This window comes from Rousettus aegyptiacus, unplaced genomic scaffold (genome assembly GCF_014176215.1).
Source record: "Rousettus aegyptiacus isolate mRouAeg1 unplaced genomic scaffold, mRouAeg1.p scaffold_m13_p_17, whole genome shotgun sequence".
In the NCBI taxonomy this organism is placed as follows: domain Eukaryota; kingdom Metazoa; phylum Chordata; class Mammalia; order Chiroptera; family Pteropodidae; genus Rousettus; species Rousettus aegyptiacus.
The window spans coordinates 34,898,024-34,956,067 of NW_023416292.1; the positions used below are offsets into that span (position 1 = coordinate 34,898,024).

General features: G+C 53.2%; 2 protein-coding genes across 2 annotated transcripts; one reads left to right on the plus strand and one right to left on the minus strand.

The window, feature by feature from the left end:
* The first annotated feature begins 21,343 nt into the window (after nt 1-21,343).
* On the plus strand, nt 21,344-30,994 carry ALX3 (ALX homeobox 3). Its single transcript, XM_016155555.2, has 4 exons — nt 21,344-21,702; nt 26,603-26,919; nt 29,692-29,820; nt 30,173-30,994. The coding sequence occupies exons 1-4, from the start codon at nt 21,426-21,428 to the stop codon at nt 30,479-30,481; spliced, it is 1,032 nt and encodes a 343-aa protein (XP_016011041.2). The 5' UTR covers nt 21,344-21,425; the 3' UTR covers nt 30,482-30,994.
* Nucleotides 30,995-36,548: 5,554 nt separating this feature from the next.
* Nucleotides 36,549-53,972, minus strand: STRIP1 (striatin interacting protein 1). Its single transcript, XM_016155641.2, has 21 exons — nt 53,771-53,972; nt 51,263-51,332; nt 50,534-50,608; nt 49,973-50,107; nt 49,765-49,885; nt 48,875-48,943; nt 47,774-47,880; nt 47,536-47,663; nt 46,437-46,619; nt 45,854-46,071; nt 44,813-44,878; nt 44,625-44,688; nt 43,481-43,552; nt 42,999-43,073; nt 42,589-42,686; nt 41,181-41,307; nt 40,875-40,975; nt 40,069-40,135; nt 39,407-39,511; nt 38,574-38,778; nt 36,549-37,514 (listed from the first exon to the last, which is right to left on the minus strand). Exons 1-21 carry the CDS (start codon nt 53,948-53,950, stop codon nt 37,267-37,269), a joined length of 2,514 nt encoding a protein of 837 aa, XP_016011127.2. The 5' UTR covers nt 53,951-53,972; the 3' UTR covers nt 36,549-37,266.
* Nucleotides 53,973-58,044: the final 4,072 nt, after the last annotated feature.

Sequence of the window (58,044 nt, forward strand, 5' to 3'; positions counted from 1 at the left end):
TGTCCAGAGCAGGGCGCTGTCACCCCATGTACCGTCTCCAGGGTGTGGGTGACTTTTCTAGCCTTGGTCTGGTTGGTCTTTTTCCAGCCTTTCCTAGAAGCAAGATGCACACGTCGTTGGATTCACGGGGAGGGCACAACTGCCTCCGTTAAGTGTGGAAGGGACAGGGGAGCTGTGGGGGCAGGGTGGTGGCAACCCTTCCGCCCCCCTCGGGCGGCCCAGCTCTGCATAGTCTCAGACCCATTCCCCAGACACCGAGGGACACCCGCTGCGGACACCATGGCATTGGGTTTCCCCTGGGCTGGCTCAGGCTACCGTCACCAGGCCTGCAGGAAATTGCTGCTGACACTCAGGGAAGGGCCCCGGGAGTGGGGAGGGTGGGGTTATGAAGTCGGTGAGTTCTGAGCAGGGAGGAATAGGGAGACAGCTGTAGGTCTGAGGGGAATTCTGGCCAGGAAGGGTGGGGTGCTGAGTCTCCATCCCGGCTCCGCTGCTCCTGGACGTCCCCAGGAGACCAGGGAATGTTGGAGCTTGTAGCCATCCTGGCTTCATTGGGTGAGATGGAGGAGAAGGAGCAGCACTGCCCGAGGGGGACGGGACCCCCTCCACATCCCTACCCCCAAGGTCGTACACACTCTCCCCTTAGCATCCATCCAGGAGGAAACTTCACCTCTCCCCCAAGATGAAAGCCCCACTCCTGGCCTGAGACATCGCCCCAGCTTTGATCCTGGACTGCCTACCCACCGCCCAGCCTCAGGCAAGAGGAAGGGAAAGGCCAGAGCGGGGACCAGGCCCTGTGGATGTGTGGGAAGGGGCCGGGCCTGCTTGGAAAAGCCATGGGGCAGCCAAGCCTGGCCACAGGGTGATAGTGGTGATGGAGATGGCATCTCGGGGAGGGTGTTGAGCATCTGCATGAGTACGAGGTGGGGTAGTACGAGTCTAGCCAGGGGCCCCAGAAGGCGATGGACAGTTCATGGTACCAGGCTGGTTGGTGGCCTGGGCATTTGACCATACTTGCCAACACCTTGGAGTCTACACCCCAGGCAAAGGCAGGCCTCTCTCCTCAGGGGCAGGAATGGATCATCTACATAGGAGACCAATCCATCCATCCACTCGTCAGCAGGTGTTTCAAACATCTGCCACATGCCTGATGCTGTGACAAACATGCAGAATTGTCCCCCAAAGCCCCACTTCTACCTCTAGAAGACTGAGGAAGGCACTTCGGAGCAGGGCAGGGTGGAACGAGGGGTGTTTTCTAACTTGCTGGCTCCCAATTTGGTATGAACAGACCATGAAATTATAATTTAATATTCTTACTTTTCATTTAGCCAAATAAGGACATTAAAGAACTGACGAAAGAAAGGTATTTTAACACTCTTTAAAAACAAAAATTAAGATAAAATAAAAGTTAGTCTTTCTCAATAGAGGTTAAACTCAGGGTCACTTTGGGGGGAACTGACTGAAAGGGACCCTAGGAGTCCTGGGGCTCACTGGTCAAGTACCAGTTCCAGATTTGGGAGGGCGTTACACAGGTCTGATGTGCACAGAAGTGTCCTGAGCTGTATGGTTGGGGTCGGCACACTTTGCCCACATAAGTTGCACCTCAGTGAAAAAGTCAGTTGTAGCAGAAGTGACGTGAAGCTCATTAACCGTGTTAAAGGAAAAAAACACGCAACCTAGAATTGTGTATCTAGTTAAACTGTCCTTCAAAAGTGAAAGAAAAATAAAGATGCTCTCAGACAAATAAAGCGGCCTAAAGAGTCAGAGAATGGCGAGGAAAGGTGCGAACTCAGGAAGGTCGGGAGACCTCGCTAAGACGATGCTAGCACGGTGGAGACCTGAGTAAAGGAAAGGAGGGAGGCAGAGCCTTGTGGGGCTCGGGGAGAGGGAGCTCCAGGCCACAGCAGGGCAAAAGCCCCCGAGGTGGGACGGAGTACTGGAGCAACAGGAAGAAGCCGGCGCAGTGAGCCTGGACGGAGGGCGTGAGGTGAGGGAGGGAACCCTCGGGGCCCAGGTCGCAGAAGCAGTTCGGGTTTTGTTCTGGGTGCCATGAGAAGCCACGGGAGGAATCCGAGCTGAGGGGTGATGCAATCAGATTTACATCTTCAAAATACTCCTGGCTCTGGTGTATGGAGAAGAAGGAACAGAGAGACAAACTGTCCAGGCAAGAGAGGGCCGGGGCATGGACCAGGACAGCAGCAAAAGAGGTGGGAAATCACTGGATTCCGGATTCTTGCGGGGGAGGTGGAGCCCATAGGACAATAGATGGATTGAATCTTTGGTACGAGGGCAAAAAAGAGGCCGAGTGGCCTGAATAACTGGAGAGTGTTAGTGAGGTGGGGAACCCGGGAGAGAAGCGGATTTGGGGGCATCAGGGGTCTGCTTTGTTTGGACATGCTAAGTTTGGTTGCCTATTAGGCCTACATGTGGAGAGGACAAATGGACAGCTGGATAGACGCATCTAGAACTCATGGACGTGGACAGAGCTGAAAACATCCTTTAGAATCAGCAGCAGCAGGAAGTCTCAAACACCCTGCTTGCCCCCATGCTTGGGCTCGTCTCGTAACCATCATGGAAAATTCCCTGTAGCTCTAAGGAAAGTGGAAACAGTCTTTTGAGGGTTGTCTCATTAAGGTTGGAATATTCTGGGCAATACCAGGGAAGGCGAAGCCGGCCCCCCCTCGTCTCCAGCTACTCCATCCGTCCTCTCCCTGTGGCCTGAAGAACACACTGGCGGGGCAGAGGTCTGGTGGCAGAGAGCCCCGGGGAAGGAATAGTCAGGAATTAGCTGAAAGGGATGCTTCGGGCCAGTGGCCAGGGACCAGTCCCTCCCAGGCAGGTCCACTCAGTGCTCCTGCGTGGACCTGGAGACCGTCCTTGGTGGCGCCCTGAATCGAGAGTGAGAAAATCGTTCCTCTTCAATTCTCTTTTGTATCAGATTACACCGTGCCCTTTAAATAACAGCCGCACCTGGTCACTAAAAATATGGCCAATGGGGCTTTAACACCCTCTAACACTTGCTAACATTCCTGTTTAGGGAAAGAAAGCAAACCTTAGCCTCCAAGCCTTCTAGAGACAGCTATAATGTAATCACTCTGCTATGCTTTCATTTTATTTGTTTTTACGGCTTCTCTGTTTATGACAAGTGCTACTAGTGTTCCATTTACGGTAAGGTGTAAAATAGTCTCTTAAAAGATATTCCGTGTCTGTGTGTGTGTGTGTGTGTGTGTGTGTGTGTGTGTGCTGGGTTAATTTAAAGAAAAATGTTAATAGTACAAGTGGCTCTCAGATGTGGCCAAAATTGCGAAGGTGCTATTCACGTGACTGAAATCCGAAGAAGAAAAAAAAATGGCTATAAAAGATGCAGAGATGAAAATAAGAGCCCCGAGACTCATATTCGTACGCAAAGCTCATAATCACCCGAACCACCCCAAGATCAAGGGCGGGAACATTTTCCTTTGCCTTCGCAGTCTCGGCAGGCTGCAGGTGGATGACTCCCCTCTTCCATGTTGCTCTTGGCTGTGATTGGATTCCGCTAAAAGGGAAAATTCTCTGAACATATAATTCTCACCATCTCAAGACTACAACATTGATGTTATCAATGCTGTCCCCCACCAACACTGTAAATTCAAGAAATGCCTTCTGAATCAACAAAGGTCGTGACGTGCCCTTTAAACGACAGCTGCGTCTGATCGCGCTTCTAGTCCATGGAGATGGAAGTTCTGAACAAAAGCGTCCCCAAACGGCGTACTCCTCAGAAACAAAGATTGGATCTGGACATGACCTAGGACCCTGAGCAGTGCCTGGCCTAGGTCACCTGCGCATCAGATGCCGAGTCAGGTGCCCAGACCCAGGCAGAGAACAGGGCTCAGGAGGAAGGAGGACAGCAGGTACTCAGATGCCAGTCCTGCTGACCTCTTGGGACGCCCAGAGAAGCCACCACGCCCTTCCCTGGAGACCTCTTGGCCCAGCGATGTTATCCCAACAAGAGGAAGTGTGGGTCCTGGGATCTCAGCACCTCCAGCTGCAGACGGACTGAGGGAGACACAGCTGTCCTGCCCGGGGCTGTGTCTCTTGTGAAGGAGAAACATCCGGCCAATTCCATCAAGAATGTCAGTCAAAATGCAGGGGAGGGCTCAGTCTGCGCAGCCGCCTGTCCAGCCACTCCTGTGTCCTGGCGGCGGGCGCTTCAACCGTCCTCAGCCAGGACACGGAGAGGCCCATCTCTCGAGAGCAGTGGCCTCTGCAGCCGCCTCGTCCCCACAGTCCTCTCCTACCTGAAGCCTTGGGCTGGTGGCCGCAGCCTGGGGGAGGCACAGAGACTGGCAGGATGTGGCCCAGGATGTGGGGACCCCGGGCTCTGTGGAGAGCTATGCGGGGGTGAAAGGGCAAACCTGTTTCCAGTCTCCTTATCAGGAACGGCCGAGTGAAAGGGAAGTGGGCAGCCCTGGAGGTCAGGCTGGGGGGTCACGGCAGGGCCAGGGCTCGGCCCAGGGGACGGAGAGGGACCCCGCTGGGCAGGAGAGAGAACGGGGGGAGGACAGAGAGAGGGCCAGGGAGGAACCAGCTACACAACCCTTCCCCAAAGGGAGTAGCAGCTAAGGTGGCCGGCCAGCAGGTTTTCCCTGGGCTGAAAGGCTTTCTGAGAGACAGACCTCTGGTTTAAACGCAGGGTGGCGGGTCACCCTAGGAGCAGCCCTGACTGTCAGACCTGGGGGACCATCAGACCATCACCCCAACTGTCCCAGGCTCACATGCCACCTTGTTTGAACACTTCTTTACTTCTCCCTACCCTGCCTTTATTCATTCGATGAAAGTAATGAAGTGACTACTCTGTGCCAGGCCTGCCGCCAGGCACCTGGGACTCAGCCGTGAAATGGCAGACATGCCCCCCGCCATCCAGAGCACGTAGATTCTGCACCCTTGGCAGCCTGGCTGGAATCCTTGCTTTCTCTGCTGCCTTCCCAGCCAGCCCACTGCGTGCTACGTCCAGGCTCTGCGTCCAGGCACGTGTCTGGAAAGCAAGCTCTTTTTTGGTCAAACCCTTAAGGTGGGGGCTGTGTCTCCTTCCTGGTTCTACCTCCCACTGAGCCTGGCACAGGGTCCTGAGCAGGACAGGTGTTTCATACTCACCTTTGGATGGCGGGGCTAAGGTATTGAGGGTGGGGTGGAAGTGGGGGCACCTCGGCCACCTATGAATGCCCACGGCCCCTCACCCACTCCACCCCACCCACAGCACACACACATAGGGACAGGGCGCGCACCTAGTCTTTGAACTCCTTTCTCCCTGACACGGCACAGTGAGACACCCACCTTTTTCAGGGGGAGTGGGAGGCGAAAACAAGGCAGGCCTGTGGCAGACCCCAGCCCAGGCTGGGGGAGGGCAGTTCCGAGGTGAGGGAAGGGAGCTGGCTTGGTCTCCCCTAGCTGAGAGGTCTTGCTCAGGGCTCCAAGATCCTGTCTCTTTGCGGTCTCACCAGCGGGGACCCCACGATACTCAACGCACCCCATGTCTGTGTGGAGGCACCATGGGGAGGCAGAGCCAAGCCCAGGCTCCCTTGGTCTCGGTCTTTGCAGCTAGAGAAGCCAGTGGGGACCCTGAGCAGAAGCCAGACAGCTGGGGCACAGCAGGGGCTGCTGCAGGGTGGGGGCGGGTCGCCAGTACAACCCCAACAAACTCCACTGCCTACTTAAGGAGGAGGGAAGTATACAATCGAAGTCACCGCGGGGCTGTAAGCTTCCTGCAGGCAGGGGCTGTGTGCACTCATCCTTGTCTATCCGGCAGGGCACCGCTGAGAATGGGCTCACCACACTTGCCACCAACAAGGCCAAAATCAGGCCTGGCCCTCAGAAAGTTGAGCCCCATGTTTCTGTCCTGCCCCCTGGTGGCATTTTGTCATATTGCAACTCACGGGATATAACAAAAAGCGGGGTGCGAGATTTCTGTGGCTGAGTTCAGACCATTGGAGTTCCCCTTCTTTGGGACCTGGTCTTGGGATACCATTAGGATAGAGTCCCTGAATGTTCTATAAACAGCTGCAACCCGGTCATTCCCGGGGAGGGAGGGAGAGAAAGGAGCAGGATGTGGCAAGACACCGCCAAAGAAATTGGCAGCCTGGGACCTGATGCATGCTCTGTCCACGGGCCACAGACAGCGAAAGCACAGAAGGGACCTTGGGATCTTTTAAAATCGAAACTGTGTCCAGAGATGGGTTACGGCTTAATCATGGTCTTTGGTTCTCAACACATTCTCACGCTTTCATTTAATGTTTTACTTAGCTATTTTTCATAATGCACAAGCACCTATGAACCGGGGATTTTCTTTCTTTTTAAGCAGCAGAGCTCCCCGCTCTCCCTGGGTTTCTTCCGGAGGAAATTTCGCAGGGAACCACAGCACCTAAAGCGTGGGACTTGCTCTGGCTGCAGTAGAGGTGGAGGCTGGCCGCCCCTCCCACTGCCCCAGCAAGCCCCGAGTAAGTCACCCCTTCGAATTCTGTGGAACACGGTCTACACCAACAACACCCGGAAGAGCAGGAATCTCCCTGCTCCATTCCTATGCCCCGGTCCAGCCCATGCCCAGCAAAGCACGTGCCTCGCCTCAATCAGGCCTGGGTGAAATGAGTCGAATGAGAGAAACTTGCTCCACCTACTACTCAGGTCAGACTGGGGCAGGGGACACCAAAAACTGCCTCCAAAAGTCTCTGTCATCCGCCTACCACCTGCCTGTTTCCCAGGGCCACGCGGTCTAACCCTGCTTGTCCTGCACGACCTCCAGAACAGACACTGTCTCCTTCATGGAGCTTTCCCAGACGTCCCCAGCCAGTCAGTCATCTTGCGGCCTTGCAACGCTGGAGCCACTTTATTATACCCCTCTCCTCCATTTTCACACTCACTCAGCCTCAGGCCAAGCTATTTGCATACATGTCTCGTTTCCCCCAATAATGCAGATGCTGCCTTCCTCAAGGGCAGGACTGGTTTGACAGACTTTTGAATCCCTCTCAGTGCCTTCACAAAGTAATAGTCAATAAATTTGTTTGAGAAAGAAGGAAAATCTCCCCATGATCCTCAGGACACTATGTCTCCAGAAGGGCTTGTTAAAATTCTCCAGGAGGGGCACCTGGAATTAATTTGACCTACTAAGATATCAGAAGAGAGTGGTTTATCAAGTCCATAAACTGTCACCAAGCAGAGAGCATGGAAGGGGATTCACGAGAGGGACACTTTGGTGGAAAAAGAGACATCTGGGGCCCCACTAATGTCAGAGCTGTGTGCAAAGGATGGGTCCCTGGCCCTGAGAAGGAAATAGAAAGTGTAGCCAAGGAAGAGCTGGGGGTAGGGGACGCAAGAGGAGAGAAAGGCTGGAGGAGGGTCCTGGGTCCCACAGCGCTGGAGTCTGCCTCCCCGCCCCTCTCTCCAGTGCCAGGCAGCCTGGGACCGAGGGGACTGGTTCCCTTTTTCTCCCCAGAACATCTGGGGCTGCATCAGACATAACGATCTGGTAAAGAAAATTGTTATGGAAAACTGTAACCGTGAGACGTTATCAAAGGCGTCTTTAAAGTCCCTTCTCAACCCCCAGCCGGGTAGAGGGAATTGGAAATTGGAAAACTGGAAGACGATTACAGGACCATCAAAGTGGCCGAAATTCAATCCAATCTGCAGGTTTAAGGATGGCTAGCAGACCCCTGCCCCAGCCCAGAAGGCTGCAAACCCACTGTTTAAAAACCAAATCAACGGCATCACCAGATCCGGGTCTGGAGCAAACAAACTGAGCCCACAAAGGCTTCCCTGGATTTCCCTTGCATTGGGGAAATCTGAGAAGCCAGGCCCTGGGGAGGGGCCGAGCCCCCGAGAAGGCTTCTAGCTCCCAGGGCTTCGATCTTCTCCTCCCCAGCCCACCCCACCTCACCCCCAGGCTGGGCTCCTGCTTTGTCTCTCATCCCTCTCCAGGTCCTTCTTCTACGTCTTTCTATGACTTCTCTTTCTCTTTCCATCTGTCTGTCTCTCTCTTCCATGTTTCTTTATATGTTTCTTTTTCTAACAGTGTTCTCTCTTTCCTTTTTCTCTGTACTGTCCTCCCCCCCCCCACAATCTGTCTTTTTGTGATATCTCTATCTTTTTCTGTGATTTTCCATCCTTTTTGTTTTTCAGCATTGTATCTGTTTCTTTATATTCTTTTTTTCTTTTTCTGTCTTTCTGTCTTTCTTTTTCTTTCTTTCTTTTTCTTTCTTTCTCTTCCTCTCTCTCTCTCTTTCTCTCTGTCTCTCTCTCTCATGTCAACAATGTCTTCTTCTTGGCCTCTCTTTAATTTTCTGCCCTTTTTCTGCTGTAATTTCAGACTATGTATAAGGTGAAATCCTCCTTGGCTGGTTTATTTACCCATGTGAATCCTGGATATCACGTTCAGGTGTCCAAACACAAATGACCCTCCATGCACGGGCATCCAGGACCTTCTCCCCACGACCGTCGCCATGAACTGTCCATCGAAAATGTAACTGCACCAGCACACACAGGCACTGGAAACAGACATGTGGTTTCACCTAGGAGCAGCCTCCGCAGACATGGAAATTTATGTCCTGGGGGGTGGAATGCTACAGCACATAAAACTGATACACGCAGAGAACGTCCGAAATTTACAATTCTTTTTTTGTGGGGTGAGAGAAAGAGACTATAATTTTGCTACTAATAAAGTTCTCCATATTTATTCCCAATATGTGAGGGTTTATCTTCGTTCACGTTTCGCCTGGTCATAACCTTGAAGGCTGTTAGATTTCGATTCCCACGTCCCGCTGGAAACTCCGGGGAGTTTCACTTCGACCCTGCAAAATTTGTCAGGACCCATGAGAAAAGAAAAAAAAAAAAAAAAGGAGAAAAGCTCCCTTTTGAGTCATTCACCTTCGAAGAATCGGGAACGTGTATGGAAGAAAGGACTTGAGAAAGGGTCAGAGAAAACGAAAGCAGACGCGGCCCGCGCCGCAGGAGCCGGGGAGCGCGCGGCGCGGACACCCGACGGCGCGCGGCGGTCCCGCGGCCAGTGGCCGGGCCGGAGCGGGCCGGAGCGGGCCGGAGCGGGCCGGAGCGGGCCGGAGCGGCCGCGGGCTGCAGCAGGGGTCCGAGCAGCCGGCACCCGCGCGCCGCTCCCGCCGCGCGTCGCCCGTCGGCCCGTCAAGGGCCGCGCGCCCCGCTCTCCCGGGTCCCGCGTCCCCTCGGCCGCCGCCTCGCGCTCGGCGCACGACCTGCGGGCTGCGGTCCGGCCACCAGCCCCGAGTCCGCCCGCGCGGCGCCCGTTCGGCTCGCGTGCGCCCCGGCCCGGCTCCGGCCCCCGCTGCAGAGAAGGACGCGCCGGGCGGCCGCCGGCTCAACTCTCGGGGATCGGGGAGCCCCACGGCCCCCCAGAGATCGAGGGAGAAACCAAGAGGCTGCTCCCTTTGATCTGGTTTTATGGAGAGTTAATGTTGACATTAAACTTTAAACGCTTTTATCTAGTTCAATCTTATTCCCATGTAGAGCGGGGACTCCCGTGCCAGCGCTGCGAACCATCTCGGCGGGCCGGCGTGGCGCGCGCGGGCGCGTGGGCGCGTGGACACCCGCATCCACCAGCCGCGCGCGACGCTGGGCGCGGCCCCTCCCCGCATCCACACGCGACCCCGCGCTCCCCGCCCACCCGCCCTCCCCGCTCTCCCCGAAATGCTGGCGGAGGCGGCCTAAGAAAAGGCGAAGCACCGCGGAGAGACCCGGCCCCCGAGAGGCGCGGGCCGCGGAGCCGAGAGCAGAGCGGAGCCGCCGCCGCGCCTCGGCCCTCGCTCCGCAGCCCCCACGCCCGTGCGGGAGACTCCGGGATGAACTTAACGAATAAATATTTCGAGGCAAGAGGCAAGTTCCCAGAGGCCAAACTCAAATCAGCAGACTTCTCATTCGTTCATAAAGAGGGGCTCCCCTAAAATCCCGCAAGGCTTTGCTGGAGCGGGGAAAGTAGGTTCGGGAACAGAGGGTGTCTCTTATGGGGACGATACTGTCCTTGGCTGGTGGGGGCACCCAGAGAGGTTCTCTGTCTCTTTCTGTCTCTGTTCTTGGTACGTGAGATCGCACAGGGCCATTTTGGGGTTGAATCACTGTGAAACCGGACAGAGCCCTGGAGCCCAGTCGGGAGCAGAAAGCTGTCTCTGCCGCCCTCCCCTCCCCGCCCGCCCTCTCTCTGTCTGTCTCCATCATCCATTGCCAAACATTCTCTTGATCTGAGATTCCCAGATCTGCTTTTGCAACACTCCAGGGAAACTCCAATTATCTCTAGGGCTTTGTGAAATGCTCAAAATGGAATAAACTTTAATTAACTTTAATTATTTAAACTGCAGGTTACGGACCCCTGATTGGTTAGGATAAGCAAAGGTGGATGTTCTTGAATCAAACACAACATCCCAGGTTGTCACAGCTCCTTGAAGGTGAGGAATGCCAGCTTCAGAAACTTCAGGGCTCAGGAAAAGAAAAATAAGCTCCCAGGAGGGAAGGGGCTTAATTTATGACAGTTTGAGACCAGGGAAGGCCGTCTCTGACAAACGGGCCAAGGTCTCTGTCCTACCCTGGGCTTCCTGCCCTGGGCTTCCTCCCCCCACCCTCTTGCCAACCATCTCCATCTAGGCCTCTGGAGTGAGTTTCTCCCTTCCTCCCCCACTCTACTCCCATGTAAAAGCCTTCAGTAAGGTCCAGTTTACACTGGACAAAGCAAACTGGTTCCTACCCTGTTTGCTAGGAAATTCAAATCACAACGGAAGTTTTGTATGAATTTCTCAGGAATTTGGGCCGATGTAAACATGCTATCCATCACGGTTCTGCTCTTTGAGCAGAGTTACTCACCCCAGAGTCTTGGAGAGCCCCTCGCTTCTCACACCACCGGGTCTAGGAAACTGCCCTTCTCCTGAGTTCAGGGGTGGGAGCCCCAAGAGGTGACCAGATGGCCGTGGTGGAGGACAACTTGCTCCCACCGCATCTGACAAGGGACCACATGTTTCCCTCGCAGAGAACAAATCTGCCCCATTAAAGCGTTACTCCGTTGGGGAAAACACTGATTCAATATTGGAAACATGCTGGGCGCACTGTGAGAGCGGAAGGAGAGGCAGGTCTCAGGAAGGCAGCGGCAAGGCCAGTGGGCGAAACTAATCCCGCCATGTCCACCCTCGCTTGGCCCCGCAAATGCAAAGGGAGGGAGGGATGATTGACCAAACATCTGCCCTGATCTCCAGCTGATGGGGCTGGCGGTGGTGTTACAGAGAGGGCACCTGGAGATGGACCGGGGAAGGTGGTGCTGGTGACTTGCAGGTGGGGGAACGTGGCCTGGCCGTCTGCGCTTGGGGTCCCAACTGGAGAGTCCACTTTCCAGATCCTGAACTTTATAGCAAACACCTCCGTGGTCTGGGCCCCTGCAACACCGCCGATCTAAATAGCTTATTAACAAATGGAAAATATATAAACACATAACAATTGCCTCTAAGAAAAAAATTTATTAACACTACCCCCCCCACCCCATGCTACTTACAAAATAAATAGCTGAGACCATATGGGTGAGTGAGAAGGAAAATGGCTGTGTCCTAATTAGCTATATACTCTCGGCAAAAGTTTGCTCTCTGGGCCTCTGGTCCCTCATTTTGAAATGAAGATGATAGCCTATATAAGTGATTCTCGCACTTTGGACTGCGTCAGTATCACTTGGAAAAAAATCGCGAAAACAAAGATTACTGGGCCCCACCCTAAGAGTGTCTGACTTACTAAATCTAGGGTACAGCCAATAATCTGCCTTTGTAATAAATTCCTCGATGCGGCTGCTACTGGCCTGAGGGCCACACTTTGAGAACCTTTGGACCAGAATGATGTTTAAGGTGCCATCAGAGCTAACATTCTGTTCTATCTCCATGCCCCTGTGTTTGCCCTCACCAAATATGAGAAGGCTGATGATTTGGCAACCAAATGTGAGAGGGCTAATGTTTTGACACTCAAGCTTGTATTCCCTGTCATCGGTGTGGAATAAGTCTTTCAGCTGGCCAACAGGGGACAGTCACTCTTCCCACTGAGGGGTTTCTGACCTCTCAGTGAACATATTCCAGTTTGAATTAACCCCAGCTGGCTGACTGCAGGGCCTGAATCTCCAACAGTGGCAAATGCTGGTTTTCCTTTATAGTAAGCAGGGCTGGGCCTAATCCTAGCTAAATCCCAAGCAGGCCCGTTGTGTACAGGGCTGCCTTCAGAGCAGCTGGCAAGAGACCAGGGTACATCTCCAGGCCCCTCGATGTGGCCTAGTGTCTGCCAAACACTTGTCCCAATATACACACATGGACACGCACACACTTCGCCACACACGGAACCCCTGGTCGTCAGGAAAATTCGTTTTACTTTGATGTACCTCTCGCTGCACACATTTGTTTCAGCCCCTCCCTGAGATCCATGGCCTTATTTATCTTTTTGGCATGGGTTCTTAGAATGCTTCCATTCAGGCAGCAGCGAAATCACTCAGCTCCACCGTTTTACGAAGTTTATCAAACAGCAAAATATCCGGTCTCTTTGTCCAATGGATCTGGCGTGAATGTGCCTACAGAGCTGCTTTTCCCCAGGCGTCCTGGGGTCTGTGTGTAGTTACACAGAACCTTCCTGCGAGGACCCTGCCGAATCCAAGGCTGGCCTACTTAGGCTGCAAGGGGCCCTAAAGCAAACACAAGGCTTTGAGGCTTCCGAGCCTCGGGTCCTCCACACATTTGCATACTAACACATACTATGTTCATACCCCACCAGAGCCTCAGCCTCCCTCTTCACCCCCACCCAAGTCCTCCCTGCCCCCCGCCCCCGGCTGCCGTAGCACCCTCACCCCCAAAGCCAAAGCCACTTCTAAAATCATGCCTGTCATCTCAGTCCCAAAGTTTGGGATCTTCGTGGAGAGAGCCTTGCAGCTGAGGGCTTGGGCCTTTCCCACCCATTTAAAGGAGCCAAGTGTTTCATAAACTTCACAGGTGGACCCAAGATAGGCCTGGTCCTCTCTATTGCTCCCCCAACCCCTACCCGAGCATCCTGCTTGCTTACATCCCAGAACTCATGCCAACCCCAGAGCTGTGCTCTCTACCTCTAGCCGCATCTGAGGCCTCAGCCCGAGCTGGAGGGGTGGTCCACAACCTCTGAGCGGCCAGAGAGCCAGTGACCAGGCCCACTCTTACTCAGCACCTGGTGTGCCCAGTGCCGTCACCAAGATGGCATCAATCACAGGATTCCAGAGCCTGGCAAGTCCACTCAGAGCTTTTCTCCCTCTGTCCCAAAGTCCAGAGTACTCTGGGGCTTTGCAGATGCCCTGACTTTGCAACCGACAATGTATGCTGAGCGCAAGACCCCTTTCTGGATGGAAATCTGCCTCAGAGGTTCAAAATGTACCCTGAAGACATATCCCTGCGTCCTGTCTCTGCAGGCCCCCTTCTCTGGGCTGCTGATCATCCATACACCCCCGCCCGTATGACGATAAGTCTGGCCATTTCTTCCCACCAAATACCTCTTCCCTCCAGCCATCCTTCTTCATTCCCTGGGCCACAACCCAGTTAGGGCTTAACCACTTTGTGTCTGGATCACTGTCCCACATACAGACTATGTCAGCTTCTCCTATACCCCTGGCTACCTTGGGCAAGTTACTTACTCTCTCTGTGCCCTGTAAAATGGAGATAAAGGGGCTAGAATAAAATAAGATAATGTACTTAAAGGGCCTGGCCCATAGTGAGTGCTCAGTAAATGTTAGGCATCATCATTACTCTTATTATTCTGTTCAAGCTACCAAAATTATCATCCCAAAGTACAGCTCTCATTTCCCTGCTAAATAAGAATGACGACAACAACGGTAATAATATTAACACGTACCAAACCCTTCTTATGGGCCGGGCCTTGCTCCAAGTGCTTCTCAACATTTTCCTACAGCTCCCTATTGCCTGAAAGGAAGTAGGCTCGATTTTCCGCACCTGCCACATTCTGGTCCTATCCAGCCTCTCTACTGCCATGTCTGCTGCTCCTTCGCAAGATCCCTCTGCTGGAGGCAGCCAAGCCCCCTGTGCCTGGACACACCCCGTCCACTTGACCCCGGGCTCAGCCACTACCCTCCTCTCCTGCCCACATTTTGCTGGCCTGTCACATGTTCTCAGGCTACATCTTGGAAATTTCCAAGAATTCTCTGTGACGGAGAGTGGCCCTTTGCCTCGGTCCCCAGGGCTGTGCAGGTGGGAGTCCGGGGATTGGTGCTGATATGCTCACGACCGCCCGGTGGTTTTCTTCTCCCCCCGGAAGTGACCTTGGAGCACACCGGCCCCTTCCTGCGCACGTCTGCTCCTCAGCAAGGGCGGCCTGTCTCACACCGGCAAACATCTTGTGTTCCTGGGTAACTAACTGCTCATGTGTCCAAATCGTGTCTCCACAGGAGAAAAAAAAAAAAAATCTAGTAAGCAGGATCCACCCGGGCTTTGGAGTGGGGGTGCATTTTTAGTTTCCCCTTCATTCCGCCCAGCACGGTCTCTGCCCTGAGTGCTCAGGTCCCCTGAACAGCTGGAGGGACAGCACAGCCCTCGCCTGTCGGAGAAGATACATGGCGGCACAGGATGCTGAAGACGCCGCCCACACGTGAGGCCACCTGCCAGGGGTCCCCTCCTGCCGCCCTTGTTTAGGAAATATGTGACACTTGAGACACTCTGAGCTCTGTGTTCTCATCTGTGAAGCTGAAATTATAATAGCTGCCTCCCAAGCGTATCATGTGACATTTTTAAATGTCGAGTGCCTCGTTCGGACATAACTCACAGTGGGTTGAGGTGAGGGTCCCTTTGCTAAGCCAACAGCAACACAGACAGGGAGCTCTAATACCCTTCTAGAGCAAAGGTGAGTCTGCTTCCTTCCTTCACCCACGTGCATGAAGCGTCCCATGGAGCCCTGAGATCAGCTCCCTGTACTGAGGGAGCCCCCTAGGAGTTTGCCAGCTATGACAACTGAACACTCGGGGTACAAAAATACCACGGCACACCTTGTCCCCATTCTGAGACCTTCTCGGTCTTCCTCAGGACAGGCAGTGTGGTTCTCACTGCCCAGGAAGCTTTGCTACTTGCCTGCCGGACACCCCATCATTCCCTTTCAGGCCCTCCTCCCAGCCCATCCTCGAAGCCGCTCCTTCAGGCCTAATGCTTGTCATTAAAACCTTACGTTTGGAATGAGGCAACTCGGGGAGGAACCCCAGCGGCACTCAGCAGCCGTGGGACCTGGGCAGTTTTTTGAACTAGTCTATGGTGGCAGCCCCCACACATGGCCCCAGGGAGCCACACTTGTGGAACCCTCTCCTACACGAGGTCAGGACTGAACTGCGTAGGATACAGCAGAAGGGATGGCGTGTGAGCTCCAAAGCTGAGACCGAGACAGCATCGCAGCGCCCACCTCGGTCGCCTGGCTCCTTCGCCGCTGGGGAAGGGCTGCGAGGACACGGGGCAGCCACATGGAGAAGCCCACAGGAGGAGGAGCTAAGGGCTGCCGCCAACAGCGGAGAGCAACCAGCCAACTCTGTGAGCAAGCAGCCTCGGAAGCAGTTCCCACAGTCCGTGCCAGCCCTTCGATATACGGTGGCCCAGTCGAGATCCGACTTGGGGTCAGGAGACACCCCAAGACAGACCACTCAGCCGTGCTGCTCCTGAATCCCTTAGTTTGAAGCCACTCGCTTTTGGGGAGATTAGCTACGCAGCACTGGAGAACTAACACACAGACCAACTTGATAACACTGGAATGAGATGGAGTTTGCCGGGCGCGCGGTAGGTGTCCTGTAAATTGGTCGTATTGTTATTGTTGCCCATCCCACTACTCGCCCCTGCAGGAGACTCCAGAGGAGGCTGGGCAGAGGCCCTTTCGCCCTCTTCACCTGTTTTTCTCCCTTCCATTGCAAAGTCCAGGCCCAGTCTTGACTCTCTCTTCCTCCAGTGCGCAGCAGACACTGGACTGGTGTCGGTGTGTGTGTCTGTGACGTGGCAGGGAGCTCTTTCCAGAACCCTGGGGTGGGTCCCGCACACAAGGCTCAGGGTGTTCGGAGGTGTGTGTTTGCATTTCCTTTGAAGGGCCCCAAATGTGATAATTACATACTTGTTAGCTCTGTAAAATAACAAATCAGGAATCTGTACTCTGGAACCAATGGATTTCCCGCTGAAATGAGTTCAAGGGGTGCCCTGGCCGGCACTTCCCCGGGGAGAGCCGACGCTCTCCTCGTAGATCACCCACCTAGCCCGCGTGGCACGCTCCTCTGCCCGCCACCTCGCAGCTGCCGGTGAACAAATGGGCTTTGGTTGTTGTTATTTTCATGTCGTTTTCTTAATATCTGCATGATGGATGTGGGTCCTGGGTCCCTCCTTAGAGCGGGGGAACCTCTAGGGTCTGGGGCTTCCTCCTCCCTATCTTCTGCCGGTGAATCCAGTGCTGGGCTTGGCATGTGCTGTGGGCCAATGCCTGTGGAGCCTTCCTGCCCTCCCCTGGAGTTGCTCTTGATGCCTGTGGACTCCTCCCAGCCCAGCCCCAACTCTCTTCCTGCCCAGGTTCCGGCAATACTCAACAAATTCACATTTTCCAAACCTGGCTTCTCCTCTCCCACCTCTCTCCCTGCCCCCTCCATATACCCTCCCCTTGTTAACCCCCACTCAGCTTTCAGGATCCAACCTAGCTGCCCCCAACTCAAGGTGCTCACTTCACGGTCCCCATGACCCCGTGCTCTCCTGCTAGTCTGGAAAAACCCTGAGATTAAATGGTCTGTGTCTCTGACCCCATCCTCGCTGTGAAGCCCCACTGGCTAGCACACAGCAGGCATTCAAGAAATGCCCGATGCATAAATGAATGCCTAAGATTAACTGATCGAAGCGTTAAAATTGCCAAGAAGTCTAAGCCTCCCCCCTTCGGTTTTATACCTAGCATGAGGTAATCAAACGCTCTCCCACAAAACGACTTATTTTGGTCTGTGCTGACACTTGCCACAGAACCATTTACCTTCACACCGAGGCAGTGAGGCAGACATCAAGGCAAACTTGCCCTCAACACACTGCCATATCCCAGGCAACGTTCCACCTCTAGGGCCCCTGCCCCGATTTCAACCTAGCCCCAGGGAGGTGAGCAAAGAGAATGAGCAGAGGCATAGAGGCTCGGGGTGGAGTCAGGCTCAAGGAAAGTCTGTATCAACACAGTCTCATTCATTCCACTAAAGGTGAACTACAGAATCATTTAGTTTTCCAGGGGAGAATCTGAGGTAGAGACAGGATAAGTGCCTCTCCCAATGAAACAGAGCAAATCAACAAAAGAGAAGAGAAATAGCTCTCTAACTTTCCCAAAATTTCACCCCAAAGCACTAACTTAAATCTGGATTGTCAGAACCACCACCAAGGATTCTGGGTTTTTGCAGCACGAAGACCCCACCCCCTTTCTTTCTTTTAAATATCTTGGGTGAAGAGGAAGCACCGGATCTGAACGTTTATTTACCATTCCTTAGTCTGACCTTCCAGGAAGAATGTCACTAATGAGAAACAATCTATTTGGGCTTCCAAACCCAGAATTTTCATAGGGATCAATTTAGGATTTCAGAGTCTAAACAGGACAAGAGTAATACCGACTAACTTGCCTTCAATGGGGGGCAAAAAAAAAGCAACTGAGTTTTTCCTGACTGGAAGGAAGTTCTGTAAATGTCAAACAAATGCCAGACCTGAGGTTATATCTTTCTCGTTGTTCAGATTCCTTTTGGATCTCCACCAGGAGAAAAAGGAGAGCATTCACCTCCATGTGGTGGAGGCTGCGATAAGCCGAAAATGAAAGGAAAGTAGTAGTTAGAACTAAAGTTTCTCTCATTCAAGAACTGACCTGGCAGTTGAGGCTAGAAGCCAGGAACTCTGCTCTCAAGAACAAATTCCATTCTCATTCACATCCACACGATTTTTTTTTTTTTCCATTTTAGAGGAGACGTTGCCATTCCAACAAAGTGTATACTCCACAAAGACAGGGGTATGTCTCTCTTCCTCTCTGTATCCCAGTGCCAGCAATGCCTGTCACACAGTAGGTCCTCCTATTAAATGAATGAATTAAACAATTAGCCAGTTGCATAGAAACAGCAGTCAGTATTTCCACTTTAAAAATAATTTTTCTCACAGGGTGGAAAGTTTTTTTTTTTCCTTAACTTTTTTCATGATAGGACCTAGAATTTTCTGGATCATCCCATCAGCTCATCTCGCTTAGCCTATGGACAATACATCACGGACAAACGCTGTTGTAATTCAACTGGTTATTAAACAGTGTGAACAGTGAACTTACAAATTCTCTTAAAACCCTGCCTCACATCTGGCTGTGTCGTGGGTCATAAAACCTCTCAGGTGTTAGACACTCTGTTTCATTTAGTCTCTGCTTAGCAGAAACCACTCTCCACCTACTGCCCGGCCACCACAGCTGGGTGCCACGAGTCTCAATAACATGCCACTCGGTGAGCAGGAAGGCAGCCGTGCGGCTCCGTCCCAGACCAGTTCTGTCCCTGACCACTCTGGCCTTAACTTCTTCCCTTTCAGGAGGATGTCTTGACCTTCTTCCAGGAAAAGGAGGTTGTGCCTTGAATGGTTTCAGCTTTGTTATGTTAGCTAAGAAGGGCTGAGAGAGATACTCAGTGTTGGGTGGGAGACTATGGTTCGCAGCATAAATTCTGGTCCTGACACTAAGTGGACAGCTAGGTCCCTTCTGTAACCTCTGTCTCTCTCTGTAAAACAGGAATGATAATTGTGCCTACTTCGTGAGGTTGCTGTGAAATTTAAATAAGTCAATGCATGTAGACTAAGTGAGATAGTGCCTAGCACACTGTAAATACTATGTAAGTGTTAGCTACTGTTTTTATCTGTAAAATGAGAAGTCCCTGTGGCTCCTCGGGACCTCTCAGCCCTCCTAAGCAGGAAAACGTAATAGTAACTCTGAGGTCGCTATTTTTTTTTCTATTTTCTATGCACCTGCCCCATCAAACTCTTCCCAGACCATATACCGATCAAGATAAGAGTTTGCACTAGTGCTTTAAAAGGGGAGCAGCAAAGGGGAGCAGCAAATGTGTCCTGTTTTGCATGGTCCTGGGAGAAAAGCCTCCCAGAGCCGGCAACTCCATCTAGTTATCCAACTTGAATGTAATCGGAGGCTTCCTGCTGCCTCAGTTCAATTGGTAACACCATCTCAGCACGGAAAGTGGTCTGTTCAGAAAGTGAGAGAATGGCAGGAGGAATTTCTGGGCTTGGGAAGGGGAGCGGGTCCCTAGGTCTTTCTGCTCAGCCCAGGCTCCGGCCCATTCAGTCTAGTGTCAGAAGCCTTCCACTAATTCAGTGACAGAACCAAGAAATCTGGGCTGCTGTTTCTGGATATCGTCACATAATAATAATCTCTTAATTTAACACAGTTAATCACATCCATTGAAACATAAGTGCCTTTTCGATATCCTTCATTCACGTGCGTGGCCCGTTTTTATGATGAGCCAGAAAGCGTTATCATGTTATCATCTAAGGCAAAACACTTGGCATTTAAGTCAGGCTGCCCTGTTTAAACTGTTGGTGGGGACGTTTCTCCTTTGTCATACCTGTATCTTCTGCAGCAAGCTACTTGGTTCATCTGTTGAATAGAAGAGGTGTCTTGAATTGACACAACACTTGAAAGGAATACAAAGTCCACAGCCCTATCCCAATAACTATTGAAAAACCTTATGAATGGGCAAAAGTGATCAATACAAGTTGGTTACCCGGAGCTGGGATCCACTGGATCCTGAAGAAATGGATCCCTCTGGTGAGGCCAAAGAGGGAACTTAATTCTGAGCTGAGCCTCCCTCTTGGCTGGAAATATCAGCCCCAGGTGCTTACATCTCACTGCCCCAATCTGCAGTCTGTGATTAGGGGCCCTAATGGCCATAATGCCTCCAATGTGGTGTTTAAACCAATAAGGCTTCAGAGAAGTTACGGTATGTTTAATAATGGCTTAATGACTACTTGTGAGATGCAAGGCTTCTGGTTCCTGTTTGGCCTTGATTTATAGCCCTACTCTGGCTGAGGACAGCCAAGAAACCCCCTCTAAGCCCCCAGCGGAAGAGGGAGGTGTTCACACCAGGCCTCTTGGATTCCTTTAAAAATTGAGGATTCAAATGAAATACAAATGATGTTTGACTCCTCATCCCTCTCACTGGTCTCTTGAGGCACTGAAAATAAAAATGGTGTGACCCAGACTTAGGGACTCCTTAATGCACAGAAGTGAGCAGGTTCCCTAGGGCCCTGGGGGTATTTCTTTCCCCATCTTAGGGAGAGTGGGGGTTGCTTCTCTTCTCAGAAATTCTAAGTTACTGTGCTAGTCCTATGCTTCCCTTTGGCTAGAGAGACCCAACTCTTAGAACATGATCCTAGCCTCACCTGCCTGCAAAACAGCAGGCCTGAGGCAGCAGGCCCTGAGGTCTGTGCTGCAGGCAGGCTCCCTTCGGGAGGTCCCCAGGCACGGCCAGGTCAGCTGGCCACCGAAAGGCATTCACTCCAGGCCTGTGGTTCAAATGTAAAACTACATATTTCTCCACCTGCTCCAAAGGCAGCCTCTGCTGCACTCTCTTCAGTCCTGAGCCACCCCTGTGAGTCTCCATATCTGCTCTGACCCTGTCTCTGCTTCTGGAACCCACCAGGAATATATAAAAAGACTCTGAGAATTGACTCAGTCCAACTTCTGAAGAGGCCGGTTCAAGGTCCCACAGCTAACTGCTCGCGATAGTGCCCAGCCCCCATTCCCAGATCAGAGCTGTTTATACACAACACTCCCAAAGACTCCTCTCCCGGAGAGAAAGGAGAGATCCCTACGGGAGGTGTTTTTGCTGGAGGCAACGTTTCCCAACTCCCAGCCAAGAACTAGGTAAAGTCCTAGTCCTTACCTGCCCCCAGCTGCTGTCAGGAGACTAGGCCTACAAGTTGTTTTTTGTTTGTTTGTTTTGTTTTGTTTTGTTTTGTGGCGGGGGAGGTGGGGGTGGAGGGAAGGACTCTACCCGGCCCAACTGCCTCACCCCTCTAGGAGCAAGAGCCTCTAGACTGGATATCAGGACCAAGGGTTCTGCTCTGAGCAAAGGACTCACCAAGTCGGGCAGACAAAAGGGTCTTCCCCTCTCCTCGAACTGCCTCGGAAATGCGGACTGGGGTGAATCAGGGGGCTCCCGGGCTCCGAGGGGTTAACCCGCGCGGGGCCGCACGTGACGTGGATGGTTCCAGCATTAAGTCAGAGGCGCGGCCCCCTCTCCTGTCCCCCGCCCCCCGCGTCGCACGCCGCTCCCGGGGGCTCTGCGCCCCCGCGCCCAGGTCCCTCCCCCTTGGCGGGTGCTCACAGGCCGCGCGGGCAGCGCGAGCCCGGGAGCCCCGGCGGCCTGTGCGCCCCGAGCCGGCATGGACCCCGAGCGCTGCGCGCCTTTCGGCGTGGGGCCGGAGTCCGGCCCCTACGCGGCCGCGGGGAACGAGCCTCCGGGCGCCCAGGGAACCCCCGCCGCCGCGCCTCACCTGCACCCCGCACCGCCCCGCGGCCCGCGGCTGACCCGCTTTCCGGCCTGCGGGCCCCTGGAGCCTTACCTCCCAGAGCCGGCCAAGCCGCCCGCCAAGTACCTGCAGGACCTCGGGCCCGCCCCGGCGCTCAACGGCGGCCACTTCTACGAGGGTCCCGAGGAAGGTAAAGCGCAGCCCGACCTGCTCCCCTTCCCTGCCCGGCCCGGCCCGGCCTCCCCGCTGCCCTCTCCCGCTCGCCTATCTCTTAACTCCGTGACCCTCTCACCTCGCGCCGGGCCGGGCGGGCCAAAGCCGCGCGGCGCGGGAAGCAGAGCCACGCTTGCCTTCGGCGGCGGGAACGGAAGGCGGGAGGTCGAGAGGGGGTGAAGCGGCGACAGCCCGGGGCCCAGGCGGAGCCTGGAAGCAGAACTCACGCTTGGCCGGAGTGGCGCTGGAGCTGCCCCCGCCCCAGAACCCCGGAGCGGGCCTAAGGCCCAGGAGTCACACTGAGTGAGCCCTTGGCCCCGATGCGGGGAGATAAACGCGGCTTTTTTGTGTCTGGCGTCTGATGCGGGCCCCGAGGCTGAGCCCCGACCTAAAATGTCCAAGCCGGGCTCCGCCGAGGGCTGAGGCCTCTGCTCCGCAGGCCCGGTTTCCGCCGGGAGGGCGCTGCCTGCGCGCTGGGCGCTCGGCAGCGTGGCCGTGGCTGGTCCCTCGGTGCCAGGACCATGCTCAGTACGGAATAACTGTGCACTTATTTCTCAGACTAACCTGGCCTCCCCGTCGTCGTGCACGGCGATGGCCACCCTCTCGCCGTCTTGGCTTCCTCTCCCTGGATCCTCACCGCTGGGCCTAAACCCTGGGCGCCTAGGACGCCTGCGCCGGTGGCCCGTGTGCTAAGGCCCGTTGGACCGCGCCGTCTCCCGAGATCGCGCCTGAACGCCCGGGGCTTGGCAGGCGGGTCCTCAGCCCCGCGGCGCCGCCCGCACGGGCGCTGACCGGGAGGGGTCTCGGCGCCCGAGCCCGCCGCATCTGCGCTGCCACATCCCGCAGCCTAGGCCCGGAGCCGGATCCTCCGCGATCGGCCCACCCCGCTGGCGCCTCGCGGGCCTCCACGGAGTGGCCAGGCAGCTCCGGCCTTCGCCCGGCCGGCGGCGGGAATGCGCGAGGGAGGGCAGGAGGTGTGCGGGGGTCAGCGGAGGAAACGAGCGAGGCCGCAGAGCTTCGTGTCTGTGCCCTTTGAAAGAGGCTCTCCTGATAGAAACCACAGTTGGGACTTAATGAGAAGCAGTTGGCCTGGCTCCTCTGATCCCAGCCAGAGGCGGCGGTCGCGCAGCGCCGACAGCACCGCCGGGGACAGGTACGCGGCCTGGCGGGGCGCGCGGCGTCGGGCGGGACCCACCCCGGCGGCCCGCGTTCCTGCTGCGCGCGCCGGACCCCGCGCGGACGGCGGGGCGCCCCGGCCCGCCCGGCGCTGAGCGCGCTGCGGGGAGCGCTGGGGCAGGACCAGCGGCGGGGGGAATCCGGCGACCGCGAGGGCGTCCGCAACGAAATGCGCGGAAAGAACACGAAAGCGTGTACGCGACGACCAAAAACAGGGAAAGGGAAATCGAACAAAGCAGCGGAGGAGAGGGAGCGAGAACGAGGGGTACCGGCGGGCGGCGAGCCGGGCAGAAGGGAAGCGAGTAAATGAAGAACGAACAAAGCAAAGGAAAAAAAGAGAAAAAGAAAAGCAAGCGGAGATCGGAGGAAGCGGGTAACTAGAGGAGGGGAAGGACGACGGGAGTGGGAGCGGATACAACGAAAGGACGGAGGGACAGCTCGAGAGAGCAGAGAAGGGCAAACCGAAGGCCAGTGGGAGCGGGAGGTGAACGAGTCAACTGAGCGGAGGGCAGGCCAAACGGACGGAGGGGAGACGCGGGCGCCCCGGGGAGACGCGGCGTGCGGGCGGGCGCGCGGCCGGCGGCCTGCGGCGGGGCGCACTGCGGCGGAGGGGCGGCCCGGGTCCCTGGCGGGACGCGGCGGGCAAAGAGGGAACCCGCATCCCCCCCCCCCCACCCCGCCGGCTTTTAAAATAGCGGGCTCGGAGCGTTTCCAGTTTAGACCAGTGAGCGCGCAGCTGCGCCCCATCTGCGGCGCGGTTTTGGCCGCGGCCGGGCACTTGCGCGCCCCGGAGCCTGGCGCGCCGCGCTCCTCTCGCGGCCTTGGCGGAGAGCGCGCAGCCCCGCTCTGGACCCCGCGGCGTCCAGGCGGTGCCAGGCGCCCTCGTGACCTCTGCGCGCCCGAGAAGTGCCCGGCCGGCCTTTCCTGATCTACCCGGGGCCACGCAGTCTGTCCCCTCGCTTGGCTCCCTGACCCCAGAATGCAGCCCCTGAGCCAGGTTAACCGTGAGGCTCTGGCTTCCCGCTGGACCGCGGACCGCGAGGAGAGTTCTAAGTCATCTTCCCGCGGCCGAAACCTCTAGACCAAGGCGGGGAAAGTGTAGGAAGAGCACCAGGGCCCTCTGGGTCCTACGCACAGCGCTCGTGTCCACGCCGGGGAGCCCAGGCCTCAGAGAGCTCTGCCGGTCGCTTGGGAAACGGCGCCGGCGCGGAGCAAGGCTGCGGCGAAAGCTCCAAGCGGGCCGGTTGGTCCCGCGGGCGCAGCGGACGCCACGGGTGCGGGCGATGGGGCTCCGGGTAGGCGGCTCGAGCGGTGCCGGGGAGGAGACGAGCGTGAGAGGTGGGTCAAGGACAGGGCTCCGTTGCCGCCCTGGCTCCTGTCTCCCAGGAAGGACAGACCGCTGCTATGATTGTGTAGGCCGTGGACCCCGCGGTGCTGGGCCCCAAGCCCCCAGTCTCCCACAGGAGCACTCCCCCTTAACCGCCCGGTGTCGCCCCGAGATGCAAGTGATCCCTAGACACTGCCCGCACACACCTTGACTGCTCTCGCTGGGCCTCACAGCGGTTCTTCCCTTACAAGCTTTGATTCAGACCGCTGGCTCACTTCCGGATCCGCTCTGCCTGGCCTGGGTCGCTGTGCTCGGTTTATCTCACCGCCCTCGCTCTTCTGGGCATCGCTCCTCAGGAGGCCGCTGAGTGTTCTCGGAGGTGTACCCCTATGCCCCCCACCCCCAAACAGGGAGAATGCCAGCTTCTCCTAGAGCCGTCTCAGCAGATGGGAAGGTTTCAGGGCAATGCCGGTGAGACGGGAGAAGTCCTCCAGACCCCTGAGGGCTGTAGAATGGGCGGGCATGGGGGTCCCGAGGCCAGCCTGCCGGGTGCTTATGGGGATAGCTTTTCTAAGAAGTCCCACTGTGTTCATCCCTGGCTCTGGCAGCTGGGTGGCTCAAAGGAAGGAAGGCAAGTATCAGAATCCCAGATCTGGTCACTTCCTCCGGGCAGATCCTACTGGGACAGACACTGAGGGGCCAAGAGGCAGAAGAGCAAGCCCCAGAGCTTTGGGGAGCCCTCCGCAGTGATGACAGTGCTCCCCTGGCCCTCATCCCTGAGGCACTCATGCTTTCCTCCCAGACACCAAGACCCCTCCTTCTCAGGCCTACTGTGCGTGGGGTGTCCCCTATAAATCTCCCAGTCTCCCTGACCACTTTTAATTATTTGGCTCGACTTCCATGAGTCCTCTTTCCTAAGTTTCTACCAAACGGAATTACCCCTAGAACAATAACGAAAATCAAAAAACAAAAAAAACAAACGTGTTGGGCGGGAATGGAAGCCAAGCGCCCGAGCATTTGCTCCCTTATGCACCACCTGAGTTGGGAAGGACACCTGGGGCCTGGGCAGAGGGCAGGCCCACCTGACTCCCGGGCCTCCAGGGTACACAGTGTGCTGCTTATTTCACTGCCTGGGTGGTCCTGGGACGTCCCTGACCACCTTCCAGCTGGGGGACACCTTGCCCAAATTGTCCTGTACACGCAGACTGGGAGTTATCAGATCTGGAACCCCAGAAGCCCATTTCTCTGACCCCATCCTCCCCCGAGGACAGCTGTGATTCTGACACCAAGTCCCAGGGAAGAAGCTGCCTCTTGATGCCAGCCCGCTGGGCCTCCTGGGGGCCAGCCCCACCCCCAGCTCCCAGGGAAGAAGCTGCCTCTTGATGCCAGCCCGCTGGGCCTCCTGGGGGCCAGCCCCACCCCCAGCGCCAGGGAAGGGGCTGTGCGAGTCAGTGGGGCGTCTTTGTGGCGTAGCTCCTGCCATCCCAGCAGACTGTTGCTGAAGGGACATTTCATGGCGACGGCTGCTGGGGGTCCTCGCCGGGGGGAGAGGGCGGGGCATTTGGGGTGACCTATTATTCACATGCCCTGGTGTCAGCAGGGCTCCACTAAGCTTCCTGAGTGAGGGTCAGCACTTCCGGGGGGCTGCTGAGAGCTGCTCCCAGTCTGCAGTCAGGTCCCCCCTGCTTGTCGGAAGCTCCTGAGGTGGGAGGGGACAGGCAACTGTGAGAATTATGGGCTGGGGGCCGAGCCTGCCTCCTGTCCCTCTATTGCTGGGGCTTAAGTTCTTGCCCAAACATCACAATTTGGGAGGAACGAGACAATCCCTCCGGAAGTGTCTTTGCCCCATCTTGCCCTTCTTACCCCAGGGCTGGGAGATTTGACATAGCCCTAAGATTTGGGGTCCAGAGAATGGACCTGTCAGCATCTGCGTCATGGGCATGAGGACATGGGAACCGAGGCCCCACAGAGTCAGGGACAAGGAGGCACTTCCTGGCAGGGGTGTGGAGATGTCACCCGCCCCATCCTCACCACCTCTCCCCTCCCACCCCTGCTGGGGCGCCAATCCTGGCACCTCCACACCCTGTGGGGTGCACCACCACAGAGCGCTTCCCCGAAATGAACCCCCTCTGGCCCCAGCAGATCCGCCCAGACCACAGACGACAAGGTTCCCCTGGGCCCCCTCCCCAGCTGGAGGCGCAGCAGGCAAGCCTCCTAATGCCAGGCTCCCGTGGAGGGTGGCTGCTGGCAGGAAGGAAAGAAAAAGGAAGGGGGAGGCGGGGACTGAGGCGTCAATTTTCTCCCCCCTCCCTCTATTCCACCCACAAAACCCCCTGGTTGGGTTTCCATCCTCCTTTTTGTGTTTCCATTGCAGCTGAGGAGAAGGCCTCCAAAGCTGCCAGCTTCCCCCAGCTGCCCTTGGACTGCCAAGGGGGCCCCAGAGACGGGCCCTCTAGCTTACAAGGCTCCCCAGGACCTTGCCTGGCCAGGCTGCGTGTCCCCCTGTCCCCGGGACTCCCTGATTCCATGGAGTTGGTCAAGAACAAGAGCAAGAAGCGCCGTAACCGCACGACCTTCAGCACATTCCAGCTGGAGGAGCTGGAGAAAGTCTTTCAGAAAACCCACTACCCCGACGTGTATGCCCGGGAGCAGCTGGCTCTGCGCACGGACCTGACCGAGGCCCGGGTACAGGTGAGGGCGCCCCGCGCGCAGGGCTCTCCAGCTGCCCGGACCACCCGGACCTCTGGCCGGGCCATGGAGGGGCTGGGAGAGGTGTGTGCGAGTGCCACACAGAGCCACCTTTCCCAGGTGCCTGTCTGTCCCCAACCCGCCCCTCCTTGGCTCGTCCTCCATTCCCAGCTCTGCTGCAGCCACAGGCTTGTGCATGGGTGCGGGGGGGGGGGGGGGGTGCGGATGGCCTCTGGGAGTCAAAAGTCCCGTGTGGGAGTCCAAGCTCTGCCACTTACCAGCTGACCAGGTGATTTGGGGCATGTCATTGAATCTCTCAGTCTCAGTTTCCCAATTCGGGAAGAGAGAATGATAGTGCTGCCTGCTTACGGAGAGGCTTTGTGGAGCACAAATCAGACAGCGTCTGGAAGCAGCGAGATGCCGAATGCACATGAGGGCTGCTCCTGAGCTGGTTGCTCAGAATGGGAGGGTCCCGCTGGGGGAGGGAGAGGGTCTCAGGCTCAGTGATATTCAAAGCCACCCTCAGCCAGCAAACTTCACGTCTGCCAACCTCCAGGCCTCGGCTTGGAGAGCCCTGGCTGGCCAGGAGCCCCTCCCCACCCAGCAAACCCTCCCCAGCAGAGATCATGCCCCAGGCTTCTGGGCGGGGCTGTGGCCAGCCTCATGAAGGGAATGGAGGGGTGCTGGGAACAGGAGAGAGAGAGAAGGATAGGAAAGTCCATGTCCGTGGGATGTTGGATGTTGAGAAGGAACCCGAAGGTGGCAAGCAGCGGGTGGGATGGGAAAGAAGGCTTCAGGAGGAGTTTGGCCCAAGGAGAAGGTGGCGGTCGCCCCTTGCTGTGACTGGCTGCACACGCACTTCCTGATGCCACTGAGCAGGAGGCTCTGGGTTGAGGAGACTGGCAGGGGCAGAGCTCATGCTGTCACACCCTGTGTAGGGCCTCTCCAGAGACTGCGAGGGCCCTGGGACAGGGCCAGCTTTGGTAAAATATGGGGACCAGCAGGCCGGTCTATAAGGAGGCCAGCTGCCATCTAGCAGAAAAGGCCCTGCCGCTGGATTCCACATAGGACTGGAGAGGCTTGGCTGTTCCCCTTCTCTGCTGGGTCCCCCTGCTCCCAGGCGGCATCCAAAACACATTTCTAGGACTGTCTCCAGGGTTCCCCAGGGCCCGCGGCCATCAAGGTGAGTTAGCCAGCTTCATGACAACCTGGTTACGTAAGCCACGGAAGTCCAACACATCAAGTCTCTAGAGGCCTCAGCGAGCCTCTGGATGGGATCTGACCGCTGTGCCTACGTTCTGGGAAGTGGCCCACACTCCCCTGCTGCTCTCCAAGGCCTTTTCAACCCTAGAATGGCACAGGGGGAGCCACAAGGACCCCAGACCTAGTTCAGAAGTTTCCCCGATGATTGAGGCTCTAGAGTAAGGATATTTTCTCTGACAGGAGCATGATGCCCACCCAAAGGCTCTGCCCTGTGGAGAGGAATAATAAGGCCACATGTGGGACGATGCAGAGGGGAGGTCCAGAGTGGGCATGGAGGCCTGCAGCGGGGACTCTAGGAGAATGGGTGGTGACAAGGAAGAATTCCCAGTAAAGCAGTCAGCCTCACTGCCTGGAGGGGAGGCGCTTTCCTGAGCTTGCCCCAGGTCTGCTGTGGGGTAGGGGTGTGACCATGGGAAGTGCGAGGGGCTGGGGTGGGGTCACTTTTAGACACACACACATACATGCACATACTTCTTCTGTCGTGGCTCCCAGCTAGATAGATCCCTGGAAAGCAAAGTGATAGTCTGCTTCGGTTTGGTTTTGATATTGCCAGGGTCTAGCCCAGAGCCTGACACGTAAATGCTTATTGAATGGTAGACGTGCAAGTGCATGCACTGGCACTCATAAATGCCAGAGTCCCGGGGCCTACACCCAAAGACAAAGACGTCACCGATATGTACGTGCTGTGCACAGCACACAATATGCCATCCCCAGCTGCCTGCAGCTCACAAATGAACAAGGGAGACAGACTCCAAAACAGTGGTCATAGGATGCGGTGAGTGTAACGAGAGATGCTGCGTTATCATGGAATCCGGTGGAGGGTGCCCGGTTCAGGCGTTTGGGGGTCCACAGGGGGTGGGTAGCACAGGCAGGGAAGACCTGGGCAAAGGCAGGGAGGAGCGAGGTAGCAGAGTGTTTCGAAGGTCGGCTGGGGTAGAGACAGCTAGGAAGAGCCGAGTGGCGTTGCCTGGCAGGAGATGAAGCTGTAGAGGGACAGGGCCCCTGGGCCTGGTCATAAAGATGGGCTCTGAGCTGGGGTTTCCAGGAAGCCCCTGGCGGTTTAAGCAGGACAGGGACCTGAACAGAAATATCTAAGATTCCTCAGATGCCATGAGGGGTAGCTTGGAAAAGGAGATGAGACAGGGAGCTAGAAACCTAACATATGCACTGGTCATCCAAAGAAGTACTGAGGGCCTCTGAGGTTGTGGGTCCCCATGACACCCTTACCAGACACAGCCAGGCTGGAGAACCAGAGAGTTCCTTAGCCTGAGGACTGTGTAGGGGGGGTGGCATATGGGACTAATAAGTCCACTCCGGGCTCAGGCCTCTCCTAGGCCCCATCACAGGCTTCCCTGGCCCTGGGAACGATGTGGATTTACAAGCTCCTGCAGCTGAAGACTCCAGATCCTCCAGCCTGGAGCCAGCTCCCCACGCAGCAGCACGCAGCTCCCCGGGCGGGCTCCACTCCTCAGGGCGGCTTGATCACACCCTCAAACTCCCTTCTGCCCCCAGGTCTGGTTCCAGAACCGCAGGGCCAAGTGGCGGAAGCGGGAGCGTTATGGGAAGATCCAGGAGGGGCGGAACCCCTTCACGTCCGCCTACGACATCTCTGTGCTGCCCCGAACAGACAGCCACCCCCAGGTGAGACCCCCACCGCCCCCCTGAGTCTGGGCGTGATCAAGTCCCGGGAGTCAATAGTTAGAGTGTGAGCTCTGGCCTGCAGGAGACCTGAAGCAGCCCTGGGTCCTGTGGGACGGTGGGCGGGTCACTTCTCTGCTTGGTGGTGCTCTTACCTGTCTCCTCAATGACGCAGGCAGATCAGCTGGCACAGAGGAATCACTGAGGAAAATCTCATTTTGAGAAGCAGCGGCAGAGGCGCCCGGGGATGCCATTACATGTACCGGGGGTGGGAGGGCGAAGAGAGAGCCTAGGTAGGGAGGACGCACCTGGGGCTGCTGATTCATGGGCCTGCTTTCTCTCTCTCTCTTTTCAGCTGCAGAACTCCCTGTGGCCCAGTCCGGGGTCCGGGAGCCCCACCAGCCCCTGCCTTGTGGCCCCAGAGGGCATCCCCTCCCCGTGCATGTCTCCATACTCCCATCCGCATGGGAACGTGGCTGGCTTCATGGGGGTTCCAGCCTCCCCCGGAGCCCACCCTGGCATCTACTCCATCCACAGCTTTTCCCCTGCCCTGGGGGGCCACAGCTTTGAGCCCTCTCCGGACGGCAACTATAAGTCTCCAAGCCTAGTCTCGCTCAGGGTGAAGCCCAAGGAGCCGCCCAGCCTGCTGAACTGGACCACGTGATCAGATGTGTGGACAGGCAGACTAAACTGCCACCTCTTTCCTGTTCCCAGCTGTTCCCACCCCACTCCAGCCTGAATACCAGAGAAGACATACCTCTGCTCCAAGCCCCAAACAGTTCCCAGGGGCCGGGGCAGAGCAGCTGGGATCCTCAGCCTCCTGCTGAGTCTTTTCTCTCAGAATAAGGCAGGGATGCTCAGGAGAAAGGGGGCTTCGAAACGGGTAGGACTCTTCCTACCACACACTGGGTCCCCTCACCCAAACAAACGCTGGGCTGGAGGAAGACACTGCCCTGCTTCCTTCGGACTTCGTCCAAGTTTCGCTGTTATCCCTTCGGCTGAAGTGGCTCCTCATCCACAGAACCCAGGGAAGTAGGAGGAAGACAACCCAGGGTGAACCAGGGGGAGCAACTTGTGACTTAAGGGAAATCGGTCTTATACAATGCGGGGCAGCCTCGCTTCCCCCTCCCACCACCAGGGGGCGTGCGCCCAGCATCGGCGCTGACCCGCCTGGAAGCTGGAGGTCCGTGTAAAAAGTGCCCAGGCTCCCCTGCTCATCATCCTTTACTTCTCCCCTGTGCCCCACCCAACGTGCTATGGAGTCTCTCCCACCTTCAATAGGGCAGAAATTTCACCAGAAACCACCAAATATTTGGATTTTCTTCCGTGGGATCAGGCCAGAGCTATGCTGTAGAAACGGTTTGCTCATTGGGCGCTGGTAAGAATAAACCAGATTTCCACAGACTCTGAGCCGGAGATCCCAATCCCTACTTTTGTAAAGATGCTTTTGTTAAAAAAACAAAACAAAACAAAACAAAAAACGCATGCTGCCCAGCATAATAAAGGTGGCAGTACTTCGTAGCTCTGGTGATTGCATACCCTCAGGGTTTGGCACTTGGTTGCTCTAGGGCCAGTCTGTGCCCAGGGTCTAGGCTGGGCCAGGCCCTCCAGAGGGGCCAGCAGGGAACTCGAAGGCTAGAGGAAGGTGGGCCTGCAGCAGAGCCCTCAAGCCTGACGCATGCCATGCTTCCTGTCACCCATCCAGGATCTCTCTGGCTTTGGTTGGCGTGGGAGGCAGGGAGGAGAGCCCAGCTCCAGGACTGCTGGGCTCATTTCGAAGGGAAAATTGGGAGATGGAAAGGGGAGTGATTAAGCTGAGATAAGCTTATGGCTGAACTGACAGTGGAAGCGGGGTGGTACGGCAGGCCAGGGATCCCACTGATGGCTCTGAGCTCCCCTGGGCTGGGACCCCAGAGCTGTGGGGGTGGAGCAGCTCCATTCTCCCAGACGCCCCAGGAGCATGTCTGAGCTGTGGGGCAGAGATGAAAGCCAGGACTCTGCTGCGGTTTCAGAGTATTATTACCCGTTCTATCCCTCATCCCCACTTGCTGCCTTATCTCCGCAGCCCCGGAAGGCAGCCCTGGCCCTCCCACCCTCCCAGCAGATACCATCACGTTGCCAGAGGAGCTCAGCCTCGGCTAGCAGCCCAGCCATCCCCACCCTGTGCCTCCTCTTCCGGGTGCAGAGAAAGCCAAGCACAGACAGACACCAGTGCTGGGTTTATTCCCAGAGGGGAACAAGTCCCCCAGCCAGATCGGATCTTCCCACCAAGAAAGTCAGTGTGACTAGGCTCAGGCATTCCCCTGGAGGAAACCAGTGTCCTCTTCATTCAGGTGGTTTCTTTCCTCTCAGTACTGATGTTGGCTCTGGGGTCCAGGTGAGCCCTATGTCTGTCAGGAAGGGAAGAGTCTGAGTGGGAGGGAGAGGCAGCCCCAGCCACCCCTGGTGAACAGAACCAGCTCCACCCAGCTGGTCAGTGATGAACTAGGGCACAAACCCATGTTTCTACGGCCACAGCTAAGACCACTGCACTGGAAGTTTCTTCACACAGGAGAAGCCAGCAAAATTTTGGACTTTCTGTCCCACAAAGTCAGAGAGATGCAGAGAAAGAGTAGTTTGTTCTGCAAATATTGAGTGAGCGCCCACTCTGTGCCAGGCATTGTGCTGGGTGCCAGAGAGAGTGCGATGGTCAACAAAAGCATGACTCCCTCTCTCACGGCTCGGAAACAGATGGAGAGAAGGACGAGGAAAAGGATCTGGGGAAGCAAAAGGAGCAGAAGTAGGGAAGAGGCAGACAAGAGAAGAAAAAGTTGGGCCAGAGATCACTGCAGCCAGAGTGGGAGATGGGCAGAGGCCAGGAGGGGCCCCCGTGGGGGAGGGGAGCCTGGTGGGGGAGGGCACAGGGAGGCCGGAGACCAGCTACTGGCTCCCATCCAGGGGCATCTGCCCACAGCTCATATTTTTCTGTCCAGTGACAGCTAAATGAAGGGAAAGCTAACTTTACAACTGACTGCTTCGCGCGTAATGAATATGAATGGGCACCCCGGAGCCTGTTCCCTGGGATTATCTGTGAGCTGACGGGTTCTCCCACTGACTGGGTCATCCCAGCCTGCCTGTCCCCTGGCTGGGACACAGGCGGCCCTTCCACCTGCTTCCCATTAGCCATCCTCCCATCCCCCACTCCTCCGTACCCTAGATGTCTCGGGGCTAAGACACAGCCTCCAAGTCTCCGGATGCCCCTGCCCCCAGGCTCACTGTGTTTTCCCAAGGCCAGGCTGGGACTCTGGTCACCCCTTCTGGAAAAGTGGCCCCGTCTAGAATCTCACCTTTAAGAGCTGCTAGGCTCAATCTCCTTTTGCTAAGGCTCTTCACTGCCACGGTGAGGCCCACCCAGAGAAGCCCTGCATCTTGGTCCTGGCGGGGGCACAGACGGCAGACCCAGTGTGAAGGGCCCAAGCCAGCAGGCCCTTCAGTCCAGGCTTCTAGTCTCGGTCCAGCAGTCCAGCATCGGGAAATGCTTCTCATTAGAGGCATTCGATCTTCCTTCTCCACCTCCCCCGATCATTTACACATCAACCTGAATTACAGCTCTGAAGTGCAGACCCTCTGCAGCCCCCAGACAGAAACCATGTTCAACATCACCAGGAACCGAGCACTTCCTGTATCAGGCAGAGAGAGGACATACCTCATCCCTGCCCCAGCCTCTGCCACTGGCCCATCCTGGCCATTTTCACCAGGCGGACAATGAGCACAAAGCGTCTGCTCTAGGAGCCCTTGTTCCCGATGCTGGGGCCCCTCCCTTCCTACTCACCAACTGCAGGCTCCCCTTACCCAGTCTCTTCTCCAGTAGGAGAGCACTAGCTGGGACCAGTGGGACCTGTGTGGGCCTCCAGATGCCTGTCTCTGTCCCTTCCACATTCATGCTCTTACTTGCTTTTATGGCTCTCTATCAACTACAAGCTCATCAAGAAAAGTGAGTGGCATTCCATTCACCTGGACACCGAAGGCACCTAGAATGGGACCTGGCCCAGAAGAGGCCTTCAGGGTATGATGGCGGGGTTGCTAGATGATGGTTGATCTCACCTACAAGCCTTTTGAGAGGCTTCCGTATTCAGTGCAGTGACCTAAAGATGAGCGATGTAAGAAGGCCCACAACAGGGTCCTTACAGGTCTCCGATTTTCAGGAGACACAGGCAATGGATGCAAATTCATAGGTTAGAGCTGGAAGGACCATTAGCGATACTAAGAAATGCTAATAAATACTAATACCAGTTATTTATTAGTTGTGTTGTTTCTTGTCAGCCAGTTATGTAGGTCCATTATCCATTATCTTATTCAGGCTTCCCAACCACCTTGCTCTTATTAAACCAATTTTTATAGGAGTCAACTGAGGCTTAGAGTTTGATGAGCTCAAGGTCCCTCCCTGAGTACATTTCACAACCCAGATTGAACGTCAAGGCTCTCTCACTCCCACACGGGGCTTTATAGTCAGCAGCCTGAGGCTAACACGCCAAGTGCCAAATGAACGGCACAGCTACTGCTTCTCTGAGTAGTCAGTTAAGAGGACAGACAGGAAGCCAGCCTCACAGAGATGGCAGAAGCTGCCATACCCAAGTCCCCTGGGACCTGGTAGAGACATTCAGGCTTGGGCAGAAAAGGGAAAAAAAGGTAGCAGCGACAGCCTCCAAGTTACCTCGAGGCAGGGAACACATTTGGGGCACACCAGAGACTAGGCCAAGGCCAAGCTTGGGTGGCCAGCTAGAGCCTAAAGCAGCTGACATTTGCCAAGAATCTTCTTGCCGGGGCCCATGCTTGAGCCAACACTAAGCACTGACGGGGGTGAAGAAATGAGCAGACGGGCTCTGGTGGTTAAGTGCTGGGGAATAACAATGATTAATCGAGAAAGGGTGTGGGGGAGGAATGCACGCACATTGCGAACAGAGACCTTGGTTTGCATCTGGGCTCTGGCTTTGGGCGAGTTCTTTACCCTTTCTGTGCCAGTTTCTCATCTACAAAATAAGCACTGTAATAACACTACCTTTGGGGTTATTATAAACAAGAAATAAATTGCTAAGAACAGTGGCTGGCACATGCTAAACACTCTACAACTGCCAGTTGCTGGCTACTGTGTGGAAAATGAGCTTTCTGGAAGCATCAATACTGGCCCCGTTGCCTGTTCGGCACCCAGTAAGTGGTAACTCTTTTGATTAACAAGGGACAGTTCCCATGCTGAGGATGATAAAGCCGCGAGGTAACCCACCTCTCAGTGGACTGAAGGAGCCCTGAGCCCTGAGCCTGGTTGGCAATTATCAACATTTTATGTAACTCAGCCTTCTACAATGAGCCTGCATGTGCCCTGCCCATCTCGTTACCCAGATGAGATAGAAAGCCACAGAGACTGGGTGGCCGTTAGCTCCAAAGGATATTTCTGTATAAAGACCCGGGTTCCAACGGCAAGCCTGCCACTGGCACACTGTGGCTGCCCCTGGGCCTAGGATGCGGAGATTCCCTGCCCGGGCTCTGCGACCCTTGGAGCTTTGAGAATCTACGTGCTTTTTTTTTTTTTGTTTTGGTTTTGCTTGCTGTTTTTGCACAGATTTATAGGTAGATATTTACAGACCTTTACAGACCAAGAGGAAAAATGGCACCTCTGGTTAAGGTTAAGCTTCGCAGAAGAGTTTGAGGAAATCAAAAAAGAAGAACAAAGCCTCAGGCAGGCAGGTTCGGTGACCAGGCTGCCTGATGGAGTAAGAATGTGAAAATCCATCTTTTACAAACTGAAACCCCAAGATACATACTTTCTATAGGTCCTGTCAAGAAACAACAGAGAATCCATCATGCACACAAGAACTGTGTCAAATTCCCTTGTCCTGTGCAAGTCATTTGGGGCAAAATGCCAATCAATCCCAGGGACTTCTTAACTCGTAGGCTGTATGGCTTACATAAGGAGTGCACTGCTGGCTGTCACCCCTGTTGCTCCTTGCCACACTGGCACATCAAGGCCTGTCCTGGCAGCCCAGCTTGGGGCCTGGACTGGGGCTCAGCAGGACCCAGGCCCGGCAGGTGCTCAGTGGAAAAATCAACATGGGGGAGATTTTCCCCTAGAATATGCTTCCTTTATAAGTCAAGACTGAGTCAGGAGGAGGAGGCAGATGTGTCCACGGATCTGAAGGCCAGGTGCAGGCTCCAGGAGGCCTCAAACTCACACCTACACGAGGTTTTCCTTGCTTCTCCCCGAGCCCTGGGGGCTCCTGGGCCTTCGGACACTCTTTTCCACTGAGACGCTAACTCCTAATGGTCTGCTTCCCCAGGCTTTGAACACAGAGGTTTCCTCTCAGTCCCAACCATCTGCCCAGTGAGGGCCCTGAGCGTGGCCCCTCTCTGACTCAGGTCGCCTTCCCTAGCACTGAAATTGCTTGGCCTGAGGCCAGCTCAGGAGGTGATCCAGAGAAACCTGGGGCTCCCACCTCAATGACATCAAACTCAGAGGTGCAGGACAACTTGTCACTCCAGTACCCCAGAGCCCTGGAGCTGGGCTGGAGCAACCTCATATCACTGTGGGGAGAGAACACTGGATGAGTGCCACCTCCCCTTTCCCCTCTCAGATGGGAAAGGTGGACAGCTTGGCAGAGGACAAATGGGTGACCTGTCAATGTTGGCAAGAAGACCCACATTCTAAACCTGGAGGAAATATTCAGGGGCTATATTTCCTGTAGACAAGGCAATAGGGATTGTTTTGGCTTCCTTTTAATGTAAACAGAATACACAAACACATTAAAAACCCCAACATGACACAAAAGAATCCACATAGATTTATATATAGATATTTACAGACCCTTGCAAACCAAGAGGGGAAATGGCACCTCTGGTTAAGGGAAGCTTCTCTTCCTACCTCAACCCTGTCCAAGTCCAAAGTGCTGAGGCAGCTACAGGGGCCTCTGTAGCTCTTCCGATGAAATCTAGCAAGAGGCTGCGATGACATCAGAAACCCCCAAAGCAAAACCAGGATTCAGAATTTCTGGCCCTGGCCCTAATCCTAAACCCTCCTCCATGGCAAGCTGAGTTGCCAAGGATTTGCATCTCTCAAGAAAAGTCAGCGTGACCCCTGAATTCAGATGCAATGGGTTCCCAGCCCATCCCAGCTATTCCCAGCCTTGGGCTGAATGAGAAATGAGCTGCAACCAACCATGTCCAAGAGAGGAAAATGGGGAGGAGTGCAGGAAGAGAGGATTCCAAGTAGAGAGATGACTGCTCCTGAGCAGGATGCTGGGGATCAACCAGAGGCCAAATCCAGACTCGGCCAGGAGCCCAGGGCTGGTTAGGGAGGACACAGCGGGACTGTGCTGCCACCTGGAGGGGGTCGGGAGCACTGCAGCAATGAACCAGGACAGGCCTTGCGGCACCTAGATATCGCCCCTTCTTTCCTCCTTAGTCCCCTGCCCAGAAGCCTCACTGCAGCAGCTCTTCCCAGGAAATGGGCTTGGAGAAGACCTCTCTTTCTAACCAAAGGTCATAGTTCATCTGGAAGTCCTCAGGGAGGTCCACTCGCTGGCCCAGGACACTCTGCAGGCAGTTGTCCACAGGCAGGAAGTCAGGATTGCTGTGTGTCCGGTCGTAGCGCCGGGCATTGAAGCGTTCAATGTTGGCACGGAGGGCACACTCCTCTGCCTGGAAGTCCCAAGGCCGGGCATCGAGATCTGGGACAAAGCAAGAAGATATGGTTAGGAGCCAAGTCCTTGTGGCGGCGCCCCCTGGGTTCACTGCAGCTCAGGGACAGGCCACCCCAGGCTGTCAGCAGTGAGCAGGAAACACCTAAGCCCAGGCCTCAGGAACACTGACCAGTCTTTTCCTAGATACGAAGGAAAGTCAGGTAAGAGGAGAAAAGTCAGATCTACGGAGAAAGGTTACACTGCAGTCTCCGTGGCCCCATGGGAGAGCACAAGTCCAACACGCTTCTTTGAAAGACACCTTCTCCGCAGCTCTCTGGGATCGGAGGAGCAACCCGCAGATCCTCTGTCATCAGCTCACTCTCAATTCCCTGCAGGGTGTTGGGAGTGCAGACGCAGTCACCTGGCCATCGTGTGACGGGCCAGGAACTGTACCAAGATGGCAGCAAGCTCAGAGAACACCAGGAAGAACCTTCCGCTCTGCCGGAGAGGCCGAAGCGCTGCTCAGAGGGGGGAAAACGTGCAGACGTAGAACGGTTTGGGGAGTACGGCAAGGGGGGCGGATTGCTGGAACAGAAGCGGGACAACATGGCTGACGTGCACAGACCGAGTGCTCCGTGTGCCCAGAGCCCTGGGTGTGACAAGGCTCGACTGAAGAGAAGCTGGATCAGATTACAGAGAAGATGCCTTGGCCCTAAGGGAATCAAAAGCTAATGAAGAATTTTACTCAGGAAGGCGCCACCACCAGATCTGTATTTTTAAAAGATGACTGGGGCAAAGTTTGAGGCAGGAGAAGAAACTGAGGGCAGGGAAGCCAATAAGAGTTGCGAGAATTTTGGTGGCCAAAACCAAGGCAGTTGCAGGGGGGAGAGAAAAGACGGAAGAGAGTCTTGTGACAATTTCTGGAAAATGACTTCAAGGGAGGGACAGAGGAATGGGGGATGATGACAGACGCCCAGTCTGGGCAGCTTCTCAAAGTCCTTCTCAGAGCTCCCATCCTGATTCCTCACAGGGAAGCTCAGAGCAGAGAGAGAAAGATGTCGCCCCTTCCCCTACACCCTATCCGCCCTGCTCCGCCCAGGGCCTCACCATTGCCGTAGGCCCAGTCATCATTCAGCCGGTGCCGCACCTTCTGGTAGATGGCGGACATGGTCTTCATGTTGCTCTTCCGCCACTGCCGTCCCAAGTACTTGGTCTGCACCTTGAGCAGCTTCAGCACGTAGAGCTGCATCATGGCCTGCTTCACCTTCAGAGCCCGCTTCAGGATGGGGGCTGACTTGAACACGACCAGCATCTGGGAAGAGGCCCCCAAAGGCCAAGCGGAGGGCAGAAATGAACGCCTGCACCTCTACCTGCTGCTCGCCCGTTTTGGGATCATGGGTAGGATGGCCAACTGTTCTTGGTTCCCCCAGACAGAGGGGTCTCCTGGGACATGGACTGACTTCCACTGCTAAAACCATGGAAGTCCCTGCCAACTGGTCACCCTAGTTACGGGTCATTTTGAAATCTGAAGAAAGCTATGACTTCCTTGACCAGAAATAGTACTATGTGCACATTCCTCAAATTTCAGAGGATTCATGGACCTTCCCACCCCGATGGCAATGACGGACTCAGGAGTCACGGAGGCGCCAGAACCCTGGTTATGGTAACAACGGAGAGTAAGCGGACAGAGGGAAACCCCTTCTGTGAGTGTGGATCTGCTTCAGTGCACGGCTGAGCCTCTCCCAGCTTCCAGTTTGACTCATCAAGGAACCAAGAATTAGCCCTTAAAATGCAAAGCTGTGGCCATAGGAGTTAGGAGGAAAGAATGTAGCTGCAGCAGCAAGGCCACGCGGGGACCCCTGCCTCCTTATGCAGGGGAGGGTACAGGGAGTGGCTCTCTTTGAGCTCCAGCTCCATGCCTGTTTACTGCGCTGACTCACCATCGTCCTTGAATGCTTCCACTTGGTCAACTTGTTCAAAATCCGAAGGAGATTGATACATGAAAAGAGGTTCCTCCAGCAAAACTGGTTATTGTCACCTGCTTCCTGCACGGAAAACCCAGGAATCGTCGTAACCCTCACAGCAGCAGGGCGCTCAGCAGTTCCCAAGGCCCTCACCTGCAGGACCTCAGAACTGCAGGTCTCTCCGCGCCTGCACCAGGAACCCTCTCCTCTCAGCCCAGGGAGGACTCCATCCCAGAAGCTGGCAGGGGGTTAGGAGGACTCCCTAGAATTTTTCTGCAGGAAATGGAGTGTGAGATTGGGGGCTGTGGCCTCAGCCCCCACACTCTGGGGTGCCAGGTTCCCTCAGAGCTGCAGCCCCAGAGCTCCAGTGTGGAGAAAGAGAAAATGCTTGACGAGGTGAGCTCAGGGTCCGCAGGGCCTGAAGTTCATGCTCCCAACGAATGCATCCCTACATTCAAATATTTCCACGCTGTGAGGTCCCCCTCCCACGCCCCTCTAAAGCAATTAGAGTGCTTCAAAATCCAGGCATCCACAGTGACTTCATCTGTGACAACACCTCTATCCCAACGTGAGAGAAGCAAGCTCTCGACCAGCGACCCTCACGCCAAAGGGAGCTGGGGAAGAGCCTCGCCACTCACCAGACTCTCGGCAGTCAACTCGGGCAGCTCACGCACCACACAATGCGGGTAGTCCAGGACAGAAATGCTGCAGAGGGCGAGAGGTCGGGGACCCACCATGAGCAATGGCTGGCCTCTAGGATGGCAGCCATGACAGGGCTGGCTCCTCGCTCTCCTCTCTCTTACTGGAGTGGAAGCAGGAATCTACCTTCTGTGTACCACCCTGGTTTCCCCAGCTCTAAGATGAGGAAATACCTGCTCCAAGAGAACTTGTAAGGTCTCTCGGGCCAGAAATCGGCTTATAATATTATAGAGGGTAGAGACCCTGTGGGGAAATCTGAGGCTGGAAGTTGAGTTCACAAGGCAATAATATATGCCAAGCCCCTACTGGAGACAGAGTGTGGCAGACGGCTCACCCTGTGAGGTACCACACTGACGAGCAGGCACTGTTAAGTACAGCTGATAACCAGGTGAGAGGGGTAGGGGCTTAAGAGTCAGCAAACAAGGCATGGCAGTGCACATGGCCGAGCTCCTTAGAGAGCAGGTGGCCTGGCTGGTCTCCTCAAAAAAGAAAAAAAAGAAAAAAAAAAGTAAAGGAAAAGAACAGGAGGGCGGTGAGATAGGACAAAGGCTAGGACTAGAGCCCAGGATAAGCTACCTGTCACTAGAGCAGCTAGACTGGCAGGGACCACGCCTCATCTGTCTTTGAGCCCTGATGCTTGGCAGAGTGCTGGCTTGTAGGTGCTGAATACGCTGAGTGAGAGAAGCCAGATGGGAGCCCTGCTGTATGGACACACACTCCCCTTCCTATCCCTGGTCCTTATCACCTGTTCTTGGCAGTGATGTAGGACATGATGTTTTGATTGAAGAACTTTAGGATCAAAGGGATGCAGTTGGCAAACACCAGGTGCTGGGCCATGTATTCAAACTGAAAACAGAAAAAAAATAAGCATGCCCCTTGGGACCTTACCCCCTTTCCTCCATTGATAAAAGGCCTTGGCTGGAAGACTGTCTTAGAACATTCATGCAGAGCTCAAGGGGGTTTGAAGGCCAAGGCCTGTTCTTCAGGGCTGAAGAAACAGCACTGCCTAAGGCCCTGGCCCAGGGGACAGGAAGGAAGGCCCTGCAAGTACCTGGTAGATATGGTTCAATTTAAAGTGCTTGAGCAGCAGCAGCAGGACAGCAGAAATGGCCTTAACAATGACTTCTTTGTGGCGGTTCACATCCACCCCCAGCTTCATGCTCTGCAACACTGTGGTGCTGGAAACACAATTACCTGGATGAGCCAGCAGCATGTGCCGCACCTCCTCTCTAGCTGCTCACGGGAGAGACGGGACTCCCGAGCCTTCTCTGCGCAAAGGCTCCCACCTCGCCAGCCACCCACGGACACCTCGGAGGTTAGGCCCCCGGCGTCTCCACCGCCTTCCCAAGCAATCTGGCTCAGCACAATTTATTTCTTCTTTGTGATGCCCCACACACATTCTTAGCCTGTTTCAAGATCTCCCCTAAGCTTCTGCCACCATATGAACACGCTCTGTGGAATACCAGTACACTGAGATGTTTCGTGTGATGGGGAAAAAGGGCTTCAGTCAGATAAATTTAGCAAGTATGGAATTAAATCAGTTTTTTTTTTAAATTTATTTTTCAGTTATAGTTAACATACAATATTATATTAGTTTCAGATGTACAACACAGTGATTAGACATTTCAATCCGTTTCTTAATCCAGGTCTCTCATTGTAAATCTTTAAAAGAGAAGATACAACATTTGACTCTGGAACCCTTTTTCCAAGGACCATCATAATGGCTACTGTTCCGTGACACTCACTTTGGTGTCAGCTGAGCTCTGCCTCCTGGCTAGCGTACCCGACTCACACGGAGCCCAGCCACCGGGGAGCTGCGCTCAGAGTCAGGTGGTACTGGCAGGCAGGCAGGAGACCAGGTCAAGGCCAGGTCTCTCTTAAAGTAAAACAGATCTTGGTTTGTATTCTCACATCAAACAGATGAGGTCAGTGCCCCAGTGGGGAGGAACCCCTAAGGATTTCACTATCACTCTGAGCATTTACTACTATTCTCCCTGCCAGTTCTCTGGCAAACAGGAAGGAACCCACACCCAGCCCAGGGTCAGCTGCTGGCTGGCAAACTGTCCAGAAGCCGAACCTACACGTCCTCGATGTCTTAATCACATAGCTTTCAAGGGAGAGTTTTGGGAAATGTCGAATATGGCCTGATTCACTTTACAGAGGAGGAAATGACTTTGCCCAATTCACTCAGGTGTGCACTCAGTGGCAGTCTACACTAGAATCCAGGCTAGCTGGACTAAGGCATCTCTCTAACCAGTGAAACTGAACAGTTAATCTAGTACATTCTCTTTCTTCTGAACCGGGAATACTGTCAACTTAACCTGCAGAGAAACTGAGCCAAAAAAGAAAAAAAAAAAAAGAAAGAAAACTAACTTAGCAAACGGTGGGACAAACAATTCCCTCTTCTCCTCTATTCTGCTTCCCTGACCTGCTCCATTTATAGGAATGTTGATACTCACGGCATCTCCTCAGGCAGGACGTCTGCTAGGATGTTGATCGAGTCTGTTTTGGCTTTTGAGGTGGGAGCCGCGGCCAGTAGGATCTTCAGCAATGCGATCTAGGAAGGAACAGACCAGAAAAGATCTAGGAGGAAGTAGCATAGATAAGATCTAGGGGGACACAGACCAGGTAAGACCAAGCAGGGAGCAGCAGAGATAAGATCCAGGAGGCAGCAGACCAGATAAGAGTGCCCAGGCATAGAACTAAGCCGTGAGAGGTGGTCCTTCTGGGGGGAGGCTCAGGTGGCAAAAAGAGAGGTTGAAGGACATGGGCAGGGCATGCTCTCAAGGCCAGTGTAGTGGGGAGGACAATCCCATGGCAGGTACCCACCGATGGCCATCAAAAGGGTCCCAGACCCAGGTGCACTCACCATGTACTGAGGCAGGCTGGGGAGCAGGCCTTGGTAGAGGGTTTCTGCAGGGACTTGCTCCACTTCCTCTTCTCCCTTTTAACACAATGGTACAAATACAAACCCCAGTCCCGACCACAAGCCCCTGAGCCAGTGGAAATGATGACATTGACAAGGATAGCAGACCTTGAATAATACGACATGCCAGGCACTAATAACTCAGTTAATTCTCACTGTAACTCTAGAAGAAGGTACTATTATCATTCCCACTTTACAGGGAGGAAACTAAAGCACAAAGAGATCCAGTCACCTGCCTAAGTTGTCAGTCTCTAGGTGGCGGAGCCAGGATTCCTTAACCCCTGCACCAAACATATGCCATCCCTGCAGTGGGAGCTAGACTGTGAGTCTTTTGAGGGCAGGGCCTGGGCCTGCTTCGTGGTCTAGGCCCAGCACAGGGCCTAGTAACACCTGGGGATCCTGTGTGCTAAAGGCCTTCAACTCACCCCTGAGAGAGGAGAGCGAAGGTACTCCTCCTCCATCTGCGCCTGGACCTCTGCAATCGACGTGTACTTGTGCTGGGGAGAAAGAAGGGAAAGAAGGCACTGGGAACGCAGCTCTCATTCTCTGGCCAAGTGCCCCACACCCTGGCAAAGACCCCGCGCACTTTTCTTCAAACACAATCTTCTCGGGGAGGGCTAGGTCACCACAAAGATCCCTAACTAAAATCCCAACCCCAAAACATTTTTCTGAGTACCAGCCTCTTAAAATCAGTGTAAAAAGCACACAATAGATTAGAGAAAAGCAAATGAAAGGTGAGAAAGGGGCTGTCAGATATCTACAGTGACAGGAGAAAAACTATTAAAGCAAAATCAAGTATTCAAGTACTTAGACTCACATAGAATAAAGCACTGGAGTATTCAAAATCAAGTGCTCAAAAAGCCTGGCTGCATATGGCCCACTTAATACCACACATTTCAAAAATATATTTTAAAAACATAAACATTTACACTCCAGAAATGTAGTCAGGAGAGACACCCCTTCCCCGCCTTGACGTTTCCTCCCATGTGGAGGGACACGCGTGTGCAAAACCCTCCCACTCTCTCCTTGCTGATCGGTGAGCCTGGGGAAGAACAGGACATTCTTAGCCTACACTCTTTCTCTTTCCTCTTTAACAAGAGGAAAAGCCTGTACTCTCTTCCGCTCTTCCACCAGGCACAGAGGGTTCCGGCACTGCCTGGGCCCCGGCAGGTGAGGCCGCCTAGGGACCAGGACTCCTATTATTGCTACATTCTTATGATTCATTCTCCAACTGTTCTATCAGCAATAAAGCTGGCATTTCAATCTCTTATTCCTCTATCTCAATCACCTTAGAACTTGAGCAAGGAAAAGGGGGACTATTTAATGAGCTCCTTAAAACTCTACAATTGTCAGGTAATACAATCTTTAATGAATCACCAGTAAAGCCACAACAAAAGCTCAGCCAAAAGTAAGTAAAATTTATGAAGAATTGTTTTAAAGGTTATCGCCACAGTCCACCCACTCCTCCACCCCAGGTCCTCCAGGCGCACAACAGTCTCAAACAGCTTTTCCCAACGGGCTGGTCTCACCTTACTCACTGGGGACCAAACTAAGCCAGAAGCCACCTACCTGTTTCAGAGTCTTGATGCTTTCGTGGATTGGCCTGGGCAGCCCCACCACTGTGTCCGTGTCACTGGAGAACAAAGCAGGCCCTGTGTTAAGTCTGCACATCAATTCACCTGGGTCCCCGAACACCAAAGGCCAGGAGAGTGAATTTCTCGTTACCTTTCTTCAAAAGGAACTCAGATCACACTCACCTGCCTAGAGTATAACCTATGAATTTGCTGCGGCTGGACTCGAGGAACATCTCAATGTCTTTCTCTCTGCCAAAAAGAGAGCAAGGTTTTAATTAATGTTATTCCAAGGTATCACGGTTAACAAAACACAGAACATCCAGAAATTGCTAAGCCAGAAGAAAAAGTCTCTCACATTTTTTTTCTTTTTAGAAAATGGAAAAAGAAAAAAAAAAAGGAACTGAAATTTTCAGATTATTTTAATGTCTTTCATAATAGTATTGCATTAATACCCTGGAAACATTGTTTACTCATAAAATTAAAATGATACAACAAACTTAGAGGCATACTTTATTCAGATATTAATAACAAGTTTGTTAACAGAATATCTCAAATATTTTAAATTGTTATAGAGCTACAAGCTGATTTTTTTCATAAGTCACATTTTCCTGTCTCAAACAATCTGCATATCTTACATTATCTGATGACCTGTTCTGTACTCCCACCATGGAGCACGGAAAACTGGGACTTTACCTGGATAAGCAAATGACTCCTATATTCGTTCACACATTCATCTATTTCTTAAGTTGCTTTTTCAAACAAATACCATTTATATATCGTTTTCATATATTCGGGAACCTTCCCAACCACTGATTCATGCACATGTATCTCAAACATTTTAACTATGAGTCTAAATAAACTCTTCCTTAATCTGTAATTTTTCTGTTAAATACTATATACAACCCCAGGGCGGGTGGAGATGGCCTCACTTAAATACTTATTTTCATTTTTCCCATCCCCCTTCACTAACAGCACGTGTAACCAAGAGCTAACTCCTACTACTGACTCAATAGCCACATAGGGGCCTCTCCATGCAAGGCTACCAAGGCCAGCCCTAAGACCTCCGGGCTAGCACAGGGTACTTTAAGAGAGCCTTATCCCAGAGCCGAGGTCAGCTTGGCCCTGCAGAGGACCCCGCGTGGTGACTCAGGCCAGGTGCCAGGCCTGTGGGTGTGCAGGCTCTGGTTTCAGGAGCCAAGAGTGTTCCAAAGGCCTGAGACTCACCTGACTTTGGGAGCCCACGGGAGCCCCTTTGGGCACGTAAGCCTGTCGGTCTGGGGGTGCTGTAGTGGCGGAGGCATCACCTCATCCCGCTCAAGAGGAAACGTCTCTCCCTCCAGACTGTTGTCATCATCATTCTCTTCTTCCTCTTCTCGAGAGTCATCAGCTTTATAGGGATCCCGCTCGTTGAAGGCATCCAAATTGTCCTGCTTTATCAGAGCCTGAACACAGAGGGAGGGAAGAGCAGAAAACTGATGAACGAGAAAAGGGCAAGGAGGCTAGAGAGGCTGTAACACAGAATGGTGGTGGGTAGAGAACGAGGACAGCAGAAAACCAAAGAGGAAGTCAGGGTTGGGCCCAAATGACAAATCATTTCTTGCCTCAGTCCCTCAAAAGTTGCACACCCTGAGTACCCGCTATAAATTAGGCCCTGGGCTGGGGACACAGTGTCCCCGCCCCGGAGGCCTTCAATCTGACTAGCTCATCAGAGACAATTTCCAACAACCCCGCTTGTCCAGGGACCATGCCGCCACATACGTGTGCCTCGAGAACCCCCAGGCGTCCCAAGGTCCTCCGCTGCCCTCACCTTGTGCTCCCGACGGCCCCGTTTCTGCTGCTGCTCGATCAGGTCAGAGGCAGACGCCGGTGGAGAGGCAGCCCTCATGTTGCGGATCACTTTGATGCTATCCTCAGGCAGCGGGGGCAGGCCCAGGATGGTGCGCTTCTCGGCCTTCATGCTTTGCAGCTCCTCGAAGCCACCCAGTGTGCACTGCATCAGATAGGGTGCAGAGTCAGGGTCAACACGTCCATAAGCAGGTCCCTGATCACTGTGTCAGGGTTGAGAGCACCCATGACACCATGACCTACATCTTTACAGAGACTCACACAACCTCTGAACAAGGGAGAGTGCAGTGACATCAATCAGGAAGAGAGAGGAGCAAACAGAGACTGATGAGCCTGGGGGACAGATACATTTGACTCTGTGTGAACGACATGCTCTTCAAGTAAAAAAAAAAAAGGCAGACTGAAGAGCCTAACCCTTCGAGTTCCTAGAAACATCAGGGAGACTCATATGCTTCAAAAGCTATGCATGCTGATCTTTCAAAGTCAAGTTGGAAATATAGCTGACCCTTGAACAATGAGAGGGATGGGGTGCCAACCAACCAGTGCAGTAAAAAATCCACATCCAACTTAAACTGGCCCTCCACATACGTGGATTCGAAACCACAGACTGGAAATATAGCTGACTCTTGAGCAAGATGGGTTAGAATTGCATGGGTCCATTTACATTTTTAAAACCTGCATATATTTGGACCCATGCAGTGCAAACCCATGCTGTTCAAGGGTCAACAGTATATTGCTGGACGCTCAAATTTAAAACAAAGCTTCATCTAAACATCCCCCTTGAAGCCAAAACTCCAGTAACATTCAGCGATTTTAGGTCACTTAGTTTTACTGTTTCTGAGAAATTCAGCTTTCCTGTCTGTCTTTGGTGAGGCTTTAGGAGGAACCAACAGGATATGCGGCCAAGATAAAATGTGTAGAGCACATGAAAGATGTAAAGGTCTAACACTCAGAGCCGACTCATTCTGACAGCGAGGGCAAACCCCAGAGAGACTGGTAGCGCACGCGTCCCTCCCACCCTGTCCCCTAGCACCTGAGTCCCCCTTCAAAGAAGTACTCACCAACACTGTCTTCCAAAGCAGCAAGAGAACCTTCTTCATGGGGAAGTGAGGGGCATGGCCACTGCAAAATTTGGTCACCATCCCGAACAGCATGATGGCGAATGGCTCATTATTATACAGTGGGGAACCTGGAGGTAACACAAAGGCGTCAGGACCACGGGCAGGAACAGGACCCTGCCAGGGCCCACCAGCCTCAGTTCCCAGGAAGGGCCTCAAGACAGGAGCCCCCGGTTTCTACCCAGCTCAGCCCTGAAGGTCTGTCGCATGGTCCTCCACTCGGCCTTATCGCCCTCACACTCCTGGTGAACGGTCTCCACAATCAGGTACATGATGTTGAGTAGGACCCTGGGGACAAGACAACAGAGCAGAATGGGGGACCAAGGGAGTGTCCTGGCTCCCTCCCATCCCAGCTAACATGAGAAAAGCCTGTGCACAAGGCTGGCTGGTGGGCGAGGGCTTTAACAGAGGAACCTGGGTCACACACAGCACCTCTTGGTGTTTCCTTCTCTGCCCCATGTTACTAAGGCTGGGACCAGATCTGACTCTGTTCTGTTTCCAGTGTCTAGCAAAGGGCTTAATCAAAGCAGGTGTTGAATAAATGGTTCCTAAATGAATCAATATGAACAAGAATGGCCGGGCCAATTTACTGCTCTGAGCTTTGTGGAATGAAAAAACACAGATATGGCAGTGAGCTGTGGAAGTGGGGGCTGGATCTGCAGAAGCAGAGCAGGGTTGAAGTGAGAACAAGGTGCCACCTCGATGGAGTGAAAACTGGGAGTGACAGAGTGATGCCTAGGGACCCAAACTACAGAGGTGAACACCACCCAAGGCCAGTCTGAAAACTTCCAAATGCACACAAAGGGACAGATTTTAATCCTCGCACAAAAATGAGAAGATGATCCATCTTGTTGTCAAGCAGTTGCTACTACTTCCTAGGCAGCCATGGAGCATCATGAAGTTGTCAGGACCAGCCCTACACAGGTGGGCGTCAAGCTGTATACGAGAAGGTGGGAGCCCAAAAAGCCACGCCACGCTTCCTCCTAATACAAAACGCCCCACCACCGAGTCCTGGGCAGCAGTGTGGGCAGGAGGCCACACTTCCCTGTGGCTCTATTATAGGTGGCCTCACCCTGGATTTCCTCTGGGAGTCTCAACCCAGAGGCCCCCTAGGGAGAGCACTCGGCAGGGCCAACCCAGGACGAGCCCATCACACTTGCAGGTTAGTGTGTGCAGAAGGAATGCGTACACACAAGGAACCCAAGAACGCGCGCCCCCGCCCCAGCCCTGCTCTGATCTTGCTCTCTGGCTAACGCTCAGGGAGCCCAAGCTGCGGCCTCACCTCAGGTCTGTGCTGTCAGCCAGGGAGATGGCCGGCTTCCTCACCGCACTGCTGCAGGCGGCACTGTTGCTAAAGGAGAGATTTCAGCATCAGGGCCTGCACCCGGGAAGGAAGAGGAGTGGTTCCCCTGACAAGTGCTGCTCAGTGGAGGAATAACACGCTGTTGATATATACATAAGAGGCCACAGGACCCGGGGGTAAGAATGCAGGCCACGGACCAGACTGCCAGGGTTTGAATCCTGGCTCTGACACTTACTAGCTATGTGTCCAGGGGCAAGGTACTTAACCTCTCCGTGCCTCAATTTCCTCATCTGCAAAATGGGGATGGCAACAGCACCTGTGTCATTAATGTGAATTAGTACATGCAACGTCCTCAGCACAATGCCTGGGACATACATGCACTCAATGAGTGTTCTTAGTTATTTTTTGATGGTGCTGTCCCTAGATGAGCAGCAACTGACCTGTCCACCAAACAAAGGGCTAGTGATGACATAGGCTACAGCAGGCTTTGGATGAGCCCACATGTCAGACCACTGTCTGGCCTCCCGCTGAGGGGAAATTGTGGTGTAAACATAGTGGAGTCTGCAGGTTCAAAAGAGAATGAGAAGTGAGAGGCCTCCTGCTGAGGGAGTACAACAGGCTTGGGACAGGATCTGCACCATCTGGCAAAATCTTTGGTGTTAGCGAGCTACAGGGACCCCCTCATCAATCCCTACGGTTTGAGTGAGCAGCTTCCCTGTTATTCAACCTGGCTATTCAGAAGAGGGCCTGGGACCAGCCTCCCAGCCCCATGTAGCCCGTTTAACCCTCTCGAGACTAGGCAGTTCTGTAAGTTTTGTACCCCCAACCCCCGCCTCCCTTCTCTATTCAAGCCTCTCAGAAGAACTCACTCTATTTCCATGTTCAGGAGCTCCACCAAAGCACTGAACGTGCCCACCTCCAGGAGCAGAAAGACGTTGTAGCGCATCCAGGACTGCACCTCCACCTCGGAGCTGCACTCCCCGAAGGTGCCTGCAAGCACAGGGCACAGCTCACTGAGCCCCTCCTGTACCTGGCTGGGCCACATCACTGAAGGAGGTACCAGGGGCCACTCAGTACCTTGGGCAACGTAGAGAATTGCCCGAGCCACTTTGAGTCTCTTCTCCCTGGCAGTGACTTCCAAGCCATCCAGGAGCCTCATGGCATGGGTACGGTGCTGGCTGGTGTCCAGCTCAGTCCACTTCTTGTCTGTCACTGTGGGGCAAGAGACTAGTTAGTTACACTTTAGCCCAGAAAAACCCTCACGCTGGAACCAACGCTATGTTAACCCACCAAATTCAGGACCGCCGCAGGACCAGAAAACCCAGAAAGTCACTCCTCACGTAAGGGATAAAGTCACACTGCTGCTCTGTCAATCTGAATTTCCAGACTGAAACGCTGCTATTTTTGGTGCAATTTTAATCATATAAAATCCTTCTCCCCTCCCCCATAATACTCACGTCCTGAAAAGCTACCACCGGAGTACTTGCAAACCCACTCTAAATGTCATATGTGGCCTGGACTTATCAGACTTTCTAGACTACTCCAGGATGACTTAGGTCATTCAGATGACTAAGAGAAACCCTGCAGCTCTCATGACGTGGGGTAAAAGGAACCAAGAAGTAGAGGGAATCATCTCACCATGGATCCGGAAGTCCTCCTCAAAGCATTTTCTATTCATCAGGAACTCTGGCCCTTCCGTGTAGCTGTAAAGCTCTGTCAAGAACAAAGTCTCATCAGCTCCATGTTCATATTCCACAGTAGGTCTTGCATACATAAGAGAAGGTAAGCTGTTTGCTCCTAGGCTCAACTCTGTCCCTGAGTCATGGGCACTTCCAATTTCTAATTACTAAGGGCGTCTTCCTGCTCTCATGTCCACGATGGAAAGGATGCTGACTTCCCTTGCAGCTGATAACCAGAATGCCAGTTAAGGATAAATCCAGGCATTTCTAGTTCAGGGCACATCGATCCCACCATGCCATGCCAGAGGCTGACGGCCACCATGAACATGTGTCTTTCAAATGGCTGCAACCTCCTGAAGAGGACCTGTATTATGGCGGCTTGAGAAGCAGCTCTCATTAACCTCACGTTACACGTGAGCAGCAGCGATGGATGTGCACAGATGCAGGAGCACCTGCTGGCATTCCTCATGACCCAGGAGCATCACTGTCCACACTGGGACTGGGCCACAGCCAATTGAACTGACCACACAGAGATGCTTCATTAAGAGTAAAGCAAAAGCCAAACATGAGATACGCAAGGCTTGAATCCAATAACTAACATTACTAGGACGCATTCACTCTTCATTTTATTAAAGATCAATAAGGAAAAAAAAAACACCCCCGAATAACATGAAAGTCTGTGCTTTACCCGAGAGCTCTGCAGCCCACTTGTCTGTGTCAGCATATTCAAACTCGAGGTCTGGTGACTCAGAATAGCCCTGTGGAGAACGACAGAGAGAGTGATGCCCAAGATCATTGCGAGTGTTTTCCAAAGGAAGAAACGCATATGCTCCTGGAGACACCGCTGTGTTACAGGACACCACTGCCACCACTTTGCTGATGTTTTATCACACTATCTTGTCTCCTGGGCTAGTTCAGGTATCTCGGAGCTCCTTGCACTTTTCTTTCAGAGCATTTATCATAACTTACATGCTGGCACGTGTATCTGTTAAGCGTCTGCAAGCTCCTTGAAAGCGGGAACTTTGCCCATTTCGTTCACCAATGATTTCACGACGCCCCACACACTACTTGGCATGAATAAGTGAATGAATAGTTTACACTCAAATACATATTTGTTGGCTGAATGAACACAAAGCTTCTACGTATCCTGTGCGGTGAACGAGCATTCCATATGGTGCTAAGATTCCAGAAGCCTCACTTCTCTCCGGATAGCGGATTATCAACAGCTTAGGACAGAATGAGTACCAACACCCTCAGCATCCCTTCCCTTCTCTCAAATTTCAGTGAGAACCGACAGACAGAGAAGGCAGAAGCTGAACAGAATGGCTGCCCTCCCACACACAGGAGAGAACGTGACAAGAATATTTTTACTGTTGGGGATAGGTGACCACTGAGAACACAGCATCTTGGAAGCTTTGTTCTGGGAAGAGTGAAGAAGTGAAGAAATAGGTAAAGTCCTCAGGCTTAATTACAATCTACTTGGGATGACAAAGACATGCCCACAAATCCTGAATGACGAACTCCACTCCTCATTCAGAGGCAACAGAGTGTACACTTTCACAAGGTACTGAGCCTCAGTTTCATTTATGGAATGAGGATAACAAAAATCCATCTTGAAAGTTTTGAAGTACGAAACGAAATTATGTAGCACACAGTGGGCTCTCGTGGAGTGTCAGCCTCCCTGTCCTCCAGGCACTGCTCAGGCTCCCCGTCTACTGATTTTAGCTATGACTCGAGAAAGAGCCGTGTACAACACTATCTCTAAGAAAACGAATTGAGACAGGTCTCTCGGCTTAAATGTGCTCACTAACTGCCATTCCATGTGTTGAATCTACATGGAAATTAAAGGGTAGAAAGAGCAATTTAAATGCATTAAAGGTTATTTATGTGGCCAATCATGGCTACTTACGAAAATAGAAAACTCTTTTTAAAGTATAACTCCTCTCGTAATGAAGGCGGGTTCACCCCCACCACTTTCATAATTCTCTACATTTGAAAAATTATTAAGTAGTCACCACTGATGTCCCATTACCCCATTGAGCAAGGGCTCCTAACAGATTGTTTTCATTGCTTTTACAAATAATTTACTTCAGGCTCAAGTATGTCTACTTTGGACTTGCTAAGTTTTAACATGTTTGACCAGAGATTTGCACTTGCCAACAAAAGACAAGAGCCTGAGATCAAATGACTTCATATGTCTCAAGACAGTATCATCACTCTTTGGTAGGAGTTGGTACACTGTGCCTGGACAGCGAGAAATTCCTTCTCATTACTAAGCACCTGAACTACCAGCCTGGGAGTTGTCTCCGGTGAAGGAGCGCTCACAGTAAGTGCTCTGGGAACGTGCTGATTGAGAAGCCATACAACGCTGTGACATGTCTTCATTCATGAATTCTACAATGGAAGGCAGTGGGAGGAATTCTTTAACTCGGGGGTGAGGTGACTAGTCAGCTCCAGACTCCGGTGTCTCCGGAAGGGGAGGGAAAGCCAAAGAGGAGGGAATGCTGAGCCTTAACTCACGTTTAAAATGTGTATTTCTGATCACTAACAGTTCAGCACTGGGCGCACTTGGGCACACCAACCAGGGGCTGTCAAACCGTGGCCTGAACCTGCACCGGCTCAGGTCGGGGTAAACAGGGGCCCCCTCCTACTCTCACAACCTCTGGGCGCTGTAGTACTACTATTAGTGAGAATTAGCTCCATCCAGCTTCGAAGTGCCTTCCAAACAGTGGTCAGTCCTTCCCTGTCCACACACACCAGCCACCGCGCGCTGCAGAACGCACAGGACCAGAGGCCAGAGAAGATTGGGGCTTGGGGCTCGGGGCTCCGTCGCCCGGACCCCCGGAGCGCACCCAGGCTCACTCTCTCTGTCCCCGAACTGGGGCGGGGGACGGCTTCCTCAGAGGCTGGAGCCGCGCGCCGGCGTCCACAGCGCCGGCCCCGGAGGAAACGAGCAGTCATCCGTTCCCGGGGTTCTCCCGGGCGGCAGAGCTCGGGGCTGGGAACCCGGCATCACGCCCCCGGAGCCGGGGGTGCCAGCCTTACGTCTTGCTCCTTTCGCTGTAAAATGACAACTCCCCTGCCAAGGCCCTGCCGAGCCCTCTGGGAAACCCGACTTGGATCCGGGAGCGGCCCCGGGCCAGGGTCCCCCGCCGCCGCCCGCCCAGGGCTAGCTTCGCCCCCCGAAGCTCCTGACCTCCGAATCTTTGCGCTGGTTGCGGTTGAACTCTCGAGCTTTGCCCCCGGGCAGAAGGCCCCCGCCGGCCCGTGGTGCCCCGGGCGGAGGCTGTGCGGTGGCCGGCGGCGGAGGTGGCGGCGGCTGGGGCTGCTTGTTGTTCATGATCAGCGGGCTGGGGCCGCCGGCTGCCGGCTCCATCTTGGCTGCTCCACACCCCCGGCTCAATTCGCGGACTGTAGCAGGGCAGCAATTCTCGCGTGATTTCTTAAAAAAAAAAAAAAAAAAAAAGGGCGCTCCCTGGTGGCCATATTAAGTGTGGCGGCAAGGGCTGAGAGCCATCTTGGTTGCACTACACCTCGAGAGATTCCTTTCTGCTTGAAATTTTATCTTTCTTGGTCCTTTTAGTTTCTACTCCCTTTCAGTTCCAGTTTAGATGTCGTTTTATCTGTGAGGACTCGCATAGCTCCTTCATTTTAGTTGCCTCTCCCCTCCTCCTTTAGCGTTGTTTTGCACTTGTCACTTTTATAGCCCTGTTCAAAGTTTAGGGGATAATATAGTGGTGAACAAAACGGATATGTTACCGGACTCCAGGGAGTTTACAGTCACATTGGGGATATATGGTAAACAAGTGAATAAATCAATAAAATAATTCCAGTTGTGACAAACATTCATCGATAGATTTCATTCAACACTTAACGAACGTTTCCTATGCTCCAGACAGCGAGATAGAATGAGGAACAAATCAAGTTCCTGCACTAATGGTGTAGCACCTAGCGGAAGAGACAAACGATGAGCACACAGATATAACATTAGAGGAACAAGTGCTGAGAAGAAAAAATATAAGGGACTAGAAGGTGGCAATGGTGATGAGGGGAGCATGGCTATATTAAGTAGGTATATCAGGCCCAGGAAGGATGGGCCTGAAGGTGCACTTTTGAATGAGTTCTGAAAAGAGACAGCCATGCAAAGATCCATGGAGGCCGCTTGGGCAGAGGGCCCAGCTCATTGTAGAGGCCCTGAGGTGGGTGTGCAGGAACTGAATGAGCCAGGGAAAGAACTGTGGGAGCTGAAGGCCAGATAATGGTGGAGCCAAATAAATGCTGGGCCTAGATTGGCATGGAAAGGAATTTGAATTTTATTGTAAGTGAAATGGAAAACTACTGGAGGTGTTAAACAGGGAAGTGTTGTGGTCTGATTAAAAGACCAATCTGGCAGCTTTCGGAGGGATTGCAGAGTTGCTGGAGTAAATGAAAGCAGATAGGTTAAGACACTATACAGATGGAAATAGTGGTGGTTTGCACCAGGGTGGAGCATTAGGTTGATATATTTCTACATTGTGTAGGTAGACTCAATAGGATTTGCTGATAGGCTGGACTCCTATCAGCAGGGCTGGGAGAAAGAAAAATAGGTTTATGGGGAAGATCAAGATTTCTGTTTTGGACATACAAGCTTGAGATGCCCATTAGACATCTTAGAGGTGTTGCACATAATAATTACCTGTTACTGGAATGTGAAATCCTTCAAGGCATTTTATTCATCTTTGTCTCTCCAGAACTACATCTTGGCTGCTCCACAGCCCTAGCTCAATTCTCGCAATGTCTCTGTGATGCAACTTTTGCATGATTTCTGCCAGGTAATATAATAGGTGCTTTAGACGTCTCTGTTAAATAATGGGTAAATCCAAAGCCACCATATTGCTACTTCCTCCTATCTGTCTTCCTGTCTTTTGCCCCTGTTCTTTCTCATATCCAGTAATATGCGTTGTAATTAGCATTTCATCCAAGCTGGGCTGGACCAAGCTGATAGGAAAAACTAAGGAATTTTGAGGGAGGGAGGGGAAACAATGCTTCTTGGATAAAATCACCAAATCGCACACAATCCACACACAACTGACATCTAATTTTAATGACTATAGTTTGGTCAAATTCTAAGACTGAACTCCACAAGCTCTATCATTTGGGGGTAAAATTTAGACCTTTAAAGACCCTACACTATTTCAGCTACATTCAGAATAGGAAAGATTTTGGTTCAGTAATTCCACTTCTAATAATGGATCCTAAGGAAATAATCAAAGATTTAGACAAAGATATATGTATGATGATGGGCCAGGCAGTGGTATTTTCAATAGTGTAAAGTTGGGACCACCAATAACAACAACGAAAAAAACAAATTGGACTCCATGAGAAATTTTTTAAATTTGTGCATCGAAAGACACTATCCAGAGAGTAAAAGAACTGCCCACAGAATGGGAGAACATATTTCTATATCATATATCTGATAAGGGATTAATATCTAGCATATATAGAAAACTAAAATCCAACAAAGAAATAACCAACCATATTAAAAAATGGCCAAAGGACTTGACTAGACATTTCTACAAGGAAAATATACGAATGGCCAATAAGCACATGAAAAGATGTTCGACATCACTAATATTAGAGAAATTTAAACCAAAAGTACAATGAAATACCACTTCACATCCATTAGGATGATAGCTATTATCAAAAACCGGACAAGTATTGGCCAGGATGTGGAGAAACTGGAACTCTCGTGCACTGTTGGAAGGAACGTAAAATGGTGCAGCCACGATGGAAAACAGTATGGCAGTTCTTTAAAAAATTAAAATTAGAATTACCATATGATTGAGCAATTCTACTTCTGGGCATATACCCAAAGGAACTGAAAGGAGGGTCTCAAAGAGATACTTGTACATCCACATTCTTAACAGCATTATTCAACCAAGTGGTGATGGATGAATGGATAAGCAAAATGTGGTATGCATGTAAATAGAGTATTATTCAGCCTTGAAAAGGAAATTCTGTGATATGCTACATGATGAACCTTGGGGACATTATGCTAAGTAAAATAAGTCATTTTAAAAAATGTATGATTCCATTTATATGAGATAGGCAGATTCTGAGAGACAAAAAGTGTAACGGTGGTTGCCAGGGATCAGGGGTGGGTGGGTAGGGGAATGGGAAGTTATTATTTAACAGGCATAAAGTTTCAGTTTTACAAGGTGAAGAGTTATGAGGATGGATGGTGATGATGGTTGTACAACAACGTGAATGTATTTAATGCCATGAGTTGCATACTTAAAAATGGTTAAGATAAATTGTTATGCGTTTTTTTCCACACACAAAAAGAATTTAAAAAAATCAATTGAACACAAGGATTTATTTCTGGAAAAAAATGGTAGGGGTTGCAGCATTTTCATCTTCATATCATTTAGTGCCATCTTCATGATTCGCTTGATTTTGAGGAAAATTAGAAAAGGGCAAAGACGTTGTCGGCTAGATGTTAGCAAATCTGCTGAAGATAGGAAAAAGCCACCAGTGCTGGTTTGCTCCCCGTTGTGACAGAAAAAGTTCCTACTTACCATATCTATCAGACTTGAGAAAAAAAGTCTACACACACACACACACACACACACACCCATCCCCTCCGTTGACAACTTTCCATGAAAACAAGCCGTGAGAGCTAGTACACCTCAGACGGCTGTGCTCAGTTGACCTGCAGTCGGGCAGCACGCTCATATTTATCCAATCCGAGCCCTTATTACACTTCCCCTGACGAGAAAACACCTGAAAGTGACCCTTTCCGAAGTAAGATGGCCAAGAAACACACAGGCAAGAGAATCGTTGAAGAGAATGGACCTTTTGTTTGGCATTCTTGCACTGAAATAGTGGAATCAGTAATGAATATGTGAGACCTTTTGTGATTTAAAAGCAACCAAATCCAGAGCACAAGGGCGCGACTGCTAATCAGTGAATCTTGGGGGCCCAAGAATGAACAAACTGACTCAATTTGGCTCAGGCTCAGGAAGCAGAGCTCAGTGCTCAGAGGCAGCAGGTCCGTGATGCTGTCAGGGCTTGCCTTCAGGAAGCATTAGGGAAGTCACCACACGTGCAGTTTGGGTCTTCATGTCTGTGCCAAGTTTCTTCTGCTAAAGACTCTTGGCTGAGAAATGAAAACGGGGAAACTGCCTGACGTTCCCTTTGGGGAGCCTCTAGGCGACATAGAAGGGCCACAGGGAGCCAGAATGACTTGGGTTCAAATCCTAGCTCTACCTATCAACTGCAGTGTAACTTTGGAGATTTAACTTCCAATTGGTCCTGAGAGTTTGTTTCAGTAGGTCTGGGACAGGATCTAGGAATCTGTATTTTTAACCAACCCCACATGTGCATCTGACATTGGAACCCTAATTTGAGGCTATTTCCTAGAAGCCACATTGCCCCTTGTCAAGCATGGACCCTGGATCCAGACTGTCTGGGTCAATCCCAGCTCCAGCA

Coding starts and splice junctions, on each gene's coding strand:
- ALX3 (XM_016155555.2), top strand. CDS start 21,426: ATGGACCCCGAGCGCTGCGCGCCTTTCGGCGTGGGGCCGGAGTCCGGC. Junction 26,920..29,691: donor TGACCGAGGCCCGGGTACAG/GTGAGGGCGCCC, acceptor TTCTGCCCCCAG/GTCTGGTTCCAGAACCGCAG. Junction 29,821..30,172: donor GAACAGACAGCCACCCCCAG/GTGAGACCCCCA, acceptor CTCTCTTTTCAG/CTGCAGAACTCCCTGTGGCC.
- STRIP1 (XM_016155641.2), bottom strand. CDS start 53,950: ATGGAGCCGGCAGCCGGCGGCCCCAGCCCGCTGATCATGAACAACAAG. Junction 47,664..47,773: donor GACCTTCAGGGCTGAGCTGG/GTAGAAACCGGG, acceptor TGTTACCTCCAG/GTTCCCCACTGTATAATAAT. Junction 43,553..44,624: donor GCATCAAGACTCTGAAACAG/GTAGGTGGCTTC, acceptor CTTTCTCCCCAG/CACAAGTACACGTCGATTGC.